At 41.9% G+C, this 72,089-nt stretch overlaps 1 protein-coding gene across 1 annotated transcript; it reads left to right on the top strand.

Moving 5' to 3' along the window:
* Positions 1-15,434: 15,434 nt before the first annotated feature.
* Positions 15,435-52,548, top strand: LOC147441104 (uncharacterized). Its single transcript, XM_086482833.1, has 7 exons — positions 15,435-15,649; positions 15,985-16,035; positions 16,117-16,208; positions 16,290-16,403; positions 51,759-51,826; positions 51,929-52,040; positions 52,137-52,548. Exons 1-7 carry the CDS (start codon positions 15,523-15,525, stop codon positions 52,230-52,232), a joined length of 660 nt encoding a protein of 219 aa, XP_086338959.1. The 5' UTR covers positions 15,435-15,522; the 3' UTR covers positions 52,233-52,548.
* Positions 52,549-72,089: the final 19,541 nt, after the last annotated feature.

Raw genomic sequence — 72,089 nt, 5'->3', positions numbered from 1 at the left:
TTTCAGGTAAGTACTTCTCCCATTGGGACCTTTGATCTACTTCCGTTACATAGGATTTTAGTACATCAAGAATTGTTAGGTTGCTATTTCACTTTGTCCATCCGTTTGCGGGTGATAGGCCGAAGAAAAGTTTAGCCTTATCCCTAAATTCTCAAAGAGACCCTTCCAGAAATTACTAGTCATTCTAGGATCTCTATCCGACACTATGGACATCGGCAAGCCATGGTACTTGAAGATTTGTGATATGAAGAGGGTTGCCATTTGGTGGGCTTTGATAGTCTTTTTGACAGGTATAAAATGAGCTTGTTTGCTGAACCTGTCTAATATCATCCATATTCCCGTATTCCCATGGATATACTTAGGAAATCCAAAGATAAAATCCATGGATATGCTCTCCCATGGTGAATTAGGGATTACCAAAGGTTGAAGCAATCCAAGTTGCTTTCCTCTATCAAACTTTGTCTTTTGGCATACCACACATTTAGAAACATACTCTTGTATGTTTGCTTTCATGGCAGGCCAATAGAAATATGTTTCTATTCCTTTTAGGGTAGACCGAATCCCTTTATGCCCCGCATAAAGAGGAGAATGATATTCATACATTACTTTCTCATATAGTGAGTTAGTAACACATAGTCTATTACCATAGAGAAGATAACCATCTTGTAAGGTAAATGGTTCTTCTTTCTTCCCCAGTGAAATGGCTGAAATCACATCTCTAAAATGGGGATCAATAGCGTACTCATCTATCATAGAAGATAGATCATTGTGAGTTTCTATGGAAACCGCATTCACTTTTGGTCGTGTTGAGAGTGCATCGGCTACTTGATTATGCTTGCCCAGCAACTTGAGCAATATGAAAATTGTAACATTGAATGGCCTAGTAACTTGTGTGTAGCAGAAAATAGCATGAACATAGTGAACATTTCATTAGAATAGATTCCTAATGAGATTAACAAGAGTGCTTGGGTGGAGAGAGCAACAAAAAGCATAACACCTAGTTAGATAGCATGAACAATACTTCAAAAGAGAGAGAAATAAAGCAATTGACAACAGTTGAGCACCGGACTTGCATGGAGCCGGTCCCCCCTCCAAAAGGCTTTGTATTATGGTTTCTCCCATCAAGAGAGACATTTTAAAATACAATTTCTTGTGTTCCTTTAATACTAGCTAGTGCAATGAAGATGGAAACTTCATGCACTACGTAGAACACTTATCAAACACAACATCAATTCCCTCATGGTCTCAAACCCAAGACCTCACACACCTTCGAAGATGGTGAGAGTTAGCGGGGTATGCGAGTAGATTGAGAGGAAGAAGGAGTATTCTTACGAGAAAGATGTACATCTCCTCACATAATCACTCATATTAGCATAGCTTAGCTTAGTAATTAGCATGGTAGAGGAGATGAGCATGCGTTGAAGCTTGGATCTTGGTTGGATTTGCATCACAAAGCCAAGAGTTGTTGGTGTAGGCCTTCCTTCTCACAAGCTTGGAGTAGGTGATAAGATTTCCATTAAAGCTTGAGAAGGAGAGAGAGTCTTCTTTACTTCACACCTGAGATTATGTGAGTGTGTGTGTGATAATGCCTTGCAAAAATCAGCCCTCTCTCTCTCTCTTGGTCGACCCCTCTTGCTATTTGCTCTTGCTAGCATCCTATTGGACCTCCCCAGGCTTAGCCAATGGTAATTAAGTAGCATAAGTGATAGCCTTCTAACATGTGTCCCCCTTTCCCCTTTTGTGAGAGCTTTAGGTAATTATTAAATTCAACTAAACTCTCATTGGACCCCTTTGCCTCCTGGCCAATAGGAATCAAGCAAGCCATTGGGCTACTGAATGCTCATTGGTCCCCTTGGGAGACTGTCCAATAGTCTTCTAGAGAGCTTAATTCTTATTGGTTCTTTTATTAAGTGTTTTTAAATTAATTAAACTAGATTTACTCTAGCCTAATTCTCATTGGTCCACCTCCAAGGCCATCCAATAGGAATTGAGTACACCTTGTGGGCATATGGGCTAGGGAGCTGACATGTGTCCCTCATTCCCTTTGTGTAAAGGGAGCTTGTGTGTGTGTGTGTGTGTGTGTGTGTGTGTGTGTGTGTGTGTGTGAGTTTCTCTCTCATCCCCTACTTGCAAGGCTCGTCCCCTCCTATGTAGGGATTGACAAACACTTTTTGTGACACACACTAAGCATCCAATTTCCCTAGTGTTTGTCCTTTGGACACAACCTTTGAATTTTGGAACCTTAGCATTTTGGAAGTCTTAATGGGCTAACCTTAGGGTCTTTTAAGCCCATTTTTGCACACTGCTCTTTTGCAGACGGCCCCCCCTTTGGATCCCTATTTTCCCTCCTTTGGATCCCTACTGTGGCCCGGTCTGCTAGCTTAACCAATATTCTAGCTTTTTCTCCCCTGGCACTTCCCCATATTAAATGATCAATTTAACATGAGAAAACCATTTAGGAGAATTAGATATTGGTTATTATGACATTACCTCTCTCTTGAAATCATAGTCGTCCTCGACTATGGGGTAGAGAAGATAAAGCATATTCATTAGTCCTTTTTCCTAGCGGGTAGAGGAACCCTATGTTACCCTACAACGTCATTCCACAATGGATGACTAGTCCATTTGGCGCTTAAGAGCCTGAGGCTGCCGCAAGCATGTCTGCACATTAGTCCTATCATCTTCCATAGTAGAGTGACAAGCTCTACTTGGTTTTCGGGAGACGTCGTCTCCGCAAACTTGATCTAAGCATGCATACTACTTCATTTTTGTGCACAATAAAGAAAAAGAGAGTCTTATAAGACAAAAAATTTGTTCATTTTTAACATTTCTACATTTGCTTACTCTTCGGAAGCATTGTAAGCATTGACAAGGTTTAGGTTATCCGTTAATTGTATGCCTGGCATCCATCTAGCATCTTCAAAAGGATAATTCTTAAACTTAATAAGATATCGTCGGATAGTCTTACCGCCTCTTCGTACCTTGTCTTCATGTCGGAGAATGGACTCGAGCTGCAACACCTCTTCTTGGTCCTCGATCTCCGGTGGGTCTTCAGTAGTTGGTTCTTGAGGTGTCTCTCCTTTGTAAGGCTTTAGTAGGCTCACATGGAAAGCATTGTGTATGAGCCAATGATTGGGAAACTTGAGTTGATAGGCCATCTCATTGATTGGCCTAAGAATCTGGAAGGGACCATAGTACCTTTTTGCTAACTTAGCATAGTACTTTTGGTGTCCCGTAGGATTCTTGCACGTCGTGTGCCTTAATCGAGCCTTGGGAAATTTGAGTAAGATTCAATCATTTTCTTTAAAGGCTTGGGCTCTTCTGTGCTTGTCAGCAGCAGCCTTTTGCCTTTGCTGTGAGATAGGGATAGCATCCTTAATCTTTTGGAAAGATTCTTGTAGGTCTCGGCTATACTCATCTGCAGCGAAGATCTTCTCGTGTACCTTAGGTAGCAAGGGACTTTTTTATCTTCCCTCAATTACCTCAAAAGGTGCTTTTCCCGTGGAAGTATGTACAGTGTTATTGTAGGCATACTCCACTAAGGGTAAGTACTTCTCCCATTGGGATCTTTGATCTACTTCCGTTACATAGGCTTTTAGTAGATCAAGAATTGTTATCTTAGCTATTTCACTTTGGTCATCCGTTTGCGTGTGATAGGCCGAAGAGAAGTTTAGCCTTGTTCCTAAATTCTCAAAGAGACCCTTCCAGAAATTACTGGTCATTCTAGGATCTCTATACGACACTATGGACATTGGCAAGCGATGGTACTTAAAGATTTGTGAAATGAAGAGGGTTGCCATTTGATGGGCTTTGATAGTCTTTTTGACAGGTATAAAATGAGCTTGTTTACTGAACTTGTCTACTATCGTCCATATTCCCGTATTCCAATGGATAGACTTAGGCAATCCAAAGATAAAATCCATGGATATGCTCTCCCATGGTGAATTAGGGATTGGCAAAGGTTGAAGCAATCCAAGTTGCTTCCCTCTATCAAACTTCGTCTTTTGGCATACCACACATTTAGAAACATACTCTTGTATGTTTGCTTTCATGGTAGGCCAATAGAAATATGCTTCAATGCCCTTTAAGGTAGACTGAATCCCTCTATGTCCTGCATCATAAGGAGGAGCATGAGATTCATACATTACTTTCTCACATAGTGAGCTAGTAATGCATAGTCTATTGCCATAAACAAGATAACCATCTTGTAAAGTAAATGGTTCCTCTTTCTTCCCTAGTGCAAGAGCTGAAATCACATCTTTTAAATCGGGATCAATAGCATACTCATTTATCATAGAAGATAGATCATTGTGTGTTACTACGGAAACCGCATTCACTCTCAGCCGTCTTGAGAGTGCATCGGCTACTTGATTATGCTTGCAGCAATGTGAGCAATATGAAAATGAAATTGCAAAAGAAAATTTTCCTAGCTCATTTGTTTGTCGAAGAGCTTAGTCTGCGTCATGAAGTACTTAACTTTGGTGATCCGTTTGCAGAATGAAAGGAGTCCCCAATAAATAGTGCTTCCATGAGTCTAAGGCATGTAGAACTGCAAGGAGTTCCTTTTCATATATGCCTAGAGCTTGCTCAACAGGATCGAGTCTTTGACTTTCATATCCTATGGTGTGCCCTTCTTGAAGCAAAACAACTCCAAGGCAATCACCACAAGCATCACATTGGACCTCAAATGGCTTTGAGAGATCCGGTAGTGTAAGCACAGGTTGAGAGATAAGCTTTTCTTTAAGCTTTTCAAAAGCATTGTTCTCCTCGGCAGACCATGTGTACGTAACGTTTTTCTTTGTTAGGTCATGTAATGGTCCTGCTATTAGTGAGAACTTTTTTACGAAGCGTCTATAGTATGCGCACATACCTATAAAGCTTCTTAACTCATGAAGATTCCTTGGTTTAGTCCATCCTTTTATTACCTCTAACTTTGATGGATCCATTTGGATGCCATCTTGAGAGATAATGTGACCTAAATACTGAATCTCTTGTAAGAAAAATTCACTTTTCTTTCGATTAACATAAAGTTTATTCTCTCTTAGAACTTGAAATATTACCTAGAGGTGTCGCTTGTGTTCGTCTAATGAATTAGAGTAGATGATGATATCATCAAAGAACACTCCCGTAAAGGTTCGGTGAGGCCTAAATAGCTTCTCCATCAAGCGGTTGAATGTGGCTGGTGCACTGGTCAAGCCAAAAGGCATGACAATGTATTCATAAAGACCAAACGAAGTGCGAAATGCGGTCTTTACAATGTCTTGATCAACTATCCTTATTTGATGATAGCCACTTTTTAGGTCAATCCTATTGAAGTAGGTGGAGCCTTGTAGCTTATCAAATAGGTCTTCTACCCATGGAACGGGAAACCTATTTTTGATAGTGATCCTATTTAGCGCTCTATAGTCGACACACATACGATATGTGCCGTCTTTCTTTTGCACTAGTAACACAGGAGAACAAAATGGAGATGAGCTAGGCCTAACCATGCCCTTCTCAACTAACTCATGCACTTGCCGCATAATCTCCTCTTGTTGAGCTTGAGAAACTCTATAAGGAGGTTTATTAGGCGGTGAACTTTCTGGAAGAAGTTCAATTGCACGGTCATCATTGCCTCGTTTAGGAGGTAGTTCACAAGGGATGTCGTCAATAAAAACATCTTGAAATCCCTTGAGAAAATTGGATAACTCTAATTCCTTGTGATTATTTATATTTTCTTTTGCTAAAGCATTAGGTTCATTTTGAGAATCTTTAACAAAAATCATGTACACGGAAATAGAGCTCTTTATTGACTTATTGAAAGCTTGCGTATGTACAATGGGTATGGTGTTACCCAACTCTTTGGCATCTATGTACATATCTTTTTCCTTGAACCTAAAGTAGATTTTCCTTTCAAAGAATTTAACATTGGCAGCCATGCAATCAAACCATGGTGCCCCTAGGATTACATCTTCATGCTTGAGAGGAGAGATAAAGAAGTCCTCTTTGTCCACATAGCTTTGGACATGGAGCCTCAATTTCCCAATTAAGGGAGTGACTGAAGCTTCTTGCCCCTTGAAAGCACCATCGACGGGTAGTACATCTCCCATCTCATAGGCTTGGATGCCTAGCTTGGTGGCCAACTCTATGGATATGAAACTGTGAGTAGAACCAGGGTCAAACAGAATAAAAGCATCGTGTTCTCTTACCTTTCCCCAAGCATGGCATAGAGGAGATCCTTTGTGGTGAGTTTCCTCCTCTTGGATTTCGACCAAGGTAGTTGTAGGAGGATCATAAGGTTTTTCTTTTGGGGACAAGCGCGGTACGCATGCCCTTGTTCGCCGCACTTGAAACACCGGTTATCCTTGCGATAATGCTCAAGCTCTTCAGGAGAGAGTTTATTGTTCCCTTTATAAACTCCCTTCTCTTTAGCTTTGTTGGAGTTGCCCTTAGGAGACTTTTGGACATTGTCCTTCGAACAACTGACAAGCATGCATCATGGACAGCAGGATTGTAAGTGCACTCTGCGCTAAAAGCCCATTCTACATCAACATCTGCATTACAGTCTCCTTTCACAGAAGACTCAACAATGGCTGCATTTGTAGTGGAACCAACATTTGTAGTGGAACCACCCTCTTTCTTCTTAGCCTCTTTGGCCTTCAACTTAGGACACGACTTGATCAAGTGATCATTGGCTTTACAATAATGGCAACGCATCTTCTTTTTGCCCTTATCACCAGAATTTCCAGACGAATTGCTGCCAGCAGAAGCATTAGGAACATAATTTTTGCTACTCGCAGTAGAACCATAAGAAGTGGTTGCATTATTGTTACCACCCTTTCTTTGAGAAGCAGTAAAAGCCTGTTCAATTGCACGCTGCCTAGTCCTGTTTTTTCTAGAAAGTGACTCTTGCAACAGCAATGTGCATAATGCATCAAACTTGACAACTTCAGGATTTCCTTGGGTCATCAGTCTCCAAGTACTAGCAAAAGTCTGGTAGGAATCTGGTAAGGCATCAAGAACAGTCTGCACAAGGGAACTGTCTGAAATGACTTCACCTACAGAAATAAGCTGCTCATTGATATCCTTGACACTAGTAAGGAAAGTGTCCATATCATCTTCCTCATGCATAATCTTCGACTCCAGATCTTTACGCAGCAAAGCAATTTTAGCCTCATTGCGGCTTGCATAAAGACCTGCTAAAATATCCCAAGCCTGTTTTGCTGATTTTGCTAAACGGATGTGAGGAACAATGGTGCGCTTCACAAACAACGCAATCAATGCATGAGCCTGCGCATCCTTAACATCCCAACGAGCTTGTTCTGTCGTAGTCAAAACAACTCTAACAGCTGCAATCCTTGCAGCAAGACCTGCAACATCCTCAACATCGCCTACATCCTCAGAACCAGGACGTACATCAATGCCCTCCACAATGTTCCAGACACCCTTTGATGCAAGAACATGTTGCATCATATAAGCCCACATAGGGTAGTTGTCCCCATCCAACCTGTCCTCAACAACAAACATCTTGAACACATCTGTGTTGTTGTCAGCCATGGTAAATGTTGCACCTGATGTGAAAACTGCCCGAGAATAGGAGAAATGGAGCGGGAACAACCTGTGCTATATAGCACAAACCGTAGAAGACTATAAGGCACCTGTTATGCAGAAAACGGCACTGACAGAAATTCTGCACAAAATGACGAAATAGCCTGTGCAGTACTGCCTGTAGTGGAAACGGAGACCGAAATGAGCCCAAATCAAAATTCTGAGCAGACCGAGCTCTTCGAGCTTCACCCAAAATTTTTGTCGACCTGCAAACGCTCGCAAAAGCTCACTGAAATCGGAGAAAGTGAGTAGGCATGTGCTGGAGCAGCTGGCGACTAAGCCCGGGAGGACGTGACCTGCTCTGATACCAATTGTTGGAATTAGGGTTGCATAGAAACACACACAACTTGGAGAAGATGAAGGAAGCTCAAGGCACACAATTGAGAGTGTGTTACTTAGTGTGCAATGGAAAGATGGATAGCCCTAGAGTGATGGGCGTATATACAATGCACGGGGGGAAAAACCTCCTAAAGAGGGAAAAAATGCCTCGGCGGTCCTAGTGTGTTCACACACATCACTACCACATGTATATGGTAACAAAAATAGCATAGACATAGTGAGCATTTCATTAGAATAGATTCCTAATGACCATAGCAAGAGTGCTTGGATGGAGAGAGCAACAAAAAGCATAACACCTAGTTAGATAGGCATGAACAATACTTCGAAAAGAGAGAGAAATAAAGCTATTGACAACAGTTGAGGACCGTATTTACATGGAGCTGGCGGTCTTCCCTCCAAAAGGCTTTGTATTATAGGTTTCTCCCATCAAGGGAGACATTTTACAATACAATACTTTGTTTGCTGGTGCAATGAAGATGGAAGCTTCAAGCACCTTGCTCACACTTATAAAGCACAACATCAATTCCCTCACGATCTCAGACCCAAGACCTCTCACACCTTTGAAGATGGTGAGAGCTAGCGAGGTATGAGAGTAGATCAAGAGGAAGAAGGAGTATTCTTACGAGAAAGAAGTATATCTCCTCGCATAATCACTCCTAATAGCTTAGCATAGCTTAGTAATTAGCATGGTAGAGGAGATGAGCATGCATTGGAGCTTGGCTCTTGGTTGGATTTGCATCACAAAGCCAAGAGTTGTTGGTGTAGGCCTCCCTTCTCACAAGCTTGGAGTAGATGATGAGCTTTGCATTAAAGCTTGAGAAGGAGAGTGAGTCTTCATTACTTCGCACATGAGATTGTGTCAGTGTGTGTGTGATAATACCTTGCCAAAATCAGCCCCTTCTCTCTCTTGGTCGACCCCTCTTGATTTTTACTCATGCTGACATCCCATTGGACCTTGCAAAGCTTAGCCAATGATAATTAAGAAGCAAAAGTGATAGCTTGTGACATGTGTCCCCCTTTCCCCTTCTGTGAGAGCTTTAGGTAATTAAATAATGCAATTAAATTCTCATTGGTCCACATCTATGGCCATCCAATAGGATTTGAATGCACCTTGGGGGCAACTAGGCTAGCGAGCTAACATGTGTCCCCTATTCCCTTTGTGTAAGGGGAGCTTGCTAGAGTGTGTGTGTGTTTCTCTCTCATCCCCTACAAGAAAGGCTCGCCCCTCCTATCTAGGGATATGTGAAGACTTTATGGTCTTCACATAAGAATCCAATTTTACCTAGAGTTTGACCATTGGACATTACCTTTGAATTTGGAACCTTAGCATTTTCGAAGTCTTAATGGGCTGAACCTTAAGGTCTTTGAAGCCCATTTTTGCACATTGCTCTTTTGTAGACGGCCTCCCCTTTGGATCCCTATTGTGACCGGCCTGCTAGCTTAACCAATATTCTAGCTTTTTCTCCCCTAGTACTTCCCCATATTAAATAATCAGTTTAACATGAGAAAATCATTTAGGAGGATTAGAAATTACTTATTATGACAAAAAATGTATGTACCTGTGTGTGCGTGCATAGAAAGCTATAATTGAAAGAATGAAAATTTGGAATAGGGTGTCGCACAGAAATAGAATGCTCATACAAGCTGGGGAGGGTTGTAACAACCGATAATCTTGTAGAATAGTGTTAGTGAAATATCACCTGAATGTGATAAGTAACACTGTAAAAATAAAAGAAGGGGATTTACGATGTGATTAGTAAGATTCATGACAAAATATCCTACTTATTAGTGAAATATACATACGTAGGATGATCACAAACTAGGAATTATAGAGGTTATTCGAGTGACAGCTAGTGAAGATAGACTATTAAGTAAGTAGGTCATAAGAAAGTCTTCTGAGTAATGAGAATTTAATTAGTAACCAAAGTGAGAACTAGAGAAATGATATGAGAAAGAGAACAATCATTACAAAATCTATACCGTGAATCTCTTTCGGTTCTTACATTGTTTGAGTTAGATTTGCTTACAGTGTATTGAAGACAAATTTCTGTGTGATAGAAGCGAAGATTTACCTATGATATTAGCTGATAATGTGAAAACAAAGATTGGATAGAATAATTTAAACTAGGATGAGTAGTGGATATTAGAAAAATAGCCTCATTATGGTGGTGTTTATGAGTCTCGAAGGGCCAAATATGGTTCGAGAATGGACTTGATTTGGGACTGTTACAATGCCTCAGTGTGAGGGAACAATCATACAATTATGGACTTGCGTTGGCAATGGGAATGTTGGACTGAGAAAGGTCAACATGACAAACGAGACTTACAATCATTCCAAATAGGATGTAGCAGCTAGGGATTAGGCTAGTTCTCCTTGGATATACAATGCAAAGGGAAGGAATATGACTTGCTCGTGGATTAATGAATAGGCCGCTATCCCAATGGAGATGGAAAATGCAAGAAAAAGGACAAGGTTGCATCATATGGGTACGGACGTAATTTGTTTTTAGAGATACATCCCACTTCTAAATGGAGATTCGTGTGTATGATTGGTGCATCCCTCCAATTATCATAGTATCAGCAACCAACACAGTCTTGGGTGGTAGGGTAGCCCTGCCCTCTCGCTTCACAAAGTTGCAAGCCTACTTCATGAAAGAGGCTTGCCTTTTAAGATCACAATGCACCCTCTCTATCTCATGAATTGTTGTCTATGAAAAAAACAAAATAGAAGATAATTATGGATTAGATAATCAACCATGAAGCACTCATGAGCACATCTAAGCACTTTATAGCATAGTTGCACTTCAAAGCACTTTTGAGCACTTCAAAGTACTTAGAAATGCTTCAAAGTGCATGGAAGTGCTTCAGAGTGCATGGCAACTAATAAAAATCCAAGTAAATCACTTATATGCTAGCACTTTTGAGCACTTTGAAGCACTGTTTAGCTTTAATAAGCACTTTGAAGCACTGTTTAGCTTTAATAAGCACTTTGAAGCACCTGTAGCAACTTTTTAGCACTTCTTTGCATTTGAAAGCACTTCTAGGCATTTTCAAAGTGCTTACAAGTGCTTTAAAGCACTTGAATATTGATAAAAACCCTTGTTAATCACTTAGATTCTAGCACTTGCGAGCACTTCCAAGCATTTTATGGCATCTTTCAGCATTAAAGTGGTTAATAAGGGCTTTTTGAAGCATTTTAGAGCAACTAAAAGTGCCCTCAAGTGCTTAGAAGTGTAGGAAATCACTTTATGGCATCTTTAAGCATTAAAGTGCTTCAAAGTGCTTAATAAGGGCTTTTTGAAGCATTTTAGAGCAGCTAAAAGTGCCCTCAAGTGCTTAGAAGTATTGGAAAGCTTTAATAAGCACTTTGAAGTACTTTGAGGCATTTTGAAGCACTTCTAAGGACTATGAGGCTTCTCAAAGTGTTTAGGGTGCTTCAAAGTGCCTCGAAGTGCTTCAAAATGCCCTTATTAAGCACTCAAAAGCACTTTAGAGCAGTTAAATGTGCCCTCAAGTGCTTATAAGCTTTAATAAGCACTTTGAAGCACTTCTAAGGGCTTGAGGGCACTTTGAAACACTTATTATCACTTTGAGAGTTTTCAAAGTGCTTAGAAGTGTGCTTCAACGTGCCCTTGTTGAGCACTTTAGAGCAGTTAAATATCCCCTCCAATGTTTGGAAGTGCTTGCAAGCTTTAATAAGCTCTTTGAAGCACTTCTTAGCACTCTGCAGTACTATGAAGCGTTTCTAAGCACTTTGAGGCTATTTAAAGTGTTTAGGAGTGTGCTTCAAAGTGATTAGAAGTGCTTAACTATTGATGAAAATTCATGTAATTGGAAACTGTACTTGCAGAGCAGTAACTTCCTCCTTCATATTTTCAGCATTTGATGACACACCACTCAGGCTCAACACCCCTGTGAGTACTTTGACCTCGGCTTCTTTCTAGAGGACAAAAGCTACATTCTCTGTTGGGGCTCCATTCAGTGTCCATAGCTCTGCTCTCAACTTCTCCATCTCCATAATAATTGGAGCACAAACACTATGGCTACCTTCCTTATGCAGTCATAAATCACGCTTCTCAGCCAAGATAGCCTTGGCGGAGGCGACCTTGTCTTCAACTTTATTGGCTTGGCGGTCAAGGTCATCGGCAATTTGTTCAACCCACTCTGTGTACATGGGTTGGGATTGGACATCAAAATGCTTCGATGAGAGGCTGGACACAGCAACTCCGTACGAGTCTACACCAAAATCCCAGTGTCCTGGTAATATAGACACATCGTAATCAGACTTGAACTTCATCGCCTTTGTATTTAGGCCCCCCTTTTGCGACTTCACATTCTCCAATACCATTCCACCGACAACTGCCCATGCAATCCTGTGGCCTTTAGGAGTTGCTTTGGTAGCAAATACAGTTTTCATAGGCAAACCCCCTTGCAAACTTTGTCATGAGTTCACATTGGAAGGGGCGCCCTGGTACACTTTCTGTTAGAGGAGGCGACAATCGTTGTAGAGATGGTCATGAACCATGCTGAGGAAGACCTACATCTGCTTCTTCTAAGGGAACTTGAACATAGTCAGCCATTGGTCAGGTGGCAAGTCCACTTCAGTGAGATCCTTGGGTAGCTTGCCCTCAAGGCTCATGCCATACTCCTCGTGTAGCTCCAACGCTGAGAAGCAAAACATAATAATGTCGGGTACTCTGAAGATGCTGCCAATAAGAGGGAAAGATAGTTAGTTTTGTTGCACCAAAATTGACATGCATGTGCATAGGAATGACTCTAACATGCATGCAATACATGGATTGCATATAGATAAGGTGAGGTAGCACATTACCTTTCCGAGCAGACTTAGCTGTAAGGGGGCCACTTTTAGAGAGAGATTCATAATCTGCAGGTGCAGATTCTGGCACGGGGGAAGGAGTCATTTGAACAGACTCTGCATGCTCGTCGACCACTCTCTTGGACCTCCGAGAGGGTGTTGTCCTCTAGGAGGAAGCACTCATTTCTGCATGCAGTGAAGATCAAATGCCAGGGAGACTGTGCTAAGAACACAAAGGCGAAGTAGCAAGGCGCAGGGTATGATGCAAGAATCTGAGTCTTAAAGCAATGTAAGAAGAGTCTCAAAGCTTGTGCAGAGGATGACAATGAGGAGACTGGCGGGGGCCACAACTTTACATTAATGCACTTTTGAAAGTATGGGAGGCCACATGTGTGGGATGTAATCATCCGATCATATTAGCTTGATACGCATGTACAACTTGCATGCTTTTATAATAACTTATTACCCTTGAAAACATATTTTCCCTCTCTCTCCAATTTTAGATTTGAAAAACACTCAAGTTGCCTCCTCTTATGGGCTATTAGGGGGCTATTGGTGGTACCATCAGAAGGTGCCAAAAGTGGTACCACCTATATATGCCATCACCCATATGGTAACAACACAATTATCCTTGCAAGTTGATTGAAGAGTTACATTCCATCTCCGTTGCTGCTGTAACTCTTGATGTAAGGACACAACCAATTGAATTTGAAGTACCCTTAGCGAGTTTGAGCACAAACATTTTCAAGAGTGCTCTTCTTGTCCTTGAGAACCTTATCAAGCACATCTTACTCGCCTGTCAGTTTGTTGGCCATTGTGAACTTATTATTAAGTTCATCTCGTTGACTCACTAACCCAACAACACCTACATCTGTCCTTTTTCCAACAGAAAACAATAGTTCATTTTGCCCTTTGAATAATTGTTCATAAGATGCTCGTTCATGTTGTAGACTCCCAAAAATCTCATTGAGATTCCCCTCTAACGTTGTATTCCTGGTAGTAGCAATGGTCAACTCCACTCTCTTTCCCTCTTTGGTCACAGACTCGTTTGGCTATGTCACGATGTTAGGGCAGGCCATAAAAATTAGAGCTTCATGTCTTCTGAGGTGGTAGGGTCGGCTCTTAAAAACATTTTATGGAGCTATTGGTTTGTGGAGATATATACATAAGCGGGGGCGGTTCAACCTTGGATCGAGACACAACTTTTGGAGAAGACTTCATCCACATTGCATGATGAGGCTGAGTTCACCGTGTTGCTTTGCTTTGCTAAAGAGGCTTTGTCTCCTCATTTTCCTTTCCCATTATAATATTCAACTTGGTGCCAATTAGATGTTAACTCTCTCTCTCTCTCTCTCTCTCTCTCTCTCTCTCTCTCTCTCTCTCAAAGGCAGTGCCACCGTTGGCAAGGTAGTGATTTTTTGGTGGGCATTCCACGAGACAAATTAACACCCTTTTTTCAATGGGAATAAACGATATACATGTAAGGTGTATTGTTACGATATTGCACACCCTCCCATTGTATGTGGTTAATTGCAATTGGGATAGCTAGTGTAATGGTTAATTATGTGTTTTCTATTTGATTTTACCAATAGTGAGTTGATGATGATTTGTAGATTGAAATTCTGGGAGTTGAAAAGGAGGCGTTGGCAAATAATAACCCTCTCGGTCATTTTACCTTTGCACAATATTTTGGACTTTTTATTCAATAAGCCATTATGGATGCTTGTAAATAGCTTGTGAGAACTCACCTTTATGGGGCATGCAATAAGTGATGTACTCCACTCAAGTAATAAAGTAGACTAGATGTAAAAGAGGGGCCTCCAATTTTGGCACCCAAAAACTCAAATAATGATTTAAATACCAAACTCCACAAGAAGGTACCGTTGAGTTTAGGGCTATGATTTTAAGCCATTCACTTGTAATATTCGCTTCTCATCTCTCTTAGACTATGCTAAATCGTGTTGTGTACCCTCTAATCATGTCTACATCTCTTACACTCTGTCTTTGTCAAATCTATTCTCTTTGTGTGTGTGTGTGTGTGTGTGTGAGTGGGTTTTGTCTTAGTCTAGGTGTGTATCTACTTGGATTTGGGAGAGAAGGTGACAAGTTGATGGTGATGTTTGTGAGGAATTGTTGAATTGTCAAAGCAACCGATCTTCCCCTCTTCCAACATGTATCCATGACCGTTCGATTGGTTTGCATTAGTGTGGCGTTCTTTTGTAGCCTAATAGGACACTCAACCACACGATGTGCACCTCCATCGCGACTTGAAAGGTAGTGCATAAATAAACAATATAAAGAAAACACCAGATTTTGACGGTTTGGTGGATCACACAACGATCACATTTGAATCACATCGCATGTGTAGCTCACATGTCAATCACATTGTGATTTTAGCAAAATCACGTTGTGATCCCATTGTGATTATAGCAAAACCACATTGTGATCACATCATATGATGATCACGCTGCGACCATAACAGAGTCCATCTGCGATCAGACGGAGTAGATGAGCGCCGCCGACGCCTTTTGATGAGACCATCGATCCCCTTTGAGGAGATCGGTGTCAATTAGTAAACGAGGAGTGCATATAGGTCTAATGAGCATTCAAAGACATTATATAGGTCTAATGAGCATTCAAAGACATTATATAGGTCTAATGAGCATTCAAAGACATTATATGGCTTGATTTGAAAGAGCGTGTCAATTGCGTTGAACAGGAGAATGAGCACAAGTACTTAAACCGCCCTGCGACTCATCGAGCAAGCCTTCAGAGGAGATATGTTGAAGCGTGCAGGCACTCGTCTTGTTGGCCATGGCGCCGTTGCCGCCCGGACGCATGTCAGGGAAGCATCATCGTCAGCTAGACGCTCCACCGTTCGCTCGATCCCCGCTCCCACAGAAAGCGGTAGGCTCTCTGCAAAAATCCTCCTTTGGCATGTGCTTTGTTGTTTCGAAACACGCACACTTGTTGTTGCTTTCTCTGTTTCTGTCAAATGTCAATTTTGTTTTGCCATTTGAGGAGCAAGGCTTGGCCTCTTGCCGTAGATTTATTCTTGTACAATCGGTCAGGTTATATATTCATAGGCATTTCTAGAATTTGGTTGCTGCTCAGTGCCCTTGGCCGTTTGATTGATTTCTTCAGTTTATCATGGCGTGAGCTCTAGGTCTTTGTGAGACTATCTTGTCGTGTGTGTGATAAATCTGATAGTGGAACACTGAATTTTCACTTGTTCTATTCAGCATCACATGCAGCAAAAGCTCTCGATGAATATTCTAAAGATTGGAGCTCTGGTATTCTTCTCTTGCTTGGATGGTTGATTACTACCATTTAGACTGGTGTTATTCTTAATCTGAGCTTATTTTGATTCTCAGTTCTTGACAGAAGTATGAACACTCTTTTTTTGACTGAGCTACTTCGAGGAATGTCGCTTACATTGAAGTATTTCTTTGACAAAAAAGTGACGGTATGTCTTCGCTTCATTTCTCTCTGGTTCCTTTTGACTTTTACATGTCAAGCTTTATCACATTCATGGATTTTGTTACAGATCAATTATCCTTTTGAAAAAGGCCCATTGAGTCCTCGATTCCGTGGAGAACATGCTTTACGTAGGTATCCAACTGGAGAGGAGCGATGTATTGCATGCAAATTATGTGAAGCAGTAAGCATTGCCTTTTATGCCCCTTTGTTTCTGGACTGGTTCTTACTTCAGTTGATCAACATGTATAATTCTATGATTCTTTCATTTTGCTATTATAAAATTGCTACCTAAACCCAGTTTGATTCTTCATTTTGACCATATCAAAGTGATTCACTCACCTTATCATGATAGAAAAGGCATGCTTAGTTCTTTTTCATGGTGAGGTCAACCATTGCCCCACTTGGACATGACCGGGCTTATTGCAACTTTAAGCAGACATTCTAAAACTTATGTTAAGGGATAGTATTCATTTATTCTTCACAATACATTTAATTATCTCATGTTAGATTTGTCCTGATCTTTGGCAACTTGATGGAGCAACATGTGTACTCTCTCACTAAAGGAACTGAAGGCTTTCCCTTCCGTAAGTAAAATGAATCCTTGAGCACAGTCCGCAACACTCAATCTTGAGCAAAGTTCAATGTTCACTTCTGCTGCACCTAATAAGACATCTGTGATGTGTCATAGGATGGGTGACGTAGAGCATCGTGAAGAAGATTGTACTGTAAGTTCGGTAGGAAAGGACTAGGTGATGGGAATTCTTGATGCGTCACAAGGTGGGTGACGGGTGCATGGGAAAGGGAATATCCATAGTCAGGAGGAAATTCCGAACTGTGTTAGAATTGTGCACAAGGATGAACAAGCACTTGAATGAAGATGGGTTCAGAGGAAACTTTGAGGAAGTACAATTGCTTTATGAGAAAGTAGGTTGCTTTTCGAGAAAGCAAATGCTTTCCCGCGAGGAAGTCTATGTCTGCATTGCAATTGTGCATTTGATTGCATCCAGGGATGCCTGGGAAGTGCTGTGTTAGCATTGTTTATAACTTTTAAGGTTTTATTGAGTTTTTGGGCAGAATCAGACCATTTTTAAAAGTGACTGGCAAGCCACTTAATAAGTGGGCAACCACCTGGAAAATAAAGTAGCAAAAACCGGCCAACGATTTTCTCTCTCTCCCTCTTTTTGGCAAAAGAGCAAAAAAAAAAAGAAGAAAAAAAAACCCGCCGCGATTTCTACACGGGCAGCCATCGCTCAACTATTCCTGCTGTGGCTAATGAGCTATAATAGCATCACATGCCCTCTCTCAGAAAGGAGTTACCAGTCTCAGCAAGAGGAACTGCCGTCGAAAGACGCAAGAGATGGCAAGACTACGAAACATGGAGGTCGCTTTTCTTGCGCAAAGAGCGAGAGGTATCAATTGTGGATTCGCCATACGAATTGTTTTCCGGTGTTTGTGTGTGTTTGCAGGTGTACTTCCTATCACGAGTCTGTGGCAACTTTACTTGTTGATTTCTTTTTGGGGGAATTTTATTTGACTTTTTGTTAAAGCACACCCCTCTGGAAATGCCAATGCCCGAGTTGCATGGTGTGAGGCGGACAGTGAGAGTCTAGGCCAGATGGTCAGTGAGCACCGAAGTCGGGCAAATGGACTAAGGTTAGCCACGGTGGGGCTACGAGTGTAAATCACCTGATAGCTTGCCGACATTGCATTTTCCGATGTGGTTCCAGTGGTGATTGATGGTCAGACGACCAATGTGAGTGCCGTGGAAGCATCTCCTAAAATTTAGGGAACTACCATTTTGGACCTGAAAATGTGTTCGCGTCATTACCTCCGGTATGACAAGGGGAACATTTTATTACTCTGCTGCGAAGTCAACTGGGCAACTGGTCGGGAGATTTTTAGGCGGCAACCCCGAAACGAGAAATGGCCTGTAAACGCGCCAAGTGGCACATTTCTGTGCACTTTCCTCATGCAAGAAGAAGTGGCGCTGAATTAGCTGGGAGGCTCATTTGCAAGCTCTCTGTCACAGGTTAAGAGCTATGGAGTGCTTCCTTTCCCTCTTATGTACACTGCGGTGCCAGGAGTGATGCCTTGCATGCTACGCACTGCTCTCTCTCTCCCCTATGAGCAGTATGTTATGCCCTTCTAGTGGGCTTCTCATTTGACCAATGTACAGTTGTGTGGGTTCATGCGCGATTGCCGAGGCAAGAGCCTCTTGCACAGGTACTGGATTAGCTAGTGGCTAATCCCCCGCAGGTACATGTCAATTCGGAGAGGTTTCACATGCGAAATCTCGTCCGATTCAAAGGGCAAGTAGCCCTACAGGTGTGGGAGCTCGAGGACTTGCTACGGATGCGACCGGCATGTGAAATGGAACCCGAAACAGGGAATTACAGCCTGCTGTGTATTTTTGCAGGTTTAGGGTTTCGGGCCTAAACGGACCCTAATACCCCCAGGAGGTTCGGGGACGCAAGGGGACCGTTGTAGAGGTGATCTGGCGCATTTTCGGAGTAGAAAACAGAGAATTCAGCTTGTTGCAGATTCTCGCTAGGTTTTGCAAAGTGTCCGTATGCGTCCGGAAAGCCCTTTATTGTGTGGGGATATTGATTGTGAAATGACCTAGTACAATTATGTTGCTGAAAATCGGGCCAGAACAGGTGCAATGCAGCCGGGATTGTGCGGGGCAGCTTGTAGGAAATCACAGCTTGTATTCCCTCTGCTAAAGAATAAAGAAATACCGAAAGGGGCACCAACCTTTGGGGCCTACAGGTGTCGCTGTCTGCTTGGGAGCATTCTAGCTTCCTCCTGGCCGTGCTTTTTGTTTTGAAGTGTAATTCCAGTCTCAGTTACAAGTTCCTTTTAAGTCATTGCTTTGTGTCGTATAGTCAAGTAATAAAGAATCGGGTGAAAGCTAATGTCTACCGCCCTACGGGCCGGTTTCATGGTTCCGTCGCCGGAACAAGATCACTTTTCAAGAAGTGAGCCTTGGTTGGTTTGCGGCGAAGACACAAAGCATAGGAACTTGGAATTACACTATGGCTGACAGGACAGTCAATGCTAGAGAAGAGGGTTCCTCTTCCCAAGGTAGACAGGCTATTCCTTTACATCATGAAGTTGGCGAGAGTTCACGACTGCCACTGTCTACGCCTTTTGTTTGTGTGAATGCACAGCGAGAACAGGTACAAGGGTTCATGACTGGGCACTTTGAAGAGGATGCGTTCAGGACACAATTAGTTGCTGTTGTGAATGTCTTCACTCACTTGGTGCAGAATCCCAGGTTGATGGATTATCTGCAAGCACCATTAAAGTCACAGCAGGCAAGGGAATGCCCTCAGCGTACAGAGCCTGTTGAGGCTCAAGCCCAGGTCCCCCATGCGACTGAGCAGGATAGGGAGCATTCACATGTTGCGGAGTCACGTCAGGCTCCTAGACAGGTCCCTCCTGACCATGAACAGGTGGCGAGGATCCCTACTCCACAGGTTTTGACAGTTCAGCCCGCCACCTTTCAGGGTCAAAATGTTGCATTGAATGGACAGGGAACCAGTCTCAAGGCAATGCGTCGGGTTTTTCCACCACCCACGGTACATCCAGGGTATTTCGGGGGTGGGTCCGTGTTCCAAAGTATGGCTGGTTATGCGCCTGGAAACCAGCAGTACATGACTGGAACAATGTTAGGGGTATGCATGGCATGACGTCAAATGGTAACATTGGCATGCAGCAAGGCTTTCAGAGCAATCAGGGCTAGTTTGGGGTGCCACAGGTCAATTTTGGCATGGCTGGTTTTTCTGGACAGCAGCCAAACATGGCACCTTTGATGCAGAATCTCAATGACCAAGGGGCACAGATGGTCCCTACTACAGTGCCCATGCTGCAGACGCTTCCCTATGACAATTTGGGGCCAATAGAGAAGCCAAAACCATACAAAGAAGGAGGTGCAGCTGTGAAGTTCAGCACCTTTAGTGGCTTCGAGGATAAAGCAAAGGCTCTTACTTTCCTCTAGCAGTTTGATACAACTTATGCAGGAGGGAATTTTACAGAAGCTTCTAAAGTCAGGAAAGCTGCCACTTTCTTAAAGGACAATGCGTTCACATGGTGGACGACATTGTTAATGCAAGGACAGGCACCCGCCACTTGGGTTTACTTAAAGCAAATGTTTGCATCTGCTTGGCTGTTAGATGAATTTGAAGCCGATGTCATGACAGATTGGCACCAGCTTACTTCGGCTACATGCAAGAGCTTGCTGGAGTACAATAGGAGGTTTTGTAAAGCGTTACTCTCAGTGACCTATAGATTTGTGCCATTGATAGAGTAGATAGAGAAGTATCGTTCTGGGTTGCCTAAAGGGCTTCGCGATTATTGTACCAAGAACAGAGTGGCTACCCTCACTCAGCTTATGGAAGTTGCTAACACTGGTCTTGCCTTGTTGAAAGGAGAAGACAGTGGGTTTCCGAGCAACGAGAAAGGAGGGCAACAAAAGAAAAATTCAGCAAAGCAGCCCTTTACGAGAGCGGCTCCTGAAGCGTCCCAGTGGCCAGCTAGGTTCAATAAAGGCAAAGGTTCAGCCGAGACTTCTAGAGCGCAGGCAAGGAAGCAGAAAAGGAAGCCTTTTATGCGTAAGACGCCCAAGGAAAAGGTCTTGATGGCTGAAAACAAGTGCTTTATATGCGAGCAGACTGGTCATTTTGCAACCGACCGTTCACAAAAGAAAAGGCCAGCTGACTTAGATGACAAGGAGGATTGGAAAGGAAAGAAGCCTATGCCCTTGGCAGGTTTAGTGCCAGACATGTTGGGCGACAGGCCTAGTACAGATGCCAGTGAGTTATGCAGAGCGTGGGGTAAAGTTAGAGACCAGATGGCACTTATCTTCTTTGATCCAGGTGCGAAAGCGAACTTTATCATGCCAGAATTAGCTATGAAGCTAGGCATCAGAGCTGAAGAGATGGGGTATACCGCAGAGGCAGGATTGACATGTCCTGGCCAATCAGAGTGCGTTACTCTCATCATTGGAAAGTTGCGTCTGCATATTCAGTCGTATGTGGACACAGAAGAGTTCTACATCATGTCACTGGAAGGATGTGATGTCTTGTTGGGGATCCCGTGGATGTTCCGAGTGCATGGAGTCTTGGATGCCTACAACAAAAAGATCACTGTACAGCATAGGGGCAAAACTCACATCTTGGATGTAAAGCTAAAAGGAGAGTCAGTCCCTATTGTGTCTGCTTCTGCTATCATTTCTGTATTAAAGAATCATCTTTCTGCGTACTTGGTTTTTGCACGTGATGTTTGAGATAGTTGCGAGTCAAATTTATCTGTGTTAGATAAAGACAGGTTAGCATTTTTGCAAAAGTTTAATGGCTGTTTTTCTAATTCATTACTGTCTCAACTACCGCCGGAGAGGCCCGAGGATCATGCGATTGATTTGGTGCCAGGTAGTAGCCCACCAAATAGGCCACTGTATAGGGTTAGTGAGGCGCAGCGGAAAGAGATTATGAGCGAAGTGGAGGAGCTCTTAGAGAAAGGGCCGATTCAGCTTAGCTCGTCACCCTATTGCTCCCCAGTGCTCTTAGTACAGAAAAAGGATGGCTCGTGGCGCATGTGTATTGACTACCGTGCATTGAATAAGAATACCATCAAGAATAGGTTTCCTATTTCAAGGATTGATGATATTCTTGACCGCCTAGAGGGTGCGGCAATTTTCAGCAGGATCGACCTTAAAAGTGGGTACCATCAGATTCAAATTAGGTGTGAGGATGTGCACAAGACTGCGTTTAGAACGACATTTGGTCTCTACGAGTTCTTAGTGATGCCATTTGGTCTTACGAATGCTCCTGCTACGTTCAATAGGATGATGGATAGGATCTTTCGTCCATATTAGAACTTTGTTGGCACATTCTTTGATGACATGATAGTCTACTCGAAGAATGAAGAGGAGCATTTGGTCTTACGAATGCTCTTGCTACGTTCAATAGGATGATGGATAGGATCTTTCGTCCATATCAGAACTTTGTTGGCACATTCTTTGATGACATGATAGTCTACTCGAAGAATGAAGAGGAGCATAGGCATCACCTGACCATTGTGTTCGAAGAGTTGCGCAGGAACAGATTGCTCATCAATGGCAAGAAAAGCGAGTTCTTCTTGGAAGAGATCCACTTCCTCGGACACATTGTGTCAAAGGATGGTGTCCAAATGGATCCTGCGAAGGTGGAAGCAATCAAGACATGGGCAGCTTTAAGGACGTCCGTAGCTTCTTAGGGCTATGTTCTTACTACTACAAAAGATTCATTCGCAACTTTGCAGAGATTGCTTCACCTTTACATGCTTTGCAAAAGAAAGAGGTCACTTTCAGATGGACCCAGAAAGAGATTTCAGCTTTTAATCTCTTAAAGGAAAAGATGACTTCAGGTCCAATCATTGTTTTGCCAGATCTCAGGAAGTCATTCGTGGTCCAGTGTGACGCTTGTGGCAGTAGTATTGGTGCAGTGCTAATGCAAGATGGCAAGGTAGTAGCCTATGAGAGCAGAATCTTGCAAGGGCTAGAGATGACCATGTAGGTCTATGAAAGAGTTACTGGCTGTGATTCATGCGCTCTTAAGTTGGAAACACTATCTGCTAGGTGTTGATTTTGTTGTCCAAACGGATCATCAGACCTCGCGACACTTTCTGACACAGTCAAAGCTATCGGAAAAGCATATGCGATGGGCAAACATTCTCTCCATCTTTCACTTCCAGATTGTGCATGTGGAAGGCAAGAAGAATGTTGTGGCTGATGCGTTATCAAGAAAGCCACAAATTTCAGCTGTGTCAATTCCTTATCATCATGAGCTTGATGACATGAAGGAACAGTATGCAAATGACGAAGACTTTGCAAGGATCTTCGAACAGTTACAGGAAGGACAATGTCATGAGCACTACCTCCTCAGAGATGGTTTTATGATGATGCATGGCAGACTCTGTGTCACTAGGCCATTGCGACATAAGGTCATGGTGGAGAGTCATGTCCCACCGTATGCAGGGCATCGTGGTATAGATGCTACAGTGAAAGTGGTTTGAGACATTCTTTTATTGGCCTACCTTGAGGAGAGATGTGGATGCCTTTGTGAGAGAGGGCATGCGTGATTTGCCAAAAGGTCAAGTTTGACAGGCAAAAGGCACCAAGGCTCTTACAACCATTGCCGATTCTAGATAAACCATGGGAAAGCATAGCGATGGATTTTATCTTTGATCTTCCAAGAACTCAGACAGGGAATGATGGAATCTGGACCATTATTTGCAGATTGAGCAAGCAAGCTCATTTCATTCCTCTTAGGAAGAAGATAAAACCAGATCAAATGGCACGTCTCTTTATGTACAATATTTTTAAATACCAGGGTATGCCATAGTCAATTGTCAGTGACCGTGACCCACGGATGACAAGTCTATTCTTGAGAGGCATATTTGAGAATATGGGCACTACGCTAAGTTCTCATCGTCATTTCATCCACAGACAGATGGGCAGTCAGAAGAGGCAAATTCTACTGTCTTGGATCTGCTTAAGTGCTATGTGTCAGAGCACAAGGCCAAGTGGGAGCAGTATTTGCCGTTGGTTGAGTATGCGTACAATAATACAGTGCATTCTTCAACGGGCAAAGCACCTTTTGAAATTGTCGAAGGTCATGTGAAAGTTCCTTCCGTTTTGCATACCAAGGAAAAGATCTTTCAAGCAGATCAATATGTACAGAATATGGATAAAACGTACCAGAAGATAAAGCATGCCCTTGAAAGGACACAGGCAAAGCAAAAGAAAGCTGCTGATCTCCACCGTCGTGAATTGTTGTTTTCACTTGGTGATTGGGTACTGTTGCGATTTGAAAAGGCATGCTTAAAGAAGCGAAAAGGTAAAGAAAGTCTCTTTACAAAGCTTAATATGCGTTACTATGGGCCTTTTCAAGTAACAGAGAGTGACGTCAGTTATAGGCTGAAATTGCGTGAAAACTGGAAGATTCACAATGCTTTTCACGTGAGTCTTCTCAAACCATTTATTGGTGATGTGCCAGAGGATATGCTAGTTGAAGAGCAGCCAGAAGTTGAAGAGCTTGATGAAATTTTGGTCCCAGAACAAATCATGGCGCACAAGGAAAGAAAAGTCAAAGGCAAGGTTACAAGGCGATATTTGGTGAAGTACAAGAACTATCCACCTATGGATGCAAAGTGGATGGAAGAGAGTGAATTGTTAGTCACCAAATGTATTGCAGCTCTACCTTGAAGCCTCTGGTTTACCACCTACGTATGCTCCAACTCAAGAAGAGCAAAGGTCAAAAGGAAAGAGACCTGCGCTAGAGGGGGGTGATCCAGGAGCTAGCACTTCTCATGTATCTATGGATTTAGTGCAATAGAAGTGTACCCTGCTTGGCAATTGCCCTTGGGGAATAAAAGTTTTGTCCAAAAGTCTGTTCAGTGCTATAGAAGTAAGTATGTCTTGTCAGTTGCCAAGAGTACAACAATTGCTTGTAATGAGTACATGTTGATGCATTTTTAAACTGTTGGTTTATTATGCTTGAAAGGATTCTAAGTGTACTAAAAGTTATGGACTCTATTAAAGCCAGTGGCACAGTGTGAAAGCTATCCACTATGTCAATGAAACAGTCTCACAGGTAGACCATACATGAGTTAACAAGTGTTGAATACACAAGAGTGTTAACTATGAGCATGTATGTCTCGTACCATGTTAACCAGGTGTACACACACGAAAAGGTTGACAGGCGTGATACTGGTGTCCACGAAGTGCTGTACACACTAATGGATTGATATTCATGCAAACGAGGACGTTCGCGATTTCAAGAGGGGGGTATGTCACGAGTCTGTGGCAACTTTGCTTGTTGATTTCTTTTTAGGGGAATTTTATTTGACTTTTTTTAAAGCACCCCTCTGGAAATGCCAATGCCCGAGTTGCATGGTGTGAGGCGGAGAGTGAGAGTCTAGGCCAGACGGCCAGTGAGCACTGAAGTTGGGCAAATGGACTAAGGTTAGCCACGGTGGGGCTACGAGTGTAAATCACCTAATAGCTGGCCGACATTGCATTTTCCGATGTGGTTCCAGTGGTGATTGATGGTCAGACGACCAGTGTGAGTGCCTTGGAAGCATCTCCTAACATTTAGGGAACTGCTATTTTGGACCTGAAAATGTGTTCGCGTCATTACCTCCGGTATGACAAGGGGAACATTTAATTACTCTGCCGCGAAGTCAACTGGGCAACTGGTCGGGAGATTTTTAGGCGGCAACCCCGAAACGGGAAATGGCCTGTAAACGCGCCAAATGCTCATTTTTGTGCACTTTCCTCATGCAAGAAGAAGTGGCGCTGAATTTATAGCTGGGAGGCTCATTTGCAAGCTCTCTGTCACAGGTTAAGAGCTATGGAGTGCTTCCTTTCCCTCTTATGTACAGTGCAGTGCTAGGAGTGATGCCCTGCACGCTACGCACTGCTCTCTCTCTCCCCTATCAGCAGTATGTTATGCCCCTCTAGTGGGCTTCTCATTTGACCAATGTACAGTTGTCATGTGATACATCCGACCCTATGTGTCCGTGGACAAGCTACAACATAATAGGGTTCAGTCAGTCAAGATTAGAAGTGATCTATCTGACACTTTTTGTGAGTCTATTCGTAGACCGTGCATGCCCAGTCACTTGGTATAGATGCATATCCTCTGGTTGCACACAGCATGATCATCAGAATTTCCATCAGAATCCATTAGAATCTGTTAGGGGATTTTTCCAGCGCATTTAACCTATTTTCCCGATTTTTGACATTTTTCACTTATTATTTTTAAGTGACTTTCCAACAAAAGTAGGTAGGGCAAATTTTCTAAGTTTGTATATAAGCAAACCCAAGTTAGCACTCAATGGCAGAAGAGGCAGCAGGAGCTCCCCGCTCAACAGGCACCTTCTTAGCAAGATCCCCTCAGCACCATAAGCACTTGGCGTTTTGGCATACCCTCAGCACCCACATTCAGCCTAGCGTTTTGTCATCGCCCTCAAGCCCCTAGCCTTGGTGTTTTCAATTCCCCTCATCGCCAACACTTCCAGATGCCTAGCGTTTTCACTAATGCTACAGATACTGCCAGCGTTTTTCATTTTCGGCCTTCGGTGAAGCAGGTAGTTCAGCGTTTTCAGCCTCACAGATAGCAGCCAATTCAGCCCTAAACACTTGCAGAAGAACCCCATTTTCAGCTCTCAAAAACGCAGCCAAAACAGCGTTTTCAGCAGCCCCGAATCAGTCTCAGATTTTCAGCCATAGCGTTTTTATGGACAGCAGATAGAAGACCGCAGATTTCAGCCTTCGTCGTCGTCACCAACATAGTCCCAAGTTGCATTAGTTCCATGCATCGTCATTGTACCACTTTGTGCAATCAATAGTAGACCACTCTCACCGACGAGAGTGGGGTCTTCGGAGGAGGGTTTTACAACGTCTTTGGTGTCGTATCTCTCTTCTCTCTTTCTCTCAGTCTCATACACTTGCACGCACAGTGTCCACTCACTTTGTTCGTGATCATAGCACTTTCCATAAAAAACGGAAGGCTCTCCCTTCCATAAGAACTAAAAGGAACCTTGAGCAAATATGGATTACTTATCTTGAGCAAAGCGCAAACATTCATTCCGCTGCACCTTACATTGGTATCAGAGCTTTGGCAGTATTCTGTATCACTCAAGGAAAGAACCACAAGAATTTTTTTGCTTGTTGCGGTCGCACGAACCCAAGTTCACTTGGGCATGTCGATTCCTAATTGTGTTTTTGAAGAGTGACAGGAATCCGAGGAAAGAAGGGCTTGTCCAGCCTCCCCTTGTGTCTCTTCTCACTCATTGAGAGCGGACCGTGCACTTAGCGGCTGGCCAATCGACGTGAGGTGGGAAAAAGCAAACTTTGTGTGAGCGCAAGGCCGCCAAGGGATGCGCCCGCAGAAAGGAGTAGAACTCGCGTGAAGAGAAGATCCTTCTCAAACACGGTTTGCAAGCGAAAGAAACCCTCAAGAACCTCAAGATCCTCAAGAACCCAAGAACCCAAGACCCCAAGACCCTCAAGAACCCAAGTTCCTCGTGAACTTAAGAACCAAAGATCATAGTGCATGGTCGTCATCCGAAGCGGAATGGATACTTCGCATACAGGTGATGAGCATGAGAGAGGCAACGAAGAATTTTCCTCACCAGGAGATTTTTTCGACCCTCCCTCTTCGCCATCTACACCACGAGTTATAGTAACTCCTATGGAGATGATGGTCAAGTCAATGATGGACATGATGCTTGCACAACAAGAAGCGACTTGCATTACTTTGGAACGCAATGAAAGAAATGCAATACAACAATAAGAAGCGAATCGAGTTGCGTTGGCACAACAAGAAACAAATCGCTTTGCTTCCGAACGCGAGCGCGATGAACGAAATGAACGAAAAGCAAAAAGGGAGGCCGAGTGTGAAGCTCAAAGAGAGCTACGCACTCAAGAATTGCTTCGACAAGTGCTAGCCTCGAAATCCGAACCACCCAAGGATCGTGGGAGTTCATCAGGTGGCGCAAGCCACGATGCGGATTTCAAGCATCCAGTCACAGAGAAGTTGACTTTCAGTAAGTATGATGGTAAAATGGATGCTATGGTTATTCATTCTTGGTTGCATCAATTTAATGCTTATTTTGCGACAACTAAGAAGACAGGAAATGGCAAGGTTTTGACGGCAGCTATGTATCTTGTCGGTGATGCCATCAATTGGTACCACGCATGGCAAGAGGCACAGCTAGGCGCGCACCTAGAGGAAGCCGACGAATTCACGCCCCCCTCTTTTAGTTGGGCTGATTTCCAAGATAAGCTCAAGGCGGGGTTTATGCCACCTCAGTACCTCGCACGATTGAAGGACGATTGGCGCGCTCTCAAGCAAAATGATATGCCGGTTATGTCTTTTTCTAATCGTGGTTTGCAGCTCGGCACTCAATTACGCAAGTCGGATGATGAACGCAAAGAGGCATTCCTTTTTGGATTAGACGACTATATCAAGTTTGATGTAGAAGTCTTCGATCCAATCGATCTCAACAAGGCGGTAGCGATTGCTCTCGCTCAGGAGATGAAGCACAACAAGAGAAAGCCTAAGGAGAACAAGATGTCCACAAGTACCTCGCAGACTTCTCAGAACCCTCAAAACGGTAAGAATGGTAAGAATGGTAACTCTTTCAATCAATCTTCCAACAGTCTTTGAGAAAAGAATTCTTTCAATGAATCTAAGGGTAAGGCTAACACAATTGCTAAACCTAAGCTTACTCCAGATGAAAAGGTAGCACAAGGAATTGTAGGAGGATACATCACATTGGAAGAGCAAAGCACTTATTCTAAGGAAGGTCGTTGTTTTCATTGTCACATTAAGGGTCACATAAAAAGAACATGTCCTAAGCTTGAATCGAATAAATCTAAAGAATCCACAGAACCCACTTCCTCTGTCAATGCAATTAATGATAACACGAGTGTGCCCCAAGTTTCTCATAACCCTCCCATTGATGATTCTCTCATTAAATGTTATGGTCGTACGTCGGGGCAGCGTTTTGTCATATTGTTTGACCCAGGTAGTATGCATGATGTGATCAGTCGCTCTCTTGTTGAGAGAGCCCGCCTCGAAGTTAGTCAGAGATCTCCTATCGAGGTCTTTGGCTTTCTTCCCGGTATGGACGCTCTCATCACGGAGGAGTGCTTTGATGTGTTATTTGCAATTCAAAAAGCTGCCTTCACTAGAAGATTTGTTGTTTGTCCTCTCTCAGGATGTGATATGATTTTGGGCATTCGATGGTTTCGTGATGCTAACCCTCTCATTGATTGGGAGGCTAACACTTTCACTCTCAATGCCAAAAGTGATTCTCCGATTGTCATTCATGGAGAGGACATTGTTCATTCTCCATCTCTCATTGCTAATATGCAGGATAAGATTGAAAGGATTCAGGAGAAGGAGACTCTCTCAGTCTCTTTTTCTCCAAAGCATGACACACAGGATTTGCATGATTGTGAGCAGCATGATGATTTGATTGACAATGATCAGCATGATGATTTGGATAATAAAGACAAGCATGATGATTTGCATGATCAAGATGTGATTTCTCACAAGTATGATGAGTTGCATGAAGAAGATGTGATTGTTCACAAGGATGGTGTGTTAGTTGATGCTTTTTCTAGCGAAGCTAACCTCGTTGCAGATTCGATCAATCACGAAGGATCGATCTTCGCTCTCGAGCCTAGGTCCAAAGAACCCGCACAGGAAGTATTATGTGTTTGCATGATTGATAGGCACGCATTGTTTGAATGTTTCATTCGTGAGCGTTTCCTGTATTTTAGTCAGCACGTTGTGATCCCTTTTACTAGGCATGACATATTGTATGTTGAGCACGTTTCACTCATGGATGAGCACGAATGTATGCGGATTTCTCATGAAAAGCTGAAAAGCATGTATGTCAGGAAGTCACATTCGATGTCTCTTCCTTGGCATGACATAGTTTCCGAACGAGCACATGAAAGTATGAGCACCAAGCGTGGGTATTTCCATTGTGTTTTGACACAGTTGATTGCTCTAGATCATAAGAGAAAGATTCGATCTCATTGTTTGCATGTGTTTGATGAACGGGTTGTCACGCCGTCTCTATGTTCATCTACATTGCATACACAGTCTTTAGCGAAGACAAGATTTTTTCCACTCACTTTACATGGAATAGGTATGTTCATGTTTTTGTGTTGGAAGTGGTTTTTGGAATTTTCAGCCATGGAGATTCTTGAAGAAGAAAGAAGCAGGAGTCTAGACGAAGTTGAAGCATCGAAGGAGCCACAAAAGACTTTGTGTCGCTTTCGGCGCGGCCCAAAGAAGAAGGCATTGCAGACCTTTATGAAGTTCAAGTATCGCACGACCCACACATCAGCGTGGGCCGGCGAAGAGTCCTTTCTAGGATTCTGAAAGCTATTGGCGATCTCCCTCGATGCTATACAGTTCGGTACTAATACCTCACTTTGAAAAGGAGGGGATGTCACGTGACACATCCAACCCTGTGTCCGTGGACAAGCTACAACATAACAGGGTTCAGTCAGTCCAGTCAGTCTAGATTAGAAGTGATCTGGCACTTTTTGTGAGTCTATTCGTAGACCGTGCATGTCTAGTCACTTGGTATAGATGCATATCCTCTGGTTGCACACAACATGATCATCTGAATTTCCATCAGAATCCATTAGAATCTGTTAGGGGATTTTTCCAGTGCATTTAACCTATTTTCCCTATTTTTGACATTTCTCACTAATTATTTTTAAGTGACTTTCCAACAAAAGTAGGTAGGGCAATTTTGCTAAGTTTGTATATAAGCAAACCCAAGTTAGCACTCAATGGCAGAAGAGGCAGCAGGAGCTCCCCGCTCAACAGGCACCTTCTCAGCAAGAGCCCCTCATCACCATAAGCACTTGGTGTTTTGGCATACCCTCAGCACCCACATTCAGCCTAGCGTTTTGTCATCGCCCTCAAGCCCCTAGCCTTGGTGTTTTCAATTCCCCTCATCGCCAACACTTCCAGATGCCTAGCGTTTTCATTGACGCTATAGATACTGCCAGCGTTTTTCATTTTCAGCCTTCGGTGAAGCAGGTAGTTCAGCGTTTTCAGCCTCACGGACAGCAGCCAATTCAGCCCTAAACACTTGCAGAAGAACCCCATTTTCAGCCCTCAAAAATGCAGCCAAAACAGCGTTTTCAGCAGCCCCGAATCAGTCCCAGATTTTCAGCCATAGCGTTTTTATGGACAGCAGATAGAAGACCGCAGATTTCAGCCCTTAGGTCATCGTCGTCGTCCCCGTCGTCGTCACCGACATAGTGTCACCGACATAGTCCCAAGTTGCATCAGTTGCATGCATCGTCATTGTACCACTTTGTGCAATCAATAGTAGACCACTCTCGCCGACGAGAGTGGGGCCTTCGGAGGAGGGTTGTGTGGGTTCATGCGTGATTGCCGAGGCAAGAGCCTCTTGCATAGGTACTGGATTAGCTAGTGGCTAATCCCCCGCAGGTACAGGTGAATTCGGAGAGGTTTCACGTGCGAAATCTCGTCCGATTCAAAGGGCAAGTAGCCCTACAGGTGCGGGAGCTCGAGGACTTGCTACGGATGTGACCGGCACGCGAAACAGAGCCTGAAACAGGGAATTACAGCCTGCTGTATATTTTTGCAGGTTTAGGGTTTCGGCCCTAAACGGACCCCAATACCCCCAGGAGGTTCGGGGATGCGAGGGGACCGCTGTAGAGGTGATCTTGCGCATTTCCGGAGCAGAAAACAGAGAATTCAGCGTGCTGCAGATTCTCGCCAGGTTTTGCAAAGTGTCTGTATGCGTCGAGAAAGCCCTCTATTGTGTGGGGATACTGATTGTGAAGCGACCTAGTACAATTATGTTACCGAAATCGGGCCAAAACAGGTGCAATTCAGCCCGGATTGTGCGGGGCAGCTTGTAGGAAATCACAGCTTGTATTCCCTCTGTTAAAGAATAAAGAAATACCGAAAGGAGCGCCAACCTTTGGGGCCTACAGGTGTCGTTGTCTGCTTGGGAGCATTCTAGCTTCCTGGCCGTGGTTTTTGTTTTGAAGTGTAATTCCAGTCTTAGTTACAGGTTCCTTTTAAGTCATTGCTTTGTGTCGTATAGTCAAGTAATAAAGAATCGGGTGAAAGCTAATGTCTACCGCCCTACGGGCCGGTTTCACTTCCTCTTCACGAGGGGGTAGGAGCAAAGGAAGGCACGAGCCTCTGTAGGAGAAAGCGCTTTGAGGAACTAGAGCTAGATCAGCCCAAGGGTTTCGTACCCGAGTTTGGGAAGTAGATATATGGATCCGAGAGTGGTAGACTCGAGATGTGATCCGGAAGTTGAAACTCCCAAGGGAAGGACTTGGTGTCCAGGAAAGCAGAGTTATTCTGCAGGAAGAGGATTCTGGAAACGGAGTCGGAAGAGAGTTGTAGGGATGCTATACCCTGAGTCTGGAAGGTGAGATCCAAAGACGAGAACCTTGGTTCTCGAGGATTTGGAATGAGGAACGGAAGTTCCTTGGAATAGGGTTTTGCCGCCCTAGGAATAAGAAGCTGAGGCTTCCGGGAGCCATCAAGTCTTATTCTAGAATGAACGTGGTAATATGTTCGGTTCAAGTGCTTATATAGACTTCTCCTCAATAATAAAGATACTATTACCGGGGGTGGACCAACCCATCTTCTGGTCCCCAATACTGTGTCGATCTTCTCACTCTCTTTCTCTCTCTATTTCTCTCTATAACCTCTGGCTTCAGTATTAAGTGATAAGATCTATTTATCCGAGTATATTTTATAATGTTATGCGCTCCCGTTTGTGACACTTGTCCTTTGAATCGGACAAGATTTCTCGCGTGAAATCTCTCCAAATTTAACTGTACCTGTGAGGGATTAGCAACTAGCTAATCCAGTACTTGTGCAAGAGGCTCTTGCCTTGGCAATCGCGCATGAACCCACACAACTGTACATAGGTCAAATGAAGAGCCCTCTTGTGGGGCATCACATAACTGCACGGAGGGGGGAGAGACAACAGTGAACACTGTGCGAGGCTTCAGTTCTTGCACTTCACTATACATAGAGGGTAGGCAAGCACACAATAGCTTTGGTACCTGCAACAATCTACCATACGGTTGAAAATGCAGCCCCACGTTTAATTTCAACGCCTGTTCTCTCTCTCAAGCTGGAAAGTGCCCAAAAATGTGCCAAGTGGCACTCATGCATGGTTTTCCCGTTTTGCACCTTCTGGTCTAAAAATATCTCAACCGGTTGCTCAGTTGACTTAGCGACAGAGTAATAAAATGTTTCTCTTGTCATTCTAGAGCTAATGGCGCGAACAGATTTCATGGCCCAAAATAGCAGTTTCCTAAATTTTAAGAGATGCTTCCATGGCGCTTTCATTGGTCATCTGACCATCTATCACCACTGGGACCACATCCAAAAATGCAATGTAGCACAGTTATCGGGTGATCTTCTCTTCGAACGTTGAGTAGAGTCTTGACATACTTTTATCGGCCCGACCAACTCGTGGCGACAAGGCCTTCCCGTCTGCGGGTGAAACTCTCGGTCGTTGGCTATTTCACACTGGCCATACAGTGTCCGTCCATTTGCAACTTCAAAAAGAGGGTCTCAAAAATTAAACAAAAATCAAGGGAAAGCCACCTAAGGTTGGCAGTTGCTACGTCCTCGTGACAAATTCCCATGTCGAAGTACTTCTTTCATAAAGTCATCCAGCAGAATCATCAATATCCCTGAAATCCAAAGGAAAATCAATGACTTTATTCTTTTTAGGTAACCCGTGACAAAGGAGCGGAGTAACTCCTCTCCTGTGCAATCCTGCCTGCACCGGATTCAACTTGTTGATCCACGGTAACTTTTGGAATAACCAAAGCTAGACCAAAAATGTCAAGGTAAAGTTCCAAATCTGAGGGGCATCTGCTAGGTCCTCCTCCATTCACTTCGCATTCAATACCCGATAGTTCTTAAATTTTACTAAGAACCGCAAAATCACTTTACCTTTCACTTTTCTTTGCTTATGTGCCAAAATTTGTTCTAGAACGAGTATCTTCTCGCTCTCTTTCACTTCGGGTTGCTCATCAAGCTCCCCATCAAAACTGGCAGCTCACCCTCAAAGGGTTTCAATAGACTCACATGAAAAGCATTGTGAATCTTCCAAGTATCGGGCAACTTGAGTCTTCGGATACATCATTTATCTTTTCTTTAATTTGGAAAGGGCCATAATATCTCATGCTAAGCTTTGGAAAAAGCCGCTCCTTTCCTTTTCGTTTCCTTAGGCGTGCCTTCTCAAATTGTAAAAGCACCCAAACATTTTCCTGCAACTGTAGGTCGTGTCGAATCTTGTCGGGTGCCTTCTTATGCCGTGCTTGAGACTTCTGAAGAGCCTCGTGCACCTTGGCAAAAGCAATATCCAGATCTAGATCATACTGATCTGCTTCAAAAATCTTATCTTGGGTCGGGGGAAATCTCTGATCTACCAGCTGATTCCCTTTTTTCTTTCTTTCCTTGTGCCGTGGGACCAGTGGATTCCGCTTCCCCTGTCCATTGGCACGTTAGTCTCAATCTTCGGAACCCTAAGACGCACTATCATTTGATCCCCTTTCTCTGGAATCCTTTCATGAACTTGTATTCGGTTCCCTTAGTTTGTTGGAACCCTCGGATTCTCTAGAATCCTATGATGAGCTATCATCCGGTTCCACTGATTCATTCTTTTCAACTCACGGACACTTCCCTTGTTGAGGTGGATACCATCCTGTCCGTAAGATAAGTGAATGAGCCGGCATGCGTTCCAAATCATTCCTTAGCATGTTGCATAAGTCTCTGAATAGAGTCAGACTTCAGTCGCGAATCTCTTTTAGCAAGCCACAACAAAACCGCTCAATCTGGTCTTTCAAAGTAATCTTCCGAAACGAAGACACTAGCAAATAAGTATCCCAAATCCTCTGGCAGTTGTCATTCAATGGATCTTTCTCTGTCATTTGCAAGTGATGCCAAGTCGTGATGACATCTTGTGCATATTCATTTGATATCCAATTTGACGTGAAAATTGTCTTGAATTTTAATCACGTCGTAGAGAATCAACAGAGTAGACCACCATGTGTGTACAGGTCCTTTCAAGTAAGATGCCGCCTTTCGCACCGTGGAATGTTCTAAGAACAATCCTCCAGAGAAGGCGGTGTCAAACTATTGTACAAGCTCAAGGGCTCAATGGGTGTCTTGGTGGCCTGAAAGCGTTTCAAACCTGATGGCTTGACTCCCTTCCTTGAACTCCTTGGTTTTCTTGTTGATCTGGTCATTGTCAAAAGAAGACGAGCTCTCCTCCTCTGAATGGCTAGATGGCCTTCCATGCCTTCTAGACTTTTTTTTTATAAAAAATCTACTTCAAAAGAATCTTGTCTTAGGTTCTTAGAAATTGAGGAACCTACTTAGCACCCTCGAATACTTCAAATGGTGCCTTCCATGTGTGTTGTTGTAGGCAAACTCCACCAAGGGCAAATACTTTTCCCATTAAGTCTTCTGATTCGAAATATAAGACTTCAACAAATCCAATTCCATTGAATTGGCTATTTCAAATTGCCCATCTGTCTTCGGGTGGAACGTGGACGATAACTGCAACCGTGTGCCAATGGTCTCCTAGATTGCCCTTCAAAATAAACTAGTAAACCGGGAATCTCTCTCCAAAGCAATGGACTCAAGCATGCGATATATACAGAAAATATGTGAGACAAACAGTTCCGCCAAATGGTCGGGCTTAATTGTATTCTTTACTGGAATGAAGTGGGCCTGTTTACTGAATCCGTCGATGACTGTCCAAATGCCATCATGTCCACTTTGAGCCTTGGGGAGATCAAAGATGAAATCCATAGCAATGCTTTCCCAGGGGTGGGTGGGAATGGGTAAAGGATGTAAGAGTCCGTGTGCCTTATGCCTGTCAGAACCTGATCTTTTAGGATACTAAACAAATGCGAACAAAGTCATCCACATCCTTTTTAAGCCTCGGCCAATAGAAGTAACGCTTCGCACCCTTCCAGGTGGTATCTATGCCGCGGTGGCTTGTAAAAGGTGGACAACGGCACTCTGTCAAAACCTTTTCCCTCGAGGGTTGTGTAACACACAACCTCGTTTTCCACATCAAATAGCCATCCCGCATGGAATAGCTTGAAACTGTCTCCCCATCCTGTATCCTAGTAAAAATATCAACCAAGTCAGGATCCGTGGCGTACTGATCAACCATATCCTCAAAGCTTCCGTGATGAATCGCAGAAATAGCCAGAACCAAGGGCTTCTGAGATAATGCATGTGCCACTAAATTCGTTTGTCCTTGAACATGGACAATCTAGAAATAAAACTGTGACAAGAGGGTAGCCCATCTCATCTGCTTTTCCGAAATCCGCTTCTGTGACAAGAAGTAGTGTAAAACTCTGATGATCCGTAAAGATTGTATAATAAGCTCCTAGTAAATAGTGTCTCCACTGAGTAAGAGTATGGATCACTGCCAATAGCTCTTTTTCATAAATCTGTGCAACCATTTCAAGACGTCCTTCTTCTCTCATAAGCAAATACATGGCCTTCTTGCATCAAGATTGCTCCCAAACTGCGACCATAAGCATCACAATAAATTTCGAATGGCTTTTCCAAGTATGGTAAGGCCAACAGGAGTCTAGTAGTCAACTTTCCTTTGAGGGTCTCAAAGGCTGCAATCTCTATCGGTCCCAAATAAAAGGAACTCCTTTCTAAGTTAGCATATGCAAACGAGAAACTATCTCTGCAGATTTCCGAATGAACCAGCAATAATATGAGCACAATCCCAGATAAGCTTCGAACCTCGTGAACGTTCTTCAAATCAGGCCAATAACGAATAGTCTCAATTTTGGCCGGGTCCATCTTTACCCCTCCCAGCAAGTGTATCGTAGGAAATAATTTTTTTTCTCTTTTTCGCATTTATAACCAATTTATGCTTTCGCAGTGCCTATAAAACTCTTTGAAAATCCCAAAAGTCTTCCTGAAAGATGTCTTGTAGACGTCTCTAGGAGAAATTCAGATATGATGATAACCACTCTTCATATCAATTTGGCAAGTAGAACCGTGAAGTGTGTCTAGTATATCATCGATTCTCGTAATGTGGAAATCTGTTCTGGCTCATTGTTTCTTTATTTTGACCATGGCTAACTCTGTAAGGTGGACGGTTCGGTGGTATACTACCATGAGTCAATCATGTGATTTTCAGGATGTGGAGGAGGCAACTCGCTTGGTATGCCCTTAGAGAAACAGTCAGCCTCAGCTTGCAGAAAATCTTGTCGTTCCTTTTCGAGCACAAACATTTTCAAACTTTTTAGTTTTTGCCCCCCCCCCCCCCCCCCCCCCCCCCCCTCCTTTCCCAATCAAGTACAATCTCTTTGCCCTTCTCATTCGTTAAAGTCGCTTTTGTCACGTGACACATCCAACCCTTTGTGTTCGTGGACAAGCTACAGTATGACCAAGATTCAGTCAGTCAAGTCAGTCTAGAATAGGAAGTGGTCTGGCACTTTTGTGAGTCTGTTCGCAAGTATCAGTGTCGCAAAAATACGGAAGCGAAAAATTGACTGTTAAATGCAATTTATATACTCAAGAGCCTTTGGAGAGAAAGAGAGAAAGCTTGATACATCATTGGGGATTAGAAGATGGGCTGGTTCTCCTCCATAAAGAGAATATCTTTATTACTAAGGGAGAATCTTTACAAGCACAGGAACGGGGCAAAAGCCAATCCTCTATTCTTTCTTGTCCTTTTTCTACTTCTGACTGAGAGAGTAGAAGAACTGCTCTTTGACTACTAGAGAGGATCTTTCCTCTTCTGTGAGATTTTGGGAAGCTCTCATAGGCGAGAGTCTACCTTCCACAAAACTCGTCGGAAGCTCTCATAAACGAGAGTTTATCTTCCGCTTCGGACATAATCATTCTTGCAGTCAACCCACGAAAGAAACATGCAAAACGCACGCACACACGATTGTTGTAATTTTCTGCACATAATTAGAAATTGTTACTTGAGCACGTTCCAATGTCGAAATGGAGGTTCTTTTCGCGATGGGAACGCTCCAAACTTTGTGTATGTGTAGAGTAGGTAGTGAGGAATAAGATTCTATTAGACTTTGCTGAAATTCACCCTAATAGAGGTGATTAGGGGTTGAAAACAGAGAATTTGCAGCACCTAGACAAGGGAGAAAGAGAGTTTTCTACTATACGCGATGAAACTTCTCTCACAGTTGCCTACAAACATGAGAGGCCTTGTTCTAGGTGATGGGTGCTCAGAGGCTCCACATACACCATAAGGTGCTGCTCTCAAGCTTCAATGGAGAGCTTCACTGCATAGAGGACGTTCAACTTAGGGGGGGTAGCGCACTGCCAAAAATGGCAAGAGGGGGAGGGGTTGCTCTCATATAGCCAGCCAAAAGAGGGGGCGCTAGCATGAAGAGAGAGAGAGAGAGAGAGAGAGAGAGAGAGAGAGAGAGAGAGAGAGAGAGATTGCATGGGTAAGAGAGAGAGAGAGAGAGAGATTGCATGGGTAAGTGTGCCAAGTGGCACACTTAATAATTTAAAAACCATTCAACTTTTGACTTTAAAAGTCCTATGGTAATTAATGAAATGTGCAATTAAGTGCACAATTGCACACATAGATGCAACCAATGAAGATGTTAGCTGCTCCCCAGCGCAATGCCGTGCCAGCACTACTATACCTGTTCGCACTTGTCCGGCCATTTGGTCCAGCATAGATAATTTAAAATAATTTAATTGACTTATCCTAAGGCCGTAAAAATAATTCAAGCCTTAGGGTCATTGTTGTTCTAAGGACCCCATCTCATTCCTATGCTTGCACTAGCGCGCGTAATTTTTTGAGCCTGAAATCTGAGGCTACTATCTACCCCTTCATTGAAGACCCGATTTCCCAATTACTAATGCATGAAATTTTTTAAATGAATCAAACACATCACTTTTGTTCTTTAGTACATACACCCATGTCTTTCTATGTGATCATCAATAAAAGACAAAGTACCGTACACCTCCATGTGAATTCACAGACATAGTGCAAACATCAGAATGTACTAAATCAAGAACATGCAATTTGCGAGCGACACCAGAGGAATAAGAGAACTTCACTCGCTTTCCATAGATACAATCATTACAGAAATCAAGGCCAAGGCCTTTTACATCAAACTTCCCCAAAGAGGAGAGAACATCAAGCCCCTTTTCACTCATACGGCCAAGCCTTTTGTGCCAAAGCTCCTTGTGAGAATGAATTTCAGCCACAACCAAAAACTTGCCAGGTAATGCCGTGCAATAAAAATAATCAAGAGTTCCCTTCTCGCTGCCCTTTGCAATTAGCATAGAGCCTTTAAGCACTTTCCAAGAGTCACTTCCAAATATAGTGTGACAACCCTTTACATCTAGCTGCCCAACCGAAAGTAGACTTTCCTTGATGCCAGGTATATACCTAACATCATGCAAAATCAGCTCTTGACCATTTTCAAGCTCCAAGTGTATAGTGCCAACGCCCTCAATCTCACATGCATGGTTATTGCCCAAGTAAACTTTACCCAGACTAGTAGTGTATGAAGCAAAAGACTCCAAAGATGGAGTACATGAAACAAGACACCATTGTCTACTATCCATGAACCATCTTGTGCTGAAAGTAATGCATCCATTACCTCTGGTTTTGTGATATACCTATTACTAGCCATTGCCACACTATCATCATGAAGGCGTGAGTTAACAACAAGTGTATCATCCGTATTAACAATTTCTTCAATGACGACACTCGAAGCAACATTTGCCTTTGCAACTTCCTTGGAAGAAGAGTCATGATCATCACTTTTAGCATCATTAGAATCCTTCTTCTTCTTGTCTTGCTGCCTCTTTCTTTCAAGTTCATGCTTGTAGTACTTGCAATCGGGCTTTTTATGCCCTTTGCGTCCACATTGATAGCATGTAACATCCTGGGACTTACCCGTGCTCTTACTCCTATTCTTGCCTCTATTGTTCTTCTTTTCATATCTGCCTCTTACATTATACGTTGACCCGCTGCTTTCACCATTGGTCTTTCTTCTAATCTCTTCATTCCGTACACGATCAAATGTTAAAGCAACATTGGTGCTCAAAGAGAAAACCAAAGCTTCCCAACTGTCAGGCAAAGTCATGAATAAGAAGATAGCTTTGAGCTTATCACCAAAAGGTTGCAAACCATAGTAACAGGGGACGCCCTTTTTCGGGCTTCCCGTCCCCACTTTTCCATCCCCACTTGCCGTCCCGCCCTCTTTTTTACACTAAAAATCCATTTGAGCCCCGTCCCCCGTCCCCCGTCCCGGAATGCGTCCCTTGTGACTATGCTGCAAACTAGAGTCTTGCAATTGACTCAAGACACTTGTGAAAGCACTCGAGTGTTCAGATGCAGGCTTGGACTCATCCAACTCCATGTTTACAAGCTTTTGCATAAGATGCACTTGATTCACAGGAGTTGTGTTCTCATACGTATTTGTCAGTTTCTTCAAGATAGCATAAGCAGTGTCAAGACGCTTTAATGTCTGTGAGCACATCATCAGACATCGCCATCTTGATGTAAGCAATTGCTTTGTTGTTAAATTTAGCCCAATCTTCATCTGACAAAGCTGCAGGTTTCACTTTCAAAAGTGCATCATCACAATCTTTTAGAAACAAGATTCCCTGCATTCTATCCTTCCACAAGTCAAAGCTGGAGCCATCAAATCTCTTGATTTCAAGTAGAGACTTTGACTCATTGCTCGTAGACGCATTAGAGGCCATTTCGGTGCAATAAAGACCAAAATTTCACTGCTGTAATTTTATGACAGCAGGCTGCAAACTGAGATTTTAGCCTCTTGTAGGCTCAAAACTCAGTGTGAAAGTGCAAAGGGTCGTAACACAACATTACCGACACTTTATCCCAAGCGTACAGCAGTAAAGAAAGATAAATTTCAGCAATGAAAGCTGAAATTTCAGCGCACAAAGAGTGCATACATCCCTTGCTTAAATACTCCCACTTGAGCAGTAAAACCAAAGTGCATCTACAACAACCTTTAACCTGCAAATGAAGTAAAAATTGCTGCAAAATGTATTTTCAGCAATACATAGACTCAATGGTGAGTATTCCACATGTATAATATATCAATGTGCACCACAAAGGTTGCTAATACATGTAAAACCTGCGTTTTTTCTGTAATTTCTTGAAAAACTCAAGAATAATTCTCAAATTCTGCTCAAATTGTCCACAATATTGGTTTGCAAATTGTTAAAATTTCAGCAAAAAACCCAGATTTTGACAGTCAAATTTTTGATATTTCTGCAAATTTTTGAAAAATTGAGCAAAACCCCCAATTTTTTTCCACCTGTTAATGAAATTTCAGCTTGTGAAGCTTCCGTATGTTGTGAAAAGTTGAAATTTCAGCAACCTGTCAATTTTTCCTTTTCTTTTGTAGTCGAATTCACCTGCTAATCCCTCTTTGTCGCAACCAAGAGACTCAATGACTCTCACAGCTGTAGTGAGAGGAGAGAGACTACCTGTTTGGCTGAAAATCGTGGAGAGAGAAGGAGTTGGCAGAAATCGAAGAGAGAAGGAAAGACACCGCGCGTAGGAAGCTTGACACCAAGCTCTGATACCAGTTTGAGGGAAGCAATGGAGCTCCTACTGCTAGTGATGACTTCTTCTTGCTGTTGTAGACGAGAGCGTAGGAGAGAGAGAGAGAACGATGCAGGATGGGTTCGCGTGGTTGTACGGCACGCTATTCGATATGTTCTATTATTATGTTTACGGTAGATTATGGAGGGTCACTTAAGTGACCCTAGGGGTGGTTCACACCCCAAGGTATAAGTGACTATATAAAATAATATATACAAGTATACAAGGGTGGCCAGAGGGCCTTTAGAGCCAACACTTTGCGCTAAATAAGGCTCGTAGGCAACCTGTGTCACGGGGACGTGGCAACTGCTAACCTTAGTTGTTGGTTTGTTTCCAATGATTTTTGTTTAATTTTTGAGACCCTCTTTTTGAAGTTGCAAATGGTCGGACATTGTATGACCAATGTGAATGGTAGTTTCAGCCGCAGACGGGAAGTTGGTCGGCATTGGAACTCGTAAAGTAAAAGGATGTCTAGGCTCAGTTCAAGATCATGTAGGTCCCCCCGTCGCACTTAGCAAGTTGGTGGATACTAGGAAGTGAACTAAATAAAGGTATAAAGTCAAGGTGGAATCACCAACAGAAAGTATCCGACAGTTGGGCCACATTACACTTTTGGATGCGGTCCCAACGAGGATAGATGGTCAGAAGACGAGTGAGAGCCCAACGGAAGCATCTCCTAAAAATTAGGGAACTGCTAATTTGGGCCGTGAAATCTGTTCGCGTCATTAGCATCAGAATGACAAGGGGAACATTTTATTACTCTGCTGCAAAGTCAACTCATGCACCGGTTGAGAGATTTTTAAGCAGGAAGCCCAATGCGGGGAAATTGCATGTATGAGTGCCAAGTGGCACTTTTTGGCCAATTTACCAAGTTTGGGAGAACAGAACTCGTAACTGACTTTTTGGAGCAGTTTTGGAGGCTGTTAACATTGATTTTCAGCCATTTCTCTCCATTTTTGAGCTTCCCATGACTTTGCCTAGGTCTAAGGAGCTCATTTTTAGCATTGGAAGGCATCAGATGCGTGTTTACAAGGCTGTTTTGCTGCGTTTTCAGCGATACGCAGGTTTTGGCAGCCATGGAAATCTTCCCCTTTTTGCATCTACTTGTTCACAGATGCATTACAGGTCAAGGGCAGCAGAGGGGTTGCTCGATTTATGCTGGGGGATGCTTCATTGAGAACCTTTCACAGGTTAAGAGCTATGGAGTGCTTGCTTTCCTCTCTATGTACAGTGTGGTGCTAGGAGTGATGACCTGCATGTTACACACTGCTCTCTCTCTCTCTCTCCCCTACGTGCAGTTATGTGATGCCCCACAAGAGGGCTCTTCATTTGACTGATGTACAGGTGTGTGGTTTCATGCTTTTGTGCTGAGGCAAGAGCCTCCTTGAGTAAGAACAGGGGTAGCTAACTACTACTACAAAGCAGGCACCAGTGAGGGTCATAACCTCACTGTATAGGTGCAAATTCAGCGCTGTGTATGCGCAGAAAATTGACTGTTTTTCAGCCATGCGGACGCCAGAACCTTTGGGAATCGTGCCCCACTGGTAGAGAACAGTTCGGGGACTGTTTAGGGCTGGAAACAAGGCAAAAACCAGTAAATACAGCGAGCTGAATTTACTATTTTTGGACAGGAATCAGAGGGTTTACGCCAGTGCAAGTGAGATCCAACAGGGGAATTGATTTCGCGCAAGTTTTGGGATTGTTATGCTGCTGAAATTTGGCAAAATCAGGTAGTATCTAGTGTGATACAGGTAAAGGATTCCCAGACCTTACTTTGTAATTTTCCCTCTCAAAGAATAAAGAAATACTGAAAGGGGCGCCAATTTTGGGGCCTACAGGTTGTCGGCGTCTGCTCGGGGCATTCTAGCTTCCGAGCCATGTGTATATTCAAGTGTTAATTCCCGTCGCAGGTTCTTTTTGCAAAGTGCTCTGTGTGTGTGTCTAAAGTAAAGAATTTCGGGTGAAAGCCAATGCCTACCGCCCCACCACGGGCTGGTTTCAACTTGCAACAACAACCATGGCAATAGCAGGAAAAACAACGAACAACAAGAGCAAAACCCAGCTCAAAAACCATGCGCCACCCGACATGTGCACCGTAAAAAAAAAAATAAAGCAAGGAAATAAATGCATTAAAGTTGAGGCCCTAACGAAGCTCCCAAAAGACAATGAAGACCTTGCAATTGTAAGAGACACTGCCTCAAACCTTTCAGTTTGGTGGTAAGACCTACACTATTGTTTGACATTAGATTCCACTTATTATGAGCCCCATGTAGTTACCCAAATGTAACCCATGTAAGACTCCCCGTTCAAAATCCATGCATTCTTCGTGTAAGCTTCAGCTTACGAGGGCTTCTATTGGAGTAAGCCTTAGCTTACACTCATAGCGTGAGCACTCCCTAAAAAGCCAAGCATGCACCATAAAGTGTATAGTCACATTTTTCTATGGAACCTACAAAGCCTCACACATGCCTCTTTTCCTATACCCATATGCTATTAGGCCTAGCCCACATGCTATTTGGCCTTTTCATCACACGTGGAATGAAGCAAGAAAGCTACCTACAATAAGCTCTATATAAAGAGCCCTCTTGTACACATTTCACAATTTGTATGATAAATATGAGAAGCATATATATATGATGTGATTATCCACTTTTGTTGTCTACACTTGATTAACTTCTCTTGTGTAATTAAGAATCGTCATTATTACTTCAGCACCATGAATGGTTCTCTCTCCAATCCCCAACACTTCTCTCTCCTCCTCTCTTTCTCTTTTTCCCATGTGTGTTCCCTTGTTACCATGCCTTCCAATATGGTATCAGAGCCTAGGCTTGATGATGCCTAGTGGATCCGGAGCTTGAGGAGTGCTTGTTGGAAGCTGCTTTTTTCAGCTAGCAGAAGGGTGAGTTGCAGCTGTGTTTTCGTCGCAAGGATATGAGGAGGCACCCTCGTACCAACATTTTTGCTTCAAGAGGGGGTTAATCTATCTCTACAACGTTTCTGTAGTGAAGAACGCTTGTGTACTTGCATTTTTCAGCCTGCTTTTGACCATGGAGTGCTGCTGATTTCCAGCGAGTAGTTGGATGAGATTTGGATCGCGCTTTGAAGATCAAAAAGTGATTCAAGTGCGACGGGTCATGCTGGGTACCTTTGCAGATTTTCAGCAAGCTGGTTGGAGACTTTTGTGCAGCAGAGGGGGACTGATTTTGGACCAATTTCAGCCAGTGTACCTACCCTTGCCAATGAGTTTGGAGATCCCTTTTGACGGGAGGTTTCTTGCACCCTTGGAACACGGTTTGCACCTATCTACAATGGAGCTTCTCTTATGCCTTGGCATCGACTTGAAATGTTGGAGATAGAAAATGGAGACAGTCTTGTGGATATATTTGTGTACATCTCAGATATGAAGTTCGGGCTAAAAATACCCACCGTAGACCAAGATATGGGAAAAGCAAGGTTTAAGGACAATTAAGACCTTTGTGCAAATTTCAAAATTTAAATAGGGATTGTATTGCCAAAATAGGCCATACACAAAGTGTAAACATAGAAATTCAATACTATTAGTTAGGAGCTTTTTTTACAAATTTTGAGCACTGCTAGAGACGGTAGTGCTTGGTAGCAGATTGGAGTCGGAAATTGTTGCGAACTATATTGTTGTAGTACACCGACAGGGACATGGTGGCTCTAACTTGCATTGTGATTGCATGGTCTTGTCAGGTGGATGAGTTTTTGGAGATGGTTGGATGTGGTCTATACCCGTGTACCTATTCTCCTTGGCAGGTGATGAGTTCTATCATATCCAACCATTTGTGGTTTCTTGGTGTCAGGTAGAGAAGCTTTTGGCCAGAGGTGGTGATGTTTGGTGGATCTTGGATGTAGTGTTCAGCGGAAGTGAATGATGGTTTATGCTTAGGATGAGTGATCAGTATGTGCTCAAGGTTCCTTTTACTGAAGGGGAGAGAGAGCCCCCCTTAACTGAATGAGAGATTGTGCAATGACCAAAACAAAAGAGGTTAAAGTGTGAGAGAAGGGGCTGAGAGAGAGAGAGAGAGAGAGAGAGAGAGAGAGAGAGAGAGAGAGAGAGAGAGAGAGAAGATCGACACCCATTTTCTCACGGAGACTGGCCATTTTTAGGCCTCCGTTCCCTGTTCCCATCCCAATTTCCCGTTTCGGATTCCTGTTCCGTGTTTCAGACGTGAGTATCCGAAATAGGGAATGGCATTTCATGCATGTTGCTCCCCGTTCCTCGTTCCGATTTCCCGTTCCGGGTAACTGTGCCCAATCCCCCCTCCAAGGGCCCCCCCTCTCTATTGCTAGAGAGGTTGTCACAAGGATGTGGCAACCACTAACCTTAGTTGTCGGTTTCTTTCCCTTGATTTTTATTTAATTTTTGGGACCCCCTTTTTGAAGTCACAAATGGCCGGACATTGTGTGGCTAGAGTGAAACGGCCGAGAGTTTCATGAGCAGTCGAGAAGGGTAGGTCACCACGAGATGGACGGGCTAGTCAGCGCTGAAATGCGAGCAATAAAAGGGTGTCTAAGCTCAGTTCAAAGTCATTTAGGCCCCTCGCTAGAATTTATAAGTATGTAGGAATGAACTCAAAAGAGGCAAACTGGACACATGATACAGAATCGTAATGGCTCGAGGGCTTTCTATTTGTATGTACAGTTGTGTGGGTTCATGCGCGTATACCGAGGCAAGAGCCTCTTGTCGAGGTATTGGATTAGCTAATTGCTAATCCCTCGTAGGTACATGTGAATTCGGAGAGATTTCATGCGAGAAATCTCGTCCGATTTAAAGGGCAAGTATCCCTACAGTTGCTACGGATGCGATCGGCACGCGAAACGGAGCGCAAACTAGTCTTGCTTGGTGGGCCTTTCTTGTACATAATCTGATAGATTCTGGAGGGCATCTGGTTACTTAGTTAGTTGGTTGTGATTGCTGTCACCTTGGGTTTTATTGTGGGAACATGAGAAAATGAGTAGAACCAATTGATAGGCACCAATAATAGCTTAGATTGGGACTTGATGAGTATTGGGAAGAAGCAAGTTGTGTACTTTGGTAGTTGTTTGTAGATTGCACCATTCAACCTAGTAATATCGATCATTTAGTTTCATTTTCCTATATTTGAATATACAAGTTGAATTTCCAAACCGTGAGAAAAGAAATGCATGTCTATTTGATATATAGATACGATGATTAAAATTGAGCATGCACTAGTGAGGAAAATATATGGCTAAACTACTTTGACAAACTTAAAAATACAAAAAGCACAAACGGACTATAAACATTAAACTACACTACCAACCTGATAATCATGTACGAATGTCATCCACTTGTGCAAGCTGGAGGACCATGTCTGAATCAAGCTACAAAAAAGCAATGTGAATAGTTAAACATATCGTCTTGCAATGAAACATCACAGACTAAAACTACAAAGTATACAGTGCACGTCATGCAAAGGTGCCATACAAAGGTATGGTGGAGAGCTGGCACTGTGGTCTCTCCAAAAATTATAAGAAACGGAAGCCGTGCCCTTCCCCGTAGCGTTTATGTGTTGCGCCAAGCAAACACATAGTCATGGGGTGCTGGATATAGATAACGAAGCTTGTAGTGTTGTCAAGCTGGAGTCACGGTTGTGCAATTGAAACGTCTACTTTTGTGAATATATGTCCGAGCTATTGCCAACAAAAGATATTAATGGAAAAGAACACATAATGCTGCCAACAGTGCACTTTAATTACATCAAAGAAGATGGCAGGGGAATGGGGGATGTCGTCTGTTGATCCATGGATCTACGTCTATCCGTGTGCAGGTGGATGTTGAGGCTCAACTCCATCTCTCTAAGCACACTGCTCACGCAGCTCTGTGTGTACCTTAGTATCCCTCATAACCATGATATCCTTTTTCAGTCTCCCTCGCATGCAGGTGTTATCCACTATCTCTGTTTGTCAAAAATGCTATGAACAAAAAACTCCTTTTTCCATATCCGGAGAGAGAGAAAGAGAGAGAAAGAGCTGTCATACGGTGCTTGTTGATTGAGAAGCCGAAGCCGAGGTGAAGCAAGGTGTAGCCGGTGCTTTTTCAGAGTGCTGGATACTTTTTCACAACATTGGATGCTCTTTTCACAGTGCTTGTTGTCGCCTTGGTGGAAGTAGAGGTACAGAAGGGCGCGCAACAAGGATCTAGGCTCACCAAGCGATAAGCAATAAAACAAAAAAAGCATCCAGCACTGTAAAACTAGATCATCTGATTCCAATGAAAAGTGAAAAGCAAATGGCCTGGATTGTGCCAAGCGGCCGGCTTGCTCCAACCCTCGATGCTGCTTGCTGACGATGATGATGCCCTTGTTTCCTCCAATCAGGTCCCTCTTGTGGGTCCTACGTCCAATCAAGCAATCCCTGCTTCAACAATGCCATCCCTCCTTGCAGCCATGCTTGAGGCCCTTCAGAGCTTCTCACCTCTTGGGCATGATCTCCTTTTGCCATTTGATGCCCAATGTTGACCTAATTTCATCCCTCTCGTAGCTAGCTATCATGCTGATGACGCCCAATCTGCTATTGCTCTAGTGCACCCTCTATTGTGCTGCTGAACCCTGTCCAAACGGGCCTACCTCGCAAGATGCCTCACCTTGCAGAACCTCCTCCAATAGACGAAATTGTGCCACGTGGTCGCTTGCGAGCTCAAAGAGTCGAAATAGGACGTTTGGCGCACTCTACTTTTGTCCAGTGCTCTGCTTTTTTCTTGAAGGCATGATTAGATAGAATTTGGAGTCGATGTTTTGTTCTTGGACAAGCAAAAGAGAGGCAACAAACATTTGTACGAATTGAGGGGTCAAGGCCATGCCACCATGCCACATCAACCACGCAGCCCTCTACTTGGAGCTCTCTGAAAGAATTCTTAAGACGTGTCAACAAGTGCAGGCCTTTTGTAACTGAATGCCACTTGAAGAATTCTTCTAGTGCTGGCAGCAGGCGTAAGCTTGTTAGCCAAGCTGATAGATGCATATGTGTCAAAACTACTCTGGAAATCACGCTCAATGGATATGTTAATTTTCTATTTGTCATGCAGTATGACAAAGTATTCACGAAGTTAATGCCATTCTCTTCAAGGATTTCAACAAACATTACCTGCTTCTAACTCTTATGAGCGAGGGCAATGAGATGAACGCTATTAACACTTTATCAATGATAAACAGGCAATGTTGGCTTCGAGCTCTATGCTCAAACTGACCCAATGCTGCATGCACGGAGTGCTCTGCCATCCATCTTGTGCCATCTGAGACCATGTAGACGTCACTATTTTTGCGCTCGAGGAATGCAGGTATAATATCCTCATAATCAACTGAAGTGGACTAGTTTTTGATGGGCAAAGTTTCTTGACATTGAGAGGGTAGCTCCACCGTGGAAGGTTGTGATCCTGGTTTTAATTTTAAAGGGGGTTCAAAGGGCTTGTAGGTGCATGCCGAGCGTGTGAGACTGCAGCGCTGAACAATGAAGAAGCTTATAAAGCGTATGCAAGAAAAGCGATCCTGGTTTTAATTTTGAAGTGGGTTCAAAGGGATTGCGGGTGCATGCCGAGTGAATGAGGCTGCAGCCCAAACAACGGAGGAGCTACTGATCTGGAATGTAAAGTCCTAGGGCTTGCTGGCCATGCAACATTTGGCATACATGTCGATCCAGGCAGTGCCAAGCATAACAGACGGCCCAGAGCTTCCTGGCCCTGCCGCTGTTGAGGATATCCCGCAATCAGCATGTTCCAAGGAATGACATTCTTGACAGAAGCACTTTTTGTGTTTTCTCAAGCACGTCACATCTGGCATACATGTCCATCAAGGCAGTGCCAAGCACAAAGCTCCTGTCTAACAATCATACATATCAACCAAGGCAGAGCACATGCCATTAAGAGGAAAGCGTAGATGATTGCATCTGGAGAGATGGCCTCGCTTCACATCAGTTGAAAACACCCCAAGCTTCCTGACCCTGCCACGTTTGACATACATGTTGGCCAAGGGAGTGCCAAGCATAGGTTTTTGTCGACAGCCCTTGACTAACACTATCATCGGGAGTTCTACTGCCCATCTCAACGTCTTTGAAATTGCCACATGCCTTCAAGATGCAAGTATAGATGATTGCATTTGGAGGGAGGCACTCGCTTCACATCAGCTTAAAACAATCCACAGCTTCGTCTATAAGATATTGACCAAGGTAATGCCAAGCACAACTCCTTTCGCTAACAGCCCCCTTGACTAACAATATCCTCATGGATTTGTTGCTCATATCAAATTCTTGCGCAGTGCACCATGCCTTAAAGTTGAAAGCATAGATGATTGCATCTGGAGCGATATCCTTGCTTCGCATCTGTTGAAAACAGCACAGGGTTTCCTCGCCAAACACATTTGGCATACATGTCGACCAAGGAAGTGCCAAGCATAATGTTTCTTCAGTCCCTGACTAACACACCTCTTTAGGCATTCGCCAAACGTTTCCTGCTTCATAAGTCTGCAGGTGTTATTCCCTCCAACCTGTTTGCTTGCTTTTGTGAAATCTCTTGTAGCATTTCTTCCTTCTTTATCTGGTATGTTAACTCCCCGATGTGTGCTGCTGTGCTGCACATCTCCTACCCAAGCATGGCCACATTCTTGCAGACAGACACCGAACCAACCACATCTGCTGGCGTTTGCTCTGCAATAGCAATTAGTCTGCATCCGATGGCATGTCTGGCATCTCCAGTGTGTCAACCAATCAGACGACCTGCGCTCGCAAGCTTTTCCCAGTCCTGCGGCTGTGTTGGAGCCGATTTCTTCTTTTTTCTTTGACCAAGTTTTGATAACATGCTTTTATTAACTGCTTCCTATATTGTAGATGCGCCACGTGGCCAGTTGTGGGCTCAAAGAGTCCAAAAAGGACCTTTGGCTCACCAAGTAAACAGTAAAATACAGCCTGCTGTGTATTTTTGCAGGTTTAGGGTTTTGACCCTAATTGATCCCTAATACCCCCAGGAGCTTCGAGGAAGTGAGGATCATTGTACAGGTGATCTGGTGCATTTTCAGGGCAGAAAACAGAGAATTCAGCGTGCTGCAGATTCTTGCCAGGTTTGGGAAAGTGTCCTTATGCTCCGGGAAAGTCACCTTTGGCATGTGGATTTTGTCGGTGAAGCCTCCTACTGCGGTTATGCTGCCAAAATCAGGCGAGGGTAGGCCATTTTCAGCCCGGTAAGTGGGACTGCTCGTAGGAACTCGCAAGTTTTCTCCCAAGTGTTATAAGAATAACGAAATAGTGAAGGGGGTACCAGTCTTTGGGGCCTACAGGGTGTCGCTGTCTGCTTGGGAGCGCTCTAGCTACCAAGCCGTGTTTTGTTTTGAAGTGGTAATTCCAGTCAAGGGTTTATTTGCGAAGTGTCTTTGTGTCGTGAAGTTCAAGTGAAGTTTTTCGAGTAAAGATTCGGGTGAAAGCTAAAGTCTACCGCCCTACAGGCTGATTTCAGTTATTTGCTTTAGATTGCACAAAGTCTGGTACAATGGCCTTTTGGGGCTGATGAGGCAGTTTGACTGGCAGAGAGGAGGGCAGCACTAGCTTCTTTGGACAGCCCTCATCCGCGTTTTGGCAGCCAGCCAGTTTGGTGATATGCGTTTTCAGTGTACACATTTAGGCCCTTGGAGGGGATCTCACGTGTGGTGCAACATATTCTCCAGGCACGAGGAGCAGCGGTTACCAGATCAGTGATCCTCAGGGCATATTTCTTCAGAGCGACTCCACTGTGGAGAGATGGAGCTCATTTGAGTCTCGAGGGCAATTTCCTTTCTGTCTTGAGGTTGACAGTGTTCTTCCTCTTATTCAGCCTTATTGCTAGGAGGATATCTTCATCTTGCTGCTCCTGTGCATGTTCGGTTATCCATTGAGGGCATGCCATATCTATGCCGGACGAGTCGAGTGAGACTGTAGTCAAGGTGTCCACCGGATTTGAGGCCAGTCTGTGTCTATATTCAATCTGTCTGAAACACCCTGTTTTACGTGTGAAATGGTTCAAGGCTGAAATGTGTTGCGGTGATGTGGAACTTGCAAAGCTATAACAACAAAAAGTTCTTCTCGACTCTCATGCCTCTCGTGCTGGACATAGACGAATTAAATACTCCAAACCCATGAGTTGTTTTTTTCGAGTTGGGTAATTGTATAAACTGTTCTAATCTTGCCCTTGCCTCTTGGACTGTTATTAAATCGGATCTAGTGGTCATTGATTTATGATGGTGTTATTTTCAATGTATACATGTCTGGAAGTGGTCAAGGCTTTCTCTCAACCATGACATTAATGTCATCCTGTTGTTTTCAGGTATGTCCCGCCCAAGCCATAACAATTGAAGCAGAGGAGCGTGAAGATGGTAGTCGCAGGACTACAAGGTGTGTGTGATATATTGCTGTGAAGATAACACTTCTTATGAAAACAAAAAATCAACTTTCTAATCATTCAGGCATCAGTACTAAATGGAAGTGTTTTTGTAGATACGATATCGATATGACAAAATGCATTTACTGTGGCTTTTGCCAAGAAGCCTGCCCAGTGGATGCAATAGTTGAGGGGCCAAACTTTGAGTTTGCAACCGAAACGCATGAGGTATGTCCTTTTCCCTTATGTAGCCTTTTCTGCGCAGCTGCGCGTCCCTGCTATGTGTGTAGGATCTTAAGACTTACGTGCATACCTCCCTTTCAGGAGCTTCTTTATGACAAGGAGAAACTGCTCGAGAATGGAGACAGATGGGAAACAGAAATTGCAGAAAATCTACGATCTGAGAGCATGTATCGATAAGCCCTGAGAATGTTCATTTCATGTGCTCAGGGTTAGGAGATTGGCTTTGTTGCTTGTTTTGAGGTCACGCTCCTGTTGAAGGCTAGTGACTGATGTTCACAGGCTTTCTCACATAAAGTAAAGAAAGCATCACAGTGCTCTGTTAGCCTTTGTATGAAAGATACACACATGGATGTGTGAAGGGGTCTATGTACATTTAATAATATGACTATAGCAGGTCTTACATGTTTTTATGGGATCATGGTTGGCTTATAACTGCCATTCACTTCTCTTATTCTTGTATCAGAGCTGCTTGATCATTCTGACTGTTTTGCAAGTTGTGTAAGTTCTCTTTGTATGCAAGGCTGGTCTTTCTGATACATTAAGAGTAAAGAAAACTAGAGTCAGAATTCTGATTGCTAGCATGATATGCATGATTTTTTGTAGTGGGAAGACAGTGCTTCACGAGGTAACTCGCCTCATCATGGCCTCAGGCCTGCCTTGATTGAGCTGAGAACCCAGGCGTGTGGACTTGCGGATGCACATTTTTTGTGGGTATCAAGATTCATAAATCAGCTGTGTTTTATTTGTGAGTCGGACATTGAATGCATTTCTATATTATTTAAGGGAGAGCCACATTTGGACTTCCCAAGATGCAACTTTCACTAATTGATATACTTCGATAGAGAATTATAGTCTTTGTGCATTGATTTTATTATCTTCCTCATCCATTGCTACAACTTTTTTTAAAGTGTGTTAGATACCACTCAGATTGAGGTGAGGGCCGATCACTGAGAGGTCTCGAATACTTTGTCCATCTAGCTTACCTTGTTTGGCAATTTTTTTGTAGTGTGCTTTAACACCTCCATTTGTCATCCCCGCAAAAATATTTTGACAAATCACTTACAAAATCTGCCCTCCAAAAAAAAAAAAAACAATGCATTGGTTGAACAAAGGATTATCATCAATAAATCAATGCACAAGTACAATCCCCGCTCTTATCTATCGTTGTTTAAAGAATGTGCAAGGCTTCTACACTCATGTCCTCTTTTCAACATATGATAATGTATGATCGAGGTGATGTGCAGTGCCTTACCCTCCAATTTTTTGTGAACGTTTGCATTTATCAACATTACTACTTTCCTCAACTCCCAAACAAGAAAACTTTCAATATCACGTAGAGCTTGAGCTCCCACATTGGTGAGTCTATGATGGAGTGGAGGCACCTAGGTAGTCTTACAAGTAGTCGGAGCTTATAGGTGGGTAGACCACTTTTAACACTAGTTCTATAATCGGACACTCCAGTCTCTTGAGACTAAAGTGTCTTATTTTTCTAGTAGCGTGTCAAAATTTAGCAACCAAATTTTAATTTTTCCAAAATTAACACCAAATAAAGATTATGGCAATTAGTTATAAGATGAAAAAATCATAAAAATTTAGTGCATAAATTGAATATAAGTTCTTATGAAAGTAAGAGTTTTCATAGATATGAAGGTGTATGGATAGAAAATAACTTATGATAGCAAGAAATTGAGCTTTATAACTTAGTTATGAGATTAGGTTTTTTTTAATAATAAAAAAAAACCTTGAAAATACTGAGAGAGAAATTTTGGTCTTTCAAGGCCTTTTTCATTAACATGATGAGATTATGGAAAAAACTTTAGGTCTATAATATATTTGTAGGTCAATACCCATCAACTACACATTTTTCAAGGTTTCAAACTCACAAGTATCTTGTAATTTAAACTCATTTAAAAAATTTATAATGCATATTTTTTTGCAAAAAAATCATTACTATGAAAAACTAATGAAGTGCGTACATAAATTGTCCAATTGTGTTCATATGAAGTATTTGTACACAAATAAGTGAGATGAATTGGAAAAATCCAGAAGTGGACTTTATTTTAAAGCTAATCTTTGATGAATAAAAAATAAGATGGCAAGCGTATTTTTTGGGATATGGCATGAATGAACAAGTGTGTCTTGCATAACCATCAAGTAGTATCACCTTATGTAATGGATCCAGTCAGAGATCTAGTATATACGCATCATAAGACATTGCAAATTTAGATCAAGTAAATGTTTTATGTGTTCATTAATTGAATTTGTATACGTTGCAGATTTGACCCACACGATTTTCTATATTTATTTGTAATCACAAAGAATTTTTTATTCACATGACAATTACAAAAATGTCAACCACATATATAAGTAGTTACCATGGATTATTGCATGCACCCTGATCATTTTTTTCTTGGACTAGAGTACGGGTTTTAGTAAAATAATGACTGTTGTTTTGCGTAGGTGCTTTTCATGAGTGTATTTACTATCGAGGTTGTGTACAAAAGTGACGGATTCTAATTTTTATAGGTACTTTATATAGTATTTTATAAGCTTGTAAAAGCATTTCTTGAGATGTTTTCTAGATTTCATGTACCATTTATTTAAATTCATGAAAAAAGAACACTAAAGTGTTCTTTTTGGTACCAAACTAGTGTTAACTTCGGCAATGAGGAAGCTTCTGGCTTGGTGATAAACCAATGTGGAAGAGCTTTGTGTCATCTCTTTATCAAACAGGTCGTTGTGCTGCCAGAGTAAAGAATTGCCTTGTTATTGGCTGTTCCGGGTTCACGAGGGCCGTTGTCTGTTCCAAAGGGCTACTAGCTCAAGTTTTTCTTGCTATAGTTACGGGGTGTGCGCTCTACTTCAAGAAGCTTCTCCTGTTGGCGAAGGGTCCCCAGGGTAGAGGGCCTATGGAGCAACCCTCTAACCGACTTGCAAGTGGAACCTACACCTGCAAGGCATCTTTTACCACCCCATTGTTGTTGCCCATCTTCAATACGTTTCGTATCCGTTGCATACAACATTATGCTATCATGAGCCCATTTCTCCTTTTGGTCCCTTGTTAAGATAGGTCCAAAAGCACATATCTATATCGTAACTCTTGTCACCCTTTTATCTTCCCATATTAAATGATCAGTTTAATACGAGAAAATCATTTGGTAAAGTTAGATATTATATTTATGACACTTGCACTGCTTGCAATTGAGTAGCCAAACCAGACGCGGATCCCTCTACGGTGGTTGTTATGGTGAGCGTCTACTACAGCAATTGATCGCAATGTACGAAAGTTGCATTCCTATGGCTCGAAAGTTGCACTCTTCTTGGGTTGAGCTCTGCTTGTAATCGTCATCAGGCCATGCAAAAGGGTAAAAGAAAATTGCCCTTGGCCTAGTGTCCCACGATGGCCATTGGATGTTGCTTGGGAACGAGATACAATTTTTCCCTAGTTGCCACACCTTGATCCTTGGTATATGACCACATGGTTCTGATGATCAAATAACCATTTCTTTCACAAATTCTTCCTTCTTGTGAATTCATAGATTCCCTCCCTCTCTTTTTCTTCTTCTACTTCTATCAATAATCCTACTATATTAAAACGCATGTAAATTTAATGAGCTTTATAGACATATGTTCTAGTTTATGGCCCTTGGAGACTATAATCTACACATTGATACATGTCTTCCTCCCTATTTCATCGCACAGGACATACAATGTCTCTAAAACTTTTCTAAGAATAAGAATCAAAGAGAGAAAAGAAAATAACATAATAAAATAAGTTAACTTAGCTGTTTTGCGAAGATCTTCAATGATTGCAAACCAAAACATAATGATGTTGTATAAGTTCTTCATTGTAAGGAATTTTGCACTTCAAGGAGCATAGTCCAAGGCTCTGATACCACTGCTACAAACAAAAGATGCGGCGTCCCTGCAAAATACGTAAATAACACACTGCAAGCTATAAATGACAAATTTGCATACGACAATTTGCACAAATCCATAGTCGAGCTAAACGCGAGTAGAGAGAGACAAAGAACAAGATAGAGTGAGAGAGAGTGTGCGGCGCACCTCCTAGAGCGGAGTGCTACACCAGCACGGCGAGAGAGAAGAGAGGAGAGGAGAGAAGAAACACATGAGCACTGGGTGCAATCTCCCCCCGTGCAAGAGTCAACATTTCCCTCTTGCACGTATTTCATTTATAGATTCTTCAATGCTCAAAATGAACACACATTGGCAGGCTGGCATAAATGACCACACTTGAATAATAAATGTACATATCCCTTATCCATAACAATTGGTTCTTGGGCACGGATTTAAAGACCATAAAGAGTTTACTTGGCTACAAACAAGGGCCTTGTTTCCTCTATCCTTGTCCATTTTGCATAGTGGGGTACAAACCAAGCAAAGAAAAATAACAAAAAACTCTGCAAAGGGTGATCCAAGGCATGCATAGCAAGAGGATGGAGCAGAGACTACTGACAATTTTGTTGTCGGGGATGAAGGTAGGGAATATGAAGCGTCTATCTTGAGATGTCCTATGCTCCATGCATTGGATCATGCACTGAAGAACAAGAGGTAGAACCCCATCTTTCCATTTTCTCTATCTAATGTGCATTTTTTTGTACATTACATACCTTCATGCATATTTTTGATAGGCTATTAAAGCTCTATATTGATTATTCTTTCACAATGAAACCTTTGCAGAACTCTCACGAGACAATCACCAAGGTGGAGGAGCTTCTCAATTAAATTGGCTATCACAATGAAAATGTATTAATTGTTGCTGCAAAGAAAACATGCAAGGCCCATGAGATCACCCAACAAGTGTGTGTCCACAGTCTATGAGTTCATTTTGATTGTTTTTGTTCAGTCTCAGATTTTGACTCGGGGCACACTTTGGGAGCCACTTTTGAGGGTGTTAAGGTCAAATTTTGGAAAAGTTTTGTATATGGGATACGTAGTCCTTAAGGAAAAATATTGGTTATTTGAGTATTTAAGATTTCATCATTTTGATGCTTGTTTTAGCTTGTAGATTAAGAAAAAAAAGAGAGAAAATATTGTTTACATTGTTTTTGTAGAAATTATCAACTTGCAGATTCATTTTCGGAGAAATCCAAGTAGGATGTGACTTTTTTGCGTCAAGACCATTGAAGAGTGCAATAAGGGAAACTACTTCATGTGGAATGATCCTAGATAGATGTGGAGCCGATTGGGAGCTAAGGGTTATTGAAAATGGCCAAAAATTTAAGACTTGCACGTATGGGATACTTTTAGTGTCATTTTTGTGGTCGTGTGTAGGATACCTCTTTTCTATCCTACTTTACTAATAACGAAAGCAGTTGACTACAAAAATAGTCACTTTTTGGCTAGCTATTTTAAGAGACGCTCTCTATCATTAGTGGAGGCTACGTGATTGATATTGTGAGTGAGAGTGTGATCATGATTGTGATTGAGAGTGTGTGTGAGGGGGGAATTGTGATTCGGATTGAGACATGGTTGAGAGTGAGATACATCAGAGGTGGTCAGGAGGTTATGCCATACAAGCTATGCTCCTTTTGTAAATATCTGACATCAATATAGATTCTCTATTTTCTCTGATTGATTCTTCATACTCTGTCAATTTTTTGTTTATCAAACTATTTTGCTCTCCCATGTCGCATCGCAAGTAGTATCAGAGCAGTTTTGATTCTATGGTATATAGGAAAGCATACGAGTAGAGATTGAAGAAAAACACGCCAAACTTATCTGACGGCTCACTGAAGATCTTAATAGGCATGATAAAGCTGACAAAGAAAAGGGAATATCTAATGAAGAAGGTGGAAGTGGAGGAGAAGTGGGAGGTGGGATTAGGGTGAATTTGATAAGCAATAGAAAAGGTCCATCACTTCCTCCACTAGGCAAAGGGTCAAAGAAGAAAAGGCAAAAGAGAAATGATGGCGATGGAACGATATGAGAGAAGCAAAAATAAAAAAAGTTTTCAAGAAGCTAAGCTTGATGAATTTGATGGCAAGGCGGGCAACGATTTGGAAGCATGGATTGAATAATTTGAGGACTTTGCCTTACATGAGTTTTTCAAAGAAGCGAAGGTAAATATTTCTATCCTACAACTTCATAGCATTGCAAAGCTATGGTAAAAATTGTACATGCGGACTTGTACTGATGAAAGCATAATTGCATGGAACGAATTTCATGCACAAGCTGAAAAGGTATTGTTCTCCTCACTACAATATGGAGAAGAAGATGGAATTTATGGTTTTAAGCAGCATGAATTCGACAAACCAGTTCTGACCATGAATGAGTACAAAGAGAAAACTGTACGCTTACGTAAATATGCTTCAGAGGTGACGGGTGACGCATTGAAGATTTTTATTGAGGGCCTAAGAGACTTGATAAAGTCAAGGATGATTTTAATGGGACATCGTTTGAATAACATTGTCGCAAATTCTCTGAACCCACCAAATTGGTCTCTTCCTTAATTGGCAAGGTAAGAATGCATAGCAAAGTTGAGGACGTTCCCTAATATTGGGAAAATGAAAATTGAAACGAAAATCAAAAGAAGCTATCTCCAGTGGCGTTGACAGTAAGACCAAGAGTTCCTTGGAAGAGCTCGAAGACTTGGATTATGCTTTTGATTGGAGAGCAAGGCCACCATACTTTTGAATGCTAGAACAAAGTAATCGATAAGGCAGTAAATACCAAGATGGCTGAAGTGGAGACTATCGTGATGCAGATGATAAAGGTAAGTCATTTCACTCTCCTTTGCGGTGCTTTATGTCTTTGGTGCATTATTTGAAGGTTTTTATGATGAAATTTGTGGGCAAAATCAAGTATTCAAAATTGATTTTCTTAATTGATTGGGGTAGTACACATTGATTCTTGTCCTCTAAATTGGTAGAGAAATTAAACCTGAACTTAGCCAGCGGTAATAAAAGTTTTAAAAAAGGGCTAATTGAAAATTTATCTTCCTCTTTGAATAGCTAGAACCATAAATGTAATTTTTATGTCATAGACATGTGTGTACATGATGTAATTATTGGCATGGTTGTATGACTAAAAATTACATTTTGATTGACTGTGAAGAAAAGAAATTCTCTTTTAAATCTTCTGATGGGGGTGACCACACTATATATGGGGAGAAAAGGGATTCCAAGTCTATACTAATTTCAGCCATAAATTGATAAGGAGTCAAACAAGGGTGTGACACCTTTAGATTTTTGCAAACTCAATTCAAGGATGGTTTTCTTGATGACTTGCCAGGTATGTCACCTCCTAGATCACTAGACCATAGGATAGACCTATTCTAGAAACCAAATCTTACTCACAAGATCCATACACATTCAACATAGATGAACTGAAAGAACTAAAACTCCAACTTGATGACTTGTCAAAGCAAGGGTTAATTAGACCTAGTGTATCTCCTTGGGGCAACCCGATTCTTTTCCAGAGAAAGAAGGATGAAACGTATAGGTTGTGTATTGATTATAGGGGCTTGAATAAACAAACCATTAAAAATAAATATTCCCTCTCGCACATGTTGGAATTAGGGTTGCAGGAAAACACACACAACCTTGGAGAAGACGAAGGAAGCTCAAGGCACACAATAGAGAGTGTGTTACTTACTGTGCAATGGAAAGATAGATAGCCCTAGAATGAAGGGCATACATACAATGCACAGGAAGGTAAAACATCCTAAAGAGGGAAAAAATGCCCCGACGATCCTAGTATGTTCACGCACATCACTACCACATGTATATGGTAACAAATCCCCCCTGGAATGATGAGGTGAACAAGAGCTGGCACATGAGTAAAGGGAAGGGCCATGCTCTGTGGACATGATCAATCCCCAAAGGGGAGTAAGCCCAAATCTTTGCGGAAAGCTTCAAACTTCTCATGAGAAAATGCCTTTGTGAAAAGATCTGCAAGATTGTCCTGTGTTGGCACATAAGCCAAGCTGATCTCTCCTGCAGAGAGCCTCTCCCTGATGTAGTGGTAATGCACCTTAATGTGGTTTGTGCGAGCATGAAAAATTGGGTTCCTCGCAGCTGCTAATGCGCTCTGTGGATTTGAGAACTGACTGTATTGTACCATGTTAGAGATCTGCTGAAAAAAATCCGGGTTTAAGAGGACTATCTCTACCACTGTCCGATTTTGTCTGGTTTGTTGATTGGCTTCTGGAAAACTTCAATAAATATCTTAATGCAAAGCGAAGCCTGTTTTGCTGACTATGTGTTGTACAGGACATATAGAAAAAAAGTGACACCTTTATGAGATTTTTTAGGGTTAAAGAATCAGGACTTGCATCGTTAATAATCTAATATTTGAATAGGTAGGAGGCCTATCTTGACTTCTAAAAATAGATATTAATGACATGGATGGGGTTTTTTTGTGTGTGTCTCTATAACATAAAAGGCCGATAATTGGGGCACTCATGGATAATGTACGATAGGAGATCTCTTTAAAAATTCTGCTCTCAACCGAGATAGAGCTATTTTTGGGTTCCGGGCATCATAGAAAACCTAAGTACGGCCATATTCAATGACCCTGATATAAAGGTCCAGCCCATAATCATATTTACCCCAGCTATGTGGTATACTAACAGGCAGTATGGCATCTCTACTGAGGACTTTTATTCAGGGATAGCTCTATTCTATGATAAAAACCAGTATTCTAAATGGTTCTCTAAAAAATGGGGTAGTGGCCTTAACTAGCTGCTGTTTAGTTCAGTAATAAATTACAAAATTTGGTTCAAAAATATGGTGAGCTACTAAATCCTAGGTGACTAACATGGTGCACTAGGAGATGATTGGCAAGTATTCATTTCGAAACGTATATACTGAATTTTACTTTGCTCTCTAGTAAGAAGGAATGTAATATTCTAAATGAATTTTTTTTCGATGATCTGGTTGTGTTTGGAAGACTTGATCTTGGGTTCACATCTTGGTGTAAAAGTATTATAGCCTGTATTGCTGTTGGGGATGACGTCTATCTTGTGTCGGTACTGTGTGCTGAATACTGTGGGCTCTTTTTACTCTTGAAAATGATTGGTTAAATACTTTAATCTCAATGCTTTATGGCAAGGAAGTGTGCTGAGTATTCCTAAGCAAGAAATAAGCAATATTGTGCATATTACAAACATGGCTGACCTTGATTCTGGGAATTGGCTGCCATATGCTGTGATACCTAGGTCTCTACTTATGGTATCTAAAACCTTAACGGTATGTACTAGGTTTTAAATTGAACAAAGGCCTTAAGAAATTATGATAAAATTTAAAAAAACCCGCCAAACGTATGTATGTAAAAGAACCCTTCCTCTATCACTTCTAGAGGAAAAAATACCGAGTATTTTACTACATAAAATCTGTATGAGATACTTTTTGTATATATGGTGCTGTGAGGAATAAAAAGAAGAAGTATAGTATCATGACACATTATTTTCAAAAGATTATATGGAAACACATAAAGCATGATTTGTTTTATCATTGTGACATGGATAACAACTAGGATGCCCATGCATCGCCTATATAACGATAAACAAGTGCTAATTGAGCGTTTTCTTGTTTATTATTGGTGCAGGTGAGGGCTACCTTCTTTGATTAAAACAGGCTATTATTTATGTCTTGAATTTGATGCTCGTTCGAATGGGGAGCGGCTCTACTACCATTCTTTGGGATTGTTTTTCCTATGATGTATTCTCGGTTACTGATACCATGTAAATAATTTATTTTCAAACATGCAAATAATTTTTTGTGCATAACCCTTATACTTGTCTAGGATCTGGCTGTCCGTGAACACTTGTGTTCGTTTGCGTATATATGTATTTAAAACAGCAACACACACACACACACACACACACACACAATAAGCGCAAAAGAGGGAAGGACTTGTCCTTTCATCTCGGACTTTGGTTCTAGTACTTAGTGCCTAGTACTATATTTTAGGATATTGTAAAAGGCAAGGGCATTAGTGCACAGTCGCAGTGGTCTTTTGACCGGACTGTTTTAAAGTTGCTAATGTTACCAATCCATATGACCCTTGTTTAGCACTTACATACACAAGAAAATACTATTGTACCTTGTTAGTTCACCTTTAAAAAAGTATTACTGTCCTCCAGGGCTTTTTGAAACTTACTGCTAGAATGAAGGTCTGTTATGATCCTGTGAAGAGAGCGCTGATCTCGGAGAAAATGCACCTAGCCAGAGAAATAGAAATTTATTCTCCCTATACTCTGAATAGGACTCGACCTTATTTTCATAGAAATGTAAAACTCAAAAAAGGAATGTAGTATCCATAAGATCTATGATGACTTTGGGTATAAGTTTTTGGATGGTGTACCTAATCTTTGTAATCATTGCAGATTATCTCTCTTTCCCAGGGTCTTTCGCTACCTATGGAACCCCTCTCGTTTGCCTCTCTTGTTGTACTGAAATGTATCCAGGATGGTGAAGCCTCTTCTCTGATTTTTGATGCCTCAAAGGATGCTAGTTTATCCCTTATCCATCTTGTCTCTTTTGACCAATGGGTAAAAGTGCTCGCTCTCCTCATTAAAAACAGGGTTGATGGAATTAATCTTCTATTGGAATATATTGCTAACCTGGCGTGTCTTGCCAAAACCCATAATCAAGATCTAGCAACGTTCTCTTCTAAGGGATCCAAACTGTCTAATCTACTCAGGAAATTCTATGGGCTTAGTCCTAATTTTGTTACTGCACCTTCAACTCCTATGGTTCCTCTGCCTAATAACCTCTTCTGTAGAGATGCTACTGCTTTGGAAGTTGTTGAAGAATTTCAAAAAGACCTTTGTTCCCTCAGTGAGGCTTCCCTATTGGATCTAGTACCAAAGGTTTCTAGGGCCTTTCCTTTCTTACCTTCGCGACAGATCGAAGTCGAATCCTCGGGTGTAGACTATAGACTCTGGCTGCTCCCTAACAAAGGATTCCTTGCTCCAATTTCCATGGAAACCTGGGTCTTCCTAGCTAACTTGGCTCTGACTACCATAGAGGAATGCAAACTCAAAGTCTTGAAAGGGGTTCAACTCCTTGATAAGGGAGATCTTATTAAAGCACCGTTCAACATGAGGTTTCTTGATGATAAAAAATGCAGTTCCAATGCTGGCCTCTATCTAAGAACTAAAGGATTGATGACCTTTAGTAAAAGCAATGCTGAATACTACACGAAAACCGTTTGGAACGTTTTCAAACCCTACCTTAAGTGTGCTTGCAGATTTTTGGATCCTAAAGCACCGTGTGAGTCAAGCATTATCTGGTTTGACCATGCAATTTGGTATGCCCTCAACAATCTATCAAGCATTTTTCCTAACAAAGCTGAAGATTTTCATCTATCCCTCTTCTGCTCATGGCTTGGTGGACAGGCTAAGGATTTGGTCCTTGGACAAATTGCTTTCATGCATTATAGAAGTACTATGTGTGACACCCTCCAGGAGCTTGGTGGTGATGGATGTGGCACCTTATTAACCACCTTTGGTAACTATAAGGGGATCAAAGGTATGGTTGCACAAATCAAGACTAACTTAGAGGATGAGGACTCTCAGGTCTCCAAATGGCCTAACACGCTTGGTTCTCCGTCTACTTCCTACACTTCCTTTCTGACTCCTTCATCTAGTGACTCTACATATGGAAGAGGGAGGGCGAGAAGCTACACTAGAGGGCGGGGTAGGAATGTACCAATCAGAAATCTTTTGGATATGTAATGTGCAGGTACTTCGGAAAGCATGTGGTAGACTCTACCTATCCCCAAGGATGGAAAACCGTGATACTAATTTTGCCCACTGTCTATTTACTAGCAAAATTTTGGAGTTTTTCACACCACAATCGCTTCTGAGTGAATGTTTCAAAAAGGTTTTTGGTCTTAATACGTAGCTTGCTAATGTAACTATAGGATGGAAGTATCTATAGTCTATTAAAAATCTTGTCTACTCAAAAGACTTCCTCCTTCTTAAAGATATCCCTACTTGCGTCTGTCATCAATACCCTATGTTTTGCAAATCATTTGCTAACCTAGGCTTACATGTGTGTACATCGAACTTAGAGATCATATCTGATATAACTATTAGAGGCCTCATAAATAATGGTCCGAATCACATTCCACCTTTTCCCCTTAATCCCAACCTTGCCTTACTGGCGGTTCTTGAATGCCTGGCCGACTTGGTCTTAAATCTCCAACTGGAGTCGACGGATCACATTATACTGACACATACACTTAAAGAAATCTTCTGGAACAAAATTAGTCGTTTACCACAAGGATGGTTGAGCATTGAGACTACTTGGCTTACCCCCCAGGCGAGGGCATCCTTCTTGAACATTAAAACATGCTGGTTTATTGTTGGTCTTGATAAAGCGCCAAATACGGCTTGTATCATATGTCGAAGGCTTGCCTTTGAATCAACCCATGATAGGCTTAAGGGGAATGAGTTCTTTGAACTTAGTGTCTCCCCCAATGATGCTTCTATAAAACTTAAAAAAGAGTTGTCTGTACTTGGATATCTTCCCAGATCCCTTAAAATACCTGTCCTATTTCCTATGTATAAAAAACATAAGCATAAATTCAGATGGATGTCTGATGCTGCTAATAGTCTATTCTCTGATATCACAGATAACATCACTATTTGCCTTAAATATATTCTATTAGAAATAGAAGCCATTCGTGCTGTCAAAAGAGATATTATGAAACGATTTAATAACCTTGATTGCTGTCCCTTTTGGCTGATAAAAAATATTGCGGAGGTATATATTAACTTACCAGAAAACATTTAAGCTATCTTTACTGCTGACATAACACAATGCTATGAAAATATTCCGCTTACCGGAGATGACGGTCTTCTCAATGTTTTAACTAAACTAATTATAATCTCTTTCACACATAGGGCAAAGCTTGGATACTCCTGTATTTCTACAAAAAAGAACTCCGGATGGGTTAAAATATCCAAATTGTCTGCTCCCTGCGTCTTTCGGCATAATGATCTTTGCGAACATATCAAATGGGTGCTAGAAAATAGTTATCTCCAACTTGGGGGTAGTTGCTACAAACAAGTCCAGGGGATTCCTATGGGTTTTTCATGCTCTCTGGTTATGTGTAATCTTTACCTCTGCTACTTCGAGTATATATGGGTTTCTAAAATGATGAGCAACCCTAGTGATGCTCTAATACTCCCGCAATTTTTGCATACCTTCAGATTTATGGATGACTTATGTAGTCTTAATAATCCCAATTTTGAGAAAACATTGATAAATATTTACCCTTCCTGTCTTAGTATAGAATCAACCTATGCTGAAAAATCTGAGAAACTCGAGAGTTTGGTCGTCTCTAAAACTCATTTTTTAAACATTGAAATTAGCTTAACATCACCATTTTTGGGTAACTTCTATACACGTTTCTTCTGGAAGAGAGATAATCTAAAGTTGGCTTCCACGGAATTTACAAAAAGAAAAAGCAATAGACCATGTAAAAACTCCCTACACACTTGTTTAGGGCTGTTATTTCTTACTATGTATGCCTCTACGGATTGCTTCTTAGCTTATGAAGATATCATAACTCTGATCTCCAAATTCATCAATAATGGGTTCTCCAAAAAAACCTTACTGCATGTATTTGCAATTCCCTTAGGAAGAATAGTTGGGTCGGGCTCAAGTTTGACAAGCAAAATCTGATTTGTCTCCTTAATACAAAATGAAGTGCTTACACAAAATAATAGGGAGTGACTTCTTCTCTATACATCGTATATAAATACTTTTCTGAGGTAGTAGGCCCATACTCTATGGGGCTACTACCTCATAGTGTATGGTGCCTGGGTATGGGTGGGCGCGCGCGCGCGCGCACACACACACACACACACACACACACACACACACACACACACACACACACACACACACACACACACACACACACACACACACACACACACACACACACACACACATACTTGTTCAAAAGTGTTGCCTAAAAAAAGGAGAGTCTATCATAGATAAGAGCAGATAAAACCGCCTAGGTTCCTCTTACATCACGGTTAAGCCATCCATTACATGATCACACAAACAACTATCGCAATAGAAACATATGGGTGGTCGTTCAGTATGGGGTAGGATATGATTAGCTAATACCATGCTTAAACCTCTAGTTCGGGGAGAATAATCAAAGTATCCTCGTAAGTAAGGGCCAAAATGAGGACATACGAAGAGCTTGTGATGAGGAATAAATTGTGCCAGTAGGAATAATCGCTCTAAGAACCCGCGCTTCATAGACTGCTCAACGTAATAGTACTTCGGACCTAAACCCATGGCCTCTTTTACCATTGCCAGACTAATGTTCTTCTTGAAATCTATCGACCCCATAATGTTACTCTCGTGAGTTTATCTTGATATGTCCACCACTGTGTTTGGGCTACAGATGTTCCCTGGTTCGGAAAGAGAAGGCTGGCATATTTTTTGACAAATGATCTACGAGCTAACTCATTAGTCTGCTCTGCAGGTGTTGGACTGCAAAAGCTAATATCAGATCAGTGTTTGTTGCCATGAGGGATAAGTGTAAAAAAGCTTACTAACTTCCTGTACTAGTGTCTGATGCCACTCTAATGGCTTCCTTTCTCATATACTAAATAGGGTATAACTTTGCTTTGTCCTTACTTGGGTTAAAACACCAAACAATAGGTATATGGAATATATGACCTATCCTTGATAGGTATAGGGAATATTGTTTAAAGATCTTCTGAATACCTTGCATGGTGTTGCTTATGAAGTGATATAACCTAGTGTTAAAAACCCTTCATCTGGTACATATGTGCTGATGCCACTCTTGGCTGGGTTTTTTACAAAACAAGGAAATACCTTAAAAACACCTAACTTGGGTGTAGGAAAGTTTTTTTATATAAAAGGACTTGGAATAATATGCATTACCCCTTGAAATACTAATAGGCAGGGACTAATTGGTTCGTAGTACCTAAAAACATCATCGGGTATGGGGCCTTTAGCCTACCAAAGCTGTAGATATCTGGTAGATATGACTTAGTATTGATAGATATATAGAATAATGTTTTTTCCTCTGAAAACCGTGCATATTGTTGCTTATGTTTTTTTGCATATAATCTATTATCAAAAGAACCCTTCATCTAGTATGTATGTACTAATGCTACTCCAGGCCTGCTCTATACAGTACGAAAAAATACTATAAACTTTTTTTGGCCTAGTCTTCTTTAAAAAAAAAAAAAGAAGAAGAAGAGAAGCACACCTAACTTGTATTGTATAGATGTTGTGGTCTTTATATAAGGAGAATTTTGTAAAATATGGAGTACCCTTTGAATTGCTAACTGTTGTCTACAGTAGGATTGGAATAACTGTTTCGTAATACCATCTTCAAAATTGGGCTACAGCCTACCAGGGTATATTACCTCTTGTCTACCGCTCAGAGCTTCTATGGTGCATGGGAATGCTAGCTTAAAACATGGTATTTCCTTCTTAAGAAGAATTGGTAACTATTACCTCTCATAAAATTTTAAAATGGACTAAGGGGGGTCATTATCTTCTGCCTTCGAGTTACTTAGTACTAATAACCCACACCCTGCACGGCTGTTCGCTTTACATGCCATGCCTCGGCGCCGATTGTGCTCATTCATCTGCTTCTGCTTGGCTTTGTGCACCTGTGTCATCCTCTCATAGTAGTATGATAGTATGCAGATCTTCTGGGATTACGGGCTGTCGAATCTGATCTTATACAGTACACTCTGTATTGACACCATGGCTATATAAACTTGTGAGTTTTAATACTCACTTGGCATTTGTTTACTGTTTATGGTAAGGGAATTTGTAAATGTTTTTACATTGAGGGGTGAGAACTGTTCTGCACTCGGATGACAAGTGGGAAGGAAATCATCGTGGGGGCTGGACTGCCTACTACTCCAAGTTCACAGGTCAAATAGCATGTAGCTTTGTCTGTGTGGAAAATACTGTGTATTTGTTTTGGTATTATGTTTTATGCGGAGATAATCTTTCCATACATATTCTTGGGTTCTAACGTACAAAACTTAATGAAGCTGACATACTAAAGATGACACCCTATGGGACATAGGGTTGCTGTGGGTGTTTCTCCTTGCTAATGATTGGTTCGTAACTATAGACAACTGTAAAATGATGCTTTGTTTCTATGATTAGGGGCATCTTTGTGTTACATACTGGGGGGTTGTGGATTTGAGAACTGACTGTATTGTACTATGTTAGAGATCTGCTGAAAAAAATCCGGGTTTAAGAGGACTATCTCTACCACTGTCGGATTTTTTTTGGTTTGTTGATCGGCTTCTAGAAAACTTCAATAAATATCTTAATGCAGGGTGAAGCCTATTTTGCTGACTGTGAGTTGTACAGGACATAATGAAAAAAAGTGACACCTTTATGAGATTTTTTAGGGTTAAAGAATCAGGACTTGCACCGTTAATAATCTAATATTTGAATAGGTAGGAGGTCTATCTTGACTTCTAAAAATAGATATTAATGACATGGATGGGGTTTTTTTGTGTGTGTCTCTATAACATAAAAGGCCGATAATTGGGGCACTCATGGATAATGTACGATAGGAGATCTCTTAAAAAATTATGCTCTCAATCGAGATAGAGCTATTTTTGGGTTCTGGGCATCATAGAAAACCTAAGTACAACCATATTCAATGACCCTAATATAAAGGTCCAGCCCGTAATCATATTTGCCTCAGCTATGTGGTATACTAACAGGAAGTATGGCATCTCTACTGAGGACTTTTATTCAGGGAAAGCTCTGTTCTATGATAAAAACCAGTATTCTAAACGGTTCTCTAAAAAATGGGGTAGTGGCCTTAACTAGCTGCTGTTTAGTTCAGTAATAAATTACAAAATTTGGTTCAAAAATATGGTGAGCTACTAAATCCTAGGTGACTAACATGGTGCACTAGGAGATGATTGGCAAGTATTCATTTCGAAACGTATATATTGAATTTTACTTTTCTCTCTAGTAAGAAGGAATGTAATATTCTAAATGAAATTTTTTTCGATGATCTGGTTGTGTTTGGAAGACTTGATCTTGGGTTCACATCTTGGTGTAAAAGTATTATAGCCTGTATTGCTGTTGGGGATGACGTCTATCTTGTGTCGGTACTGTGTGCTGAATACTGTAGGCTCTTTTTACTCTTGAAAATGATTGGTTAAATACTTTAATCTCAATGCTTTATGGCAAGGAAGTGTGCTGAGTATTCCCAAGCAAGAAATAAGCAATATTGTGCATATTACAAACATGGATGACCTTGATTCTGGGAATTGGCTGCCATATGCTGTGATACCTAGGTCTCTACTTATGGTATCTAAAACATTAACGTTATGTACTAGGTTTTGAATTGAACAAAGGCCTTAAGAAATCATGATAAAATTTAAAAAAACCTACCAAACGTATGTATGTAAAAGAACCCTTCCTCTATCACTTCTAGAGGAAAAATTACCGAGTATTTTACTATATAAAATCTGTATGAGATACTTTTTGTATATATATGGTGCTGTGAGGAATAAAAAGAAGAAGTATAGTATCATGACACATTATTTTCAAAAGATTATATGGAAACACATAAAGAATGATTTGTTTTATCATTGTGACATGGATAACAACTGGGATGCCCATGCATCACCTGTATAACGATAAACAAGTGCTAACTGAGCGTTTTCTTGTTTATTATGGGTGCAGGTGAGGGCTACCTTCTTTGATTAAAACAGGCTATTCTTTATGTCTTGAATTTGATGCTCGTTTGAATGGGGAGCGGCTCTACTACCATTCTTTGGGATTGTATTTTCCTATGATGTATTCTCGGTTACTGATACCATGTTATTTTCAAACATGCAAATAATTTTTTGTGCATAACCCTTATACTTGTCTAGGATCTGGCTGTCCGTGAACACTTGTGTTCGTTTGCGTATATATGTATTTAAAACAGCAACACACACACAGACACAAGTGAACAAATCTACAAGGAAACTTGAAAAGAAGCTTACCTTGTTGATGAAGAGGAGCCTACAAGTGAAAATCTCAACTCAGGAAAGTCGTGAGGTAGCAGATCTGCAGAAGTGAGGAGGAGGAGGGCAAGAGAGGAAGAGAAGAAAAAAGCGAAATGTGCAGGAGAAACCCGCAGTTCTGTTTTTACAGAATTTGTCGGTATAGGTGCTGGTATGCGCGCTCGTATAGACATTGACTTGCGCGTCAGTATGTGCACTGGTATACGTGTCAAAAAATTGATTTTTCAATGAAACAAAACTTGATCTCCCTCCACATTTACCTACACATATACCGACGTCTGCCACTGACGTCCAAATTTAAGCGATCTCTTGTAGTGATTTCATTTGTACAAGGGTAACTTGTATTATAATGATTGCCTATGTGTGTCTGCAAATTCCTCTTTGAAACATCAAATTTTGTGGGAAAGTCACAAAATTCCATTTGAGAGACACCCTAGCTTTAATAAAACATATGCTAAATTGAAGAGCTCATTTTACTTGCCAAGCATTCAAGCTGATATCTTGTTGTAGGTGCATGAATACTTAGAATACCAACAGGCGAAGGTTGAACTAAAATGCTTACCTGGTGAGATACACCCTCTAAATGTCCCTAGTAAAAAGTGGGAATCTATATCGATCGGCTTCATCATTGCGTTATCTACAACTAGAGAGATTTTTGTATTATGATAAACATAGGAGACCATTGTCCTTTGATTTAGGAGATTCAATTTCTTAAAAGTCATTCCTAAGCGTAATAATCTAATTCTTGGTAAGGATAGGAGATTCGCTAATCCTTTTGAAGAGAGTTGGATCACTTCTTATAAATTTAAACTACCTACGCATGTTAAAGTACATTTGTCGATTGTCCATGTAAGTTTGTTAAAAAAATATGTGTTCAATCATCGACATGTTTTGCAAGAGAATTATAACCTTCATGATAATGGGTCATTGAAGATAGAACCAAAAACTATTCTTCATCATAGAGTTAGGTAGAAATAGAACCCTTGTTGAATTTTTGGTTAACTGGGATATGTGTCACTTGGGTTGATTTAGATGTTTTGCATGCTAAACCTGTCATTCCAACTCTGAGGATAGAGTTAATTATGATAAGGGTAGAATGTAATAGGTCCTATGTTTCAAATTTCTAGCAATATCTTTTGTTTGAAGCAAAACTTGGTTGTTTTAACAGTTGTCCTATGTTAAGATTGGAAAATTTTAGTATGTAAAAAATGTAGTTCTAAACACAAAGAAAAATATTGGTTCTTTTGAGTATTTTTAGATTCCATTGTTTTGATGCTCATTTTAGCCCGTAGATTAAGAAAAAAGTGATAAAATGTTGTTTTACACCGTTTTTGTAGAAATTGCCAACTTGCAGGTTGACTTGTAGGTTGATTCTCAGAGACTCTGAGTAGGATGTGCATTTTTCACATCACATGAATACCAAAGAGTGCAACGAGATGAACAACTTCATGTGTGACAAGCCTAGACAGACTTGGAGCCGATTAGGAGCTATGGAATGTTGAAAATGGCCAAAAATTTAGGACTCACATGTATGGGGGATATTTTTTGTGTTGTTTTGTGGTTGTGTACAAGATGCCACTTTTTGATCCTATTTTTACCTTGCTTTACTAAAGTTGGTAGTCGTCTACAAAAATAGCCACTTTTTGGCTAGCTATTTTGGGAGACGGTAGAGCAATTATGATCATGATTGAGAGTGTGATTGTGATCATGATTGTGAGTGTGTGTGAGACTAGCATTGTGATTGAGAGTGAGAGGTGATTGAAAATGAGGTAGCTTGAAGACATTAGGACATTTTGGAGGTCTTTAAGAGGGCCTTATTGTTGGGTTCAAGCCTTTTTTTGGTACCCATGGGAAACACCTCTTAAAGGCATGCAGATCACTTGCAATTTGCATGGCAACTTTTTCTATATATAAGGTTTTACAAAGGAAAATAATCAAGCATAGCGTGTTTTTATTGTTACTCTGTCAACTATATCCTCTCTCTCTCCTTGCTCTGCACGCTC

Source organism: Adiantum capillus-veneris, chromosome 15 (genome assembly GCF_014529385.1).
Source record: "Adiantum capillus-veneris isolate H3 chromosome 15, ASM1452938v2, whole genome shotgun sequence".
NCBI classification, from domain to species: domain Eukaryota; kingdom Viridiplantae; phylum Streptophyta; class Polypodiopsida; order Polypodiales; family Pteridaceae; genus Adiantum; species Adiantum capillus-veneris.
This window is presented reverse-complemented; position numbering and strand designations above follow the sequence as displayed.

Bases quoted from the DNA above. Each gene is read 5' to 3' on its own strand.
- LOC147441104 (XM_086482833.1), top strand. From the start codon at position 15,523: ATGTTGAAGCGTGCAGGCACTCGTCTTGTTGGCCATGGCGCCGTTGCC. The intron at 15,650-15,984 runs GTAGGCTCTCTG...TGTTCTATTCAG, and splicing joins CCCCGCTCCCACAGAAAGCG to CATCACATGCAGCAAAAGCT. The intron at 16,404-51,758 runs GTAAGCATTGCC...TGTTGTTTTCAG, and splicing joins CATGCAAATTATGTGAAGCA to GTATGTCCCGCCCAAGCCAT.